The 70,447-nt window shown below is 56.1% G+C and overlaps 1 protein-coding gene across 2 annotated transcripts; it reads left to right on the forward strand.

The window, feature by feature from the left end:
- Nucleotides 1–10,789: 10,789 nt before the first annotated feature.
- fktn (fukutin) lies at nucleotides 10,790–39,484 on the forward strand. 2 transcript variants are annotated; one of them, XM_041185531.1, is made up of 10 exons: nucleotides 10,790–10,890; nucleotides 15,440–15,573; nucleotides 17,711–17,770; nucleotides 20,044–20,241; nucleotides 21,406–21,683; nucleotides 23,966–24,098; nucleotides 25,191–25,320; nucleotides 30,383–30,516; nucleotides 32,112–32,236; nucleotides 38,864–39,484. In XM_041185531.1, exons 2-10 carry the CDS (start codon nucleotides 15,469–15,471, stop codon nucleotides 39,075–39,077), a joined length of 1,377 nt encoding a protein of 458 aa, XP_041041465.1. In that variant the 5' UTR covers nucleotides 10,790–10,890; nucleotides 15,440–15,468; the 3' UTR covers nucleotides 39,078–39,484. The 2 variants fall into 2 exon arrangements, with proteins under 2 accessions (XP_041041465.1, XP_041041466.1); XM_041185532.1 differs by having other exon boundaries at nucleotides 10,803–10,890; nucleotides 15,541–15,573.
- Nucleotides 39,485–70,447: the final 30,963 nt, after the last annotated feature.

The following is a 70,447-nucleotide window of genomic DNA, read 5'->3' on the forward strand; positions in this document are numbered from 1 at the left end:
AACCCTCACCCCTATCCCAGCCCCACTATCCTTGACCCCGCCCTCATTACCACAATCCTCACCCTGACCCTGTCCACACTACCAAAATCCTCACCATGACCCTGTCCACACTACCACAACTCTCACACTGACCCCACTACCACAACCTCACCCCTACCCCTGTCCCCACTAACACATGCCTCACCCTGACCCCATCCACAATACCACAACACTTGCCCTGACCCTGTCCCCACTGCCAGAACCCTCACCCTGACCCCGTCCACACAACCACAACACTCACCCTGACCCCATTCCCCCCCCCACAACCCTCACCATGACCCCAGACCCAGGACCACAACCCTCACCCTGACCCTGTCTACGCAACCACAACCCTCACCCTGACCCCATTCCAACTCCCACAACCCTCACCCTGATCCCATTCTGCCTACCACAACACTCACCCTGACCCCGCCCACACTATCACAACATTAAACCTGACCCTGTCCCCACTACCACAACCCTCCCACCCACACTACGACAACCCTCACCCTGACCCTGACCACACTACCACAACCCTCACCCTGACCTCATTCCCACCACAACAACCCTCACCCTGACCCCGCCCACACTACCACAATCCACACCCTGACCCTGTCCCCACTATGGTAACATGCACCCTGACCCCATTCCCATTACAACAACGCTCACCCTGACCCTGTCGCCACTACTACATCCCTCACCTTCACCCTGTCCACATTACCACAATCCTCACCCTGACCCCATTCCCACGACCACAACCCTCACCCTGACCCCGCCCACACTACCACAATCCTCACCCTGACCCTGTCCCCACTCGGGGAACACGCACCCTGACCCCATTCCCATACAACAACGCTCACCCCTGACCCTGTCGCCACTACTACAACCCTCACCCTGACCCTGTCCACATTACCACAACCCTCACCCTGAACACATCCACACCACCACAACACTCGCCCTGACCCCGTTCACACTGCCACAACCCTTACCCTGAACCCATCTGCACCACAATAATACTCACCCCTACCCCATCCCCACTGCCACGACCATCACATTGACCCCATCCCCACTACCACAAACCACACCCTGACCCCGCCGACACTACCTCAATCCTCACCCTGACCCCATCCACAAAACCACAACACACGCCCTGACCCCGTCCACACAAGCAGAACCCTAACCCCTACCCCACCCACACTACCAGAACACTCACCCTGACACCGTCCACACTACCACAACCCGCACCCTGACCCTGCACACACTACCTCAACCATCACCTTGACCCTGCCCCCACTGCCACAATCCTCACCCTGACCCTGTCCACACTACCAAAATCCTCACCCTGACCCTGTCCATACTACCACAACCCTCACACTGACCCCACTGCCACAACCCTTACCCTGACCCTGCTCTCACTACCACAACCCTCAGCCTGGCCCCATTCCCACTTCCACAACCCTCAACCTGGCTCTGTCACCAGTACTACAACACTCACCCTGACCCCATTCCAACTACCACAACCCTCACCCTGACCCCGCACACATTACCACAACCCTCACCCTGAACCCGTCCACATTACCACAATCCTCACCCTGATCCTGCCCACACTACCACAACCCTCACCCTGACCCCGCTCACACTACCGCATTCCTCCTTCTGACCCTGACCCCACTACCTCAATCCTCACCCTGACCACGTCCACATTACCACAATCCTCACCCTGATCCTGCCCACAATACCACAACCCTCACCCTGACCCCATCCACACAGCCACAGCCCTAGCCCTGACCCCGCCCAAACTACCAATAGTCTCACCTTGACCCCGCCCACACCACCACAACCCTCACCCTGACCCCGCCCACACTACCACAATCCTCACCCTGACCCTGTCCACATTACCACAAACCTCAACCTGACCCCACTACTACAACCCTCACCCTGACCCTGTCCACATTACCACAACCCTCACCCTGAACACATCCACACCACCACAACACTCGCCCTGACCCCGTGCACACTACCACAACCCTCACCCTGAACCTGTCCCAACTACCACAAACCTCACTCTGACCCCACTTCCACAACCCTTACCCTGAACCTGACCTCACTACCACAACCCTCAGCCTGACCCCATTCCCACTTCCACAACCCTCACCCTGATCCTGTCACCACTACTACAACGCTTACCCTGATCCCATTCCAACTACCACAACCCTCACCCTGACCCCGCCCACATTACAACAACCCTCACCCTGAAACCAGCCACATTACCACAATCCTCACCCAGACCCTGTCCACACCACCACAATCCTCACCCTGACCCCATTCCCTCTGCCACAACCATCACCCTGACCCCATTCCCACTACCACAACATGCACCCTAACCCCATTCCCACTACCACAACTTGCACCCTTAACCTCACCCCCACGACCACAAACCTCACCCTGACCCCGCCCACACTACCTCAACCATCACCTTGACACTGTCCCCACTACCATAACACGCACAATCACCGCATTCCCACCCCCACAACCCTCACCCTGACCCCACACCCATGACCACAACCGTCACCCTGACCCCGTCCCCACTACCATGGCCCTCACCCTGACCCCATTCTCACTACCACAACAGGCACCCTGACGCCATCCACAGTACCACAACATTAACCCTGACCCTGTCCCCACTACCACAACCCTGACCCTGACCCCGCCCATACTACCACAACCCTCAAACTGACCCTGTCCCCACTACTACAACGATCCCATTCCCATTACCACAACCCTAACCCTGACCCCATTCCCACTACCACAACACGCACCCTGATCCCACCTCAATGACCACAACCCTCACTCTGACTCCGCCCACAATACCACAATCATCACCCTGACCCTGTCCCCACTATGGTAACACGCACCCTGACCCCATTTCCATTACAGCAACGCTCACCCTGACCCTGTCGCCACTACTTCAACCCTCACCCTGACCCTTTCCACATTACCACAACCATCACCCTGACCACACCCACTCTACCACAATCATCAGCCTGACCCTGTCAACACTATGGTAACACGCACCCTGACCTCATTCCCATTACAACCACGCTCACCCTGACCCTATCGCCACTACTACAACCCTCACACTGACCCTGTCCACACTACCACAACACTCGCCCTGACCCCGTCCACACCACCACAACCCTCATCCTGAACCCATCCGCACTACCACAAACCTCACCCCTACCCCATCCCTACTACCACAACCATCACCTTGACCCCATCCCCACTACCACAAACCTCACCCTGACCCCGCCCACACTACATCAACCATCACCTTGACCCTGTCCCACTACCACAATCCTCACCCTGACCTCGCCCCCACTACCACAATCCTCACGCTGATCCTGTCCCCACTACCACAACCCTCATCCTGACCCCGCCCCCATTTCCACAATCCTCACCTTGACCCTGACCCCACTACCAAAATCCTCACCCTGACCCTGTCCACACTGCCACAATCCTCACACTGACCCCACTGCCACAACCCTTACCCATCCCCACTACGATAACACGCACCCTGACCCTGTTCCCAGTACGACAACCCTCACCATGACCCTCTCCACGTTACCACAACCCTCACCCTCACCCCGTCCACACAACCACAACCCTCACCCCTACCCCATCCCCACTACCAGAACACGCACCCTGACACCGTCCACACTACCACAACACTCACCCTGACCCCGCACACACTACCTCAACCATCACCTTGACCCCGCCCCAACTACCACAATCCTCACCCTGACCCTGTCCACACTACCAAAATACTCACCCTGACCCTGTCCACACTACCAAAATACTCACCATGACCCCATTCCCACTTCCACAACCCTCACCCTGACCCTGTCACCACTACTACAACACTCACCCTGACCCCATTCCAACAACCACAAACCTCACCCTGACCCCGCCCACATTACCACAATCCTCACCCTGATCCTGACACACTATAACAACCCTCACCCTGACCCCATCCATACAGCCACAGCCCTAATCCTGACCCTGCCCAAACTACCAATAGTCTCACCCTGACCCCGTCCACACTACCTCAACCCTCACCCTGTCCCCGCCCACACTACCTCAACCATCACCTTGACCCGGCACACACCACCACAAACCTTACCCTGACCCCGCCCACACTACCGCAATCCTCCCTCTGACCCTGACCCCACTACCACAATCCTAACCCTGACCCTGTCCACACTGCCACAAACCTCAACCTGACCCCCCTACCACAACCCTCAACCTGACCCCATTCCTCCTACCATAACCCCGACCCTGAACCTGTCCCCACTACCACAACCCTCACCCTGAACCCGTCCACATTACCACAATCCTCACCCTGATCCTGCCCACACTACCACAACCTTCACCCTGACCCCATCCACACTACCGCATTCCTCCCTCTGACTCTGACCACACTACCACAATCCTCACCCTGACCCCGTCCACACAACCATAACACAAGTCCTCACCCTGTCCACGCTACCACAACCCTCACCCCTACCCCATCACTACTACCACAACCATCACCTTGACCCCATCCCCACTACCACAACCCTCACCCTGACCCCGCCCACACTACCTCAACCATCACCTTGACCCTGTGCCCATTACCACAATCCTCACCCTGACCCTGTCCCCACTACCACAACACTCATCATGAACCCGCCCCACAACCCTCACCCTGACCCTGACCCCACTAAGAAAATCCTCACCCTGAACCTGTCCACACTGCCACAACCCTCACACTGACCCCACTGCCACAACCTTTACCCTTCCCCACAACAATAACATGCACCCTGACCCCATTCCCACTACAACAACCCTCACCCTGACCCTGTCCCCACTACGACAACCCTCACCCTGACCCTGTCCACGTTACCACAACCCTCACCCTGACCCCGTCCACGCAACCACAACACTCGCCCTGAACCCGTCCACACAACCACAACCCTCACCCCTACCCCATCCCCACTACCAGAACACGCACCCTGACACCGTCCACACTACCACAACCCTCACCCTGACCCCGAAAACACTACCTCAACCATCACGTTGACCCCGCCCCACTACCAAAATCCTCACCCTGACCCTGCACAAACTACCAAAATCCTCACCCTGACCCTGTCCATACTACCACAACCCTCACACTGACCCCACTGCCACAGCCCTTACCCTGACCCTGCCCTCACTACCACAACCCTCAGCCTGACCCCATTCCCACTTCCACAACCCTCACCCTGGCCTTGTCACCACTATTACAACACACATCCTGACCTCATTCCAACTACCACAACCCTCACCTTGACCCTGCACACACTACCAAAATCCTCACACTGACCCTGTCCATACTACCAAAAACATCAGCCTGACCCCATTCCCACTTCCACAACCCTCACCCTGGCCCTGTCACCACTACTACAACACTCACAATGAACCCGTCAACATTACCACAATCCTCACCCTGATCCTGCCCACATTACCACAACCCTCACCCTAAACCCATCCACACAGCCACAGCCCTAATCCTGACCCCGCCCAAACTACCAATAGTCTCACCCTGACCCCGTCCACACTAACTCAACCCTCACCCTGACCCCGCCCACACTACCTCAACCATCACCTTGACCCCGCCCACAGCACGACAACCCTCACCCTGACCCCATTCCCACCCCCACAACCCTCACCGTGACACCCCACCCACGACCACAACCCTCACCCTGATCCCATTCTCCCTACCACAACACTCACCCTGACCCCACCCACACCACCACAACCCTCACCCTGACCCCGGCCACATTACCGCATTCCTCCCTCTGACCCTGACCCCACTACCACAATCCTCACTTTGACCCTGTCCACACTACCACAATCCTCACTCTGACCCCATTCCCTCTGCCATATCCCTCACCCTGACCTCATTTCCACTAACACAACCATCACCCTGACCCCATTCGCACTACCAGAACCATCACCCTGACCCCATTCCCACTACCAGAACTTGTACCCTTAACCCCAACCTCACGACCACAACCCTCACACTGACCCTGTCCACACTACCACAACACTCGCCCTGACCCCGTCCACACTACCACAACCCTCATCCTGAACCCATCCGCACTACCACAACCCTCTCCCCTACCCCATCCCTACTACCACATCCATCACCTTTACCCCGTCCACACTACCACAACACTCACCCTGACGCCGCCCACACACCTCAACCATCACCTTAACCCTGTCCCCACTACCACAATCCTCACCTTGACCTCGCCCCCAATACCACAATCCTCACCTTGACCCTGACCCCACTATCAAAATCCTCACCCTGACCCTGTCCACGTTACCACAACCCTCACCCTCACCCCGTCCACACAACCACAACCCTCACCCCTACCCCATCCCCACTACCAGAACACGCACCCTGACACCGTCCACACTACCACAACCCTCACCCTGGCCCCGCACACACTACCTCAACCATCACCTTGACCCCGCCCCAACTACCACAATCCTCACCCTGACCCTGTCCACACTACCAAAATACTCACCCTGACCCTGTCCATACTACCACAACCGTCACACTGACCCCACTACCACAACACTCAGCCTGACCCCATTCCCACTTCCACAACCCTCACCCTGACCCTGTCACCACTACTACAACAGTCACCCTGACCCCATTCCAACTACCACAACCCTCACCCTGACCCCGCCCACATTACCACAACCCTCACCCTGAACCCGTCCACATAACCACAATCCTCACCCTGATCCTGCCCACTCTACCACAACCCTCACCCTGACCCCGTCCATACAACTACAACCCTCACCCTGACCCTGTCCACACTACCAAAATCCTCACCCTGGCCCTGTCCACACTGCCACAAACCTCAACCTGACCCCCCTACCACTACCCTCAACCTGACCCCATTCCTCCTACCATTACCCCGACCCTGTACCTGTCCCCACTACCACAAACCTCACCCTGACCCCGCCCATACGACCACAACCCTCACACTGACCCTGTCCCAACTACCACAACCCTCACACTGACCCCACTGCCACAACCCTTACCCTGACCCAGCCCTCACTACCACAACCCTCAGCCTGACCCCATTCCCACTTCCACAACCCTCACCCTGGCCCTGTCATCACTACTACAACAGTCACCCTGACCCCATTCCAACTACCACAACCCTCACACTGACCCCGCCCCCATTACCACAACCCTCACCCTGAACCAGTCCACATTACCACAATCCTCACCCTGATCCTGCCCACACTACCACAACCCTCACCCTGACCCCATCCACACTACCGCATTCCTCCCTCTGACTCTGACCCCACTACCTCAATCTTCACCCTGACCCCGTCCACACAACCACAACACACGCCCTGACCCCGCCACACTACCACAACCCTCATCCTGAACCCATCCGCACTACCACAACCCTCACTCCTACCCCATCCCTACTACCACAACCATCACCTTGTCCCCATCCCCACTACCACAACCCTCACCCTGACCCCGCCCACACTACCTCAACAATCACCTTGACCCTGTCCCCACTACCACAATCCTCACCCTGACCTCATCCCCCACTACCAAAATCCTCACGCTGATCCTGTCCCCACTACCACAACCCTCATCCTGACCCTGCCCCCACTTCCACAACCCTCACCCTGACCCCGTCCACACAACTACAACCCTCACCCTGACCCTGTCCACACTACCAAAATCCTCACCCTGACCCTGTCCACACTGCCACAACCCTCACACTGACCCCACTGCCACAACCCTTACCCTTCCCCACTACAATAACACGCACCCTGACCCTGTCCCCACTACGACAACCCTCACCCTGACCCTGTCCATGTTACCACAACACTCACCCTGACCCCGTCCACACAACCACAACACTCGCCCTGAACCTGTCCACACAACCACAACCCTCAACCCTACCCCAGCCCCACTACCAGAACACTCACCTTGACAGCGTCCACACTACCACAACCCTCACCCTGACCCCACACACACTACCTCAACCATCACTTTGACCCCGCCCCCACTACCATAATCCTCACCCTGACCCTGTCCACACTACCAAAATCCTCACCCTGACCCTGTCCATACTACCACAACCCTCACACTGACCCCACTGCCACAACCCTTACCCTGACCCTGCCCTCACTACCACAACACTCATCCTGACCCCATTCCAACTACCACAACCCTCACCCTGACCCCGCACACATTACCACAACCCTCACCCTGAACCCGTCCACATGACCACAATCCTCACCCTGATCCTGCCCACATTACCACAACCCTCACCCTAAACCCATCCACACAGCCACAGCCCTAATCCTGACCCTGCCCAAACTACCAATAGTCTCACCCTGACCCCGTCCACACTACCTCAACCCTCACCCTGTCCCCGCCCACACTACCTCAACCATCACCTTGACCCCGCCCACACCACCACAACCCTCAACCTGACCCCGCCCACACTACCATAATCCTCCCTCTGACCCTGAACACACTACCACAATCCTCACCCTGACCCTGTCCACACTGCCACAAACCTCAACCTGACACCACTACCACAACGCTCAACCTGACACCACTACCACAACACTCAACCTGACACCACTACCACAACACTCAACCTGACACCACTACCACAACACTCAACCTGACACCACTACCACAACACTCAACCTGACCCCATTGTTCCTACCATAACCCCGACCCTGAACCTGTCCCCACTACCACAAACCTCACCCTGAACCCGCCCAAACGACAACAACCCTCACCCTGACCCTGTCCCCACTACCACAAAACTCACTCTGACAGTGCCCACTCTACCTCAACCATCACCTTGACCCCACCCAGACTACCACAACCTTCACCCTGTCCCTGTCCCAACTACCACAACCCTCACACTGACCCCACTGCCACAACCCTTACCCTGACCCCGCCCTCACTACCACAACCCTCAGCCTGACCCCATTCTCACTTCCACAACCCTCACCCTGACCCTGTCACCACAACTACAACCCTCACCCTGAACCCGTCCACATTACCACAATCCTCACCCTGATCCTGCCCACACTACCACAACCCTCACCCTGACCCCATCCACACTACCGCATTCCTCCCTCTGACCCTGACCCCACTACCTCAATCCTCACCCTGACCCCGTCCACACAAACACAATCCTCACCCTGACCCCATTCCCTCTGCCACAACCCTCACCCTGACCTCATTCCCACTAACACAACCATCACCCTGACCCCATTCCCACTACCACAACATGCACCCTAACCCCATTCCCACTACCAAAACTTGCACCCTTAACCCCACCCCCACGACCACAACCATCACCCTGACCCCGCCCACACTACCACAATCCTCACCTTGACACTGTCCCCACTACCATAACACACACACTCACCGCATTCCCACCCCCACAACCCTCACCCTGACCCCGTCCCCAATACCATGGCCCTCACCCTGACCCCATTCTCCCTACCACAACAGGCACCCTGATGCCATCCACAGTACCACAACCTTCACCCTGACCCCGCCCACACTACCACAACCCTCAACCTGACCCTGTCCACACTACCACAACCCTCACCCTGACCCTGTCCACACTACCACAACCCTCACCTTGACCCCATTCCCGCTACCACAACCCTCACCCTGACCCTGTACCCACTACCATAACCTTCACCCTGACACCGTCCACACTACCACAGCCCTCAACCTGACCCTGTCCCCATGAACACATGCCTCACCCTGACCCCATCCACAGTACCACAACACTCGCCCTGACCCTGTCCACACAACCACAACCCTCACCCTGACCCTGTCCACACAACCACAACCCTCACCCTTACCCTATTCCCACCCCCACCCCCTCCCCCACAACCCTCACCCTGACCCCATCCACAGTACCACAACACTCGCCCTGACCCTGTTCCCCCTGCCACAACCCTCACCCTGACCCTGTCTACACAACCACAACCCTCACCCTGACCCAATTCCCACCCCTAAAACCCTCACCCTGTCCCTATTCTCCCTACCACTACAGGCACCCTAACACTATCCACAGTACCACAACATTAACCCTGACCCCGTCCCCAATACCACAACCCTCACCCTGACCCTGTCCACACTACCACAACCCTCATCCTGACCCCATTCCCACGACCACAACTCTCACCCTGACCCCGCCCACACTACCACAATTCTCACCCTGACCCTGTCCCCACTATGGTAACACGCACTCTGACCCCATTCCCATTACAACAATGCTCACCCTGACCCTGTCGCCACTACAACAACCCTCATCCTGACCCTGTCCACATTACCACAACCCTCACCCTGACCCCATCCCCACTACCACAACTCTCACCCTGATCCCGCCCACACTAGCACTCCCTTGTCACCCTGTACCTGCCCATCACTCTGACCCCGTCCCCTCACTCTTTCCCCGTCCCCTCAATCTGACCCAGCTCCCTCGCTATGACCCTTCCCCGTCACTCTGACCCTGCCCCCTTCGCTGTGACCCCGCCCCCTCACTCTGACCCAGGCCCCTTGTTCTGATCTTGCACCTAAACTATTCCAGCTCTCTCTATGACCCCGCTTTCTCCTTGATTTGATTGCACGTGCAGCTCTTCTCGCGATGTTTGCCGTGTGGGCGGGGCCTGGTTGCTGGGAGACGGTTGGGAGGGTGCGAGGAGACGGAGATCGGGACCCGGAGAACGGAAGAAGCGGAGCGGCCGATTTTGCCGAGGAGGGTAAGAGGACCGGGTATCGGTCACTGCTTCGGCCGCTGATCCGCTATTGTCCTGTACCCGACTGCGGGGCGTGGAGCGGGTCCGTGCCTGGCCGGCGGAGTCTGGGCCTTGGGATCCACTCACCCCGACCCCGCCAACCCTCCACTCGAACTGGTATCCCCTCGCCCCGGGATCCCCTCACTCCGAGATCCCCTCACCCCGAGATCCCCTCGCCCCGGGATCATTCCCTCACCCCGAGATCCCCTCGCCCCAGGATCATTCCCTCACCCCGAGATCCCCTCGCCCTGGGATCATTCCCTCACCCCGAGATCCCCTCGCCCCGGGATCATTCCCTTACCTCCGAAATCCCCTCACCCCCGGGATTATTCCCTCACCCCGAGATCCCCTCACCCCGGGTACCTCTCACCTCCGAGATTCCCTCACCTCCAGGCTCCAGGACCCCTTTACCCCCCAGGATCCCCCCACCCCTGAGATCCCCTCACCCCGAGGGGACTCACCCCGAGATCCCCTCATGCCTGGGATCCCCTCAGCCCAAGATCCCCTCACCCCCAGGATATCCTCATCCTGAGATCCCCTCACCTCCAGGATCCCCTCACCTCCAGGATCCTCTCACCCCCAGATCCCCTCACCCTCGGGATCCCCTCAGCCCGAGATCCCCTCGCCCCGGGATCCCATCATCCTGGGGTCCCCTCACCACCCTGCACTCTGGTGACAGTGCTCCCCGCGCCCACCTGCCCCTGCTCATCCTTACTCAGTTGTCACTACTGTTAGACTCCACTTGTAAACCTCAAGTTGCAAGAAGAACAAAGAGAGGGAACCATAATAGTAAAACAAAACCCAGTGGCAACAAAGGAATCCAAAACACAAATCTTTTAAATTCTGTAATATTTTGCTTTTATATTCCTAATTTTATGCTCCTTTGTGCTGACTTTATAGAGATTTTGAAGACGGCATAGGTTTTTAATGGAATTGAATAAAAAAAAGCTATTACCTTCAGCAAGTGGGTTAATAACCAGAGGTCAAAGATTTAAAATCATCGATAAAAGATCTAGAGGGGGTTGGAAAATGTTTTCACGCTGAGAGTTGTTGTGGCCTGGAACATTCCACCTGTGTTGGAAGAGCTGAAGATTGTGGAAGCTGATTCCATAAATAATTATAAAAGGTAGCTGGGCAGTCAAGGATAAGAAACTTAGGGTGGGATTTTCTTTGCCCACCGGCATCGGGCGTGTTCAGTGGCATGAGCGGACAATATGGTGAGAAGGTCAAAAATCAGTTTCATGATGTCGTGGAACCAGTTTGCGATCATCCGCTCTGCCCACTGGTGGCGGGCCACGTTCCCAGTCATCAGGTGCCGGGTACCTCATTGTAATACATCAGCATATCGTTACAAGGCCAGCCCGCTGGATCATCCACCCACATTGGTGGGAAAACACACCAACGTGTTTCACAACAGCATATATAAGCGTGCACTTGGCGGGCTGCATTCACTCGGGGCTTCAAGGTTTGTTTGCCTACCTTGCTTGGGTCAGCACTCGCAGTCATCAGCGCCAGGATTCACAGCGCTGCATCACTTTTAGGGGGGCTCATCGGTAGCTCTCTACCTACCAGATCAGCCATATGTGGGTGGCTTTTCAATGGCTGCAGGGCAAGTTCTTGCTTGGAGAAAGGGAAGCAGTGGCCTCAGGCAAGGGAAGAGGCTGCAGGGTGAGGGCTGTACTGAGGAAGGAGGGTATCCCAGGGTGTGTGTGGGGGCACATGTTGACCTGTGCAAGTGGCCTCAAGATGGTGAGGGCTGAGGAGATGAGGCCAGATGGACATGTGAGGGTGTGTGTGAGAGAGAGTGAGTGGTGATGTCCTTTGAATTGGCAGTGAGTGAGATGGCAGTGCATGTGTGATGGGATTGTGTGTGTGAGTTTAGAGTGATGAGATGGTTGCCATACCCTGGCTGCATGGGTTAGATCATTCATCCTCTATCTGCATTGGATGGCCAGCATCTTCTGTTCAACCTTGGTACTGATCACTGCCATTGCCTACCAAGCCTGAGTTGTAATGTAGCTGCCCCCCCTGCGGCCAGAGTGAGGGCAGAGGACATCACTGCGGGCCTCCACAGTGTCCAAAAGCTGCTCGAGAGCTGAGGTCTTCTTGCCTTTTGGGACCATGTCTTCTTTGCTGCAGTCCTGGGCTAGAAGCAGTTAGCGCGGCTGTACTTTAAATGTGCTGCCTGGTGTGATGAAGCGGCAAGGTGATGGCGTGGCAGGTGAATCGGCGCCCGCCTGCCATTGAAACGGCGTATATCCCAGGAATGCATAATTAATGTGGCAGGTTTGGGACAATAGAGCGTGAAAAGCCGCCATTGTGGCCAGCAGGTAAAACGTTTTACCTGCCCGCTACTGCACTTAGTGTAAATCTGGGACAATTCCACCCTCAGCGTGGGGCGAAGCGCAACTCTTTGAAAAAGGAAGCACGATGGGCTAAATGGTCTCCTGCTTTGCTGTAAATTTCTATTCTATAATACCTTTAAAGTGTGAGGGGTTGGGGCGGCGGGTAGTGTGGTGTAGTGCACAGCTGTACACGGTACTTACTGTGACCTAACTACTAACTTCTACACATTGATTGGCACTATTTTGTTCTTTGGGATATAAATCCCAGGATTAATTCTATAAGAAGTTTTTTCGACCTTTTCAGCAACAGAGACTGTTACTTCCATGTTCCAAATGCATCAGAAATTCAGGGTGTCAAATGTGCCTATATTAAAGAAAAAGAGTCCTCTGTTCTTTCCCTATAGTCCTAGAAATGTTTCCTTTTCAGTATTTATCCAATTCCCTTTTGAAAATTGGTATTGAATCTGCTTCCACAACTCTTTCAGGCAGCGAGTTCAAGATCACAAGAACTTGCTATGTAAATACATTTCTTCTCATCTCTGGTTCTTTTTCCAATTCTCTTAAACCTGTATCCTCCAGTTACCAACCCTCCTGCCACTGGAAACAGTTTTTCTTTACTTTATCAAAACCCTTCATAATTTTGAACATCTTTATTAAATCTCCTTTAACCTTCTTTGTTCTAAGGAGAACAATCCCAGCTTCTCCAGTCACTCTACATTAACTGAAGTCTCTCATCCCTGCTCCCTTTCTAGCAAATCTCCTCTGCAGCCTCTGATATCCTTCCTAAAGTGTTGTCCCTAGAATTGGGCAAAGTACTCCAGCTGGGGCCCGACCAGTGATTTATAAAGATAGAACCATAGATGCCAAATAACTTCTCAGCTTTAGTATTCAGCTTCACTTCATAAAGCCAAGAATGCCACATGCTTTTTTAACAGCCTTATCAACTTGACCTGCCACCGTCAGATTTATGTATATACACCCCCAGTTTGCTCTCTCTACCTGCAATCCGTTTAAATTAGTACCATTTCGTTTACATTGCCTCTTCATTCATCCTGCCAAAATGCATCTCTTCACACTTCTTTGTGTTAAATTTCATCTGTCATATATGTGCCCATTACACCAGTTTGTGTCTTCCTGAAGTATGCTACTGACCCCCTTACACTTTGCAATATTTCCAAGTTTGGTGTTATTTATTAGCTTTTAAATTACGCTCTGTATACCCAAGTTCATGACATTAAAAAAATTTGGATATCGAATTTTATAGGGACCAAGTTAAACCCCAATGACATTGATTTACATCCAGTTCTTACGAGAATTATGTTTCTAGTTTGTTCCATTTGATTAATGAAAGCATAGATTTGTTTGTGATTTTGCTGTCATATTTGCTCTGATATGAGTTTCCAACCATATATCTGCACCATCCCTAAGACTGCCTATTCCCACCTCCATATCATTGCCTGACACCAGCCCTGCCTCAGTTCATCTGCTGCTGAAACCCTCATCCATCCCTTTGTTATCTCTAGATTCAGCCATTCCAATGCACATCTGGCTGGCCTCTTGTATTCTGCCCTCCATAAATTGAGTTAATCCAAAACTGCTGCCTGTATCCTAACTTGCACGCAATCCAGTTCAGCCATTATCCCTGTGCTCGCTGTTCTATATTGGGCTCTCAGTTAGGCAATACCTTGATTTTAAAATTCTCATCCCTCTCCATGCCCTCGCCTCTCCCTATCTCTGTAATCTCCTCAGCCCCACAACTCTTTGAGATATCTGCACTCCTCTAATTCTGACCTCTAGAGCATCCCCTGATTTTAATTGTTTAACCGTTGGTGGCCGTACCTTCAGCTGCCTGGGCCATAAACTCTGGGATTCCCTCTCTAAACCTCTTCTTCTCTTTTCCTCCTCTAAGATGCTGTCTAAAACCTGCCCGTTTGACCAAGGTTTTTGGTCAGCTGCCCTATCTCCTTATGCGGTCAGATGTCAAATTTTGTTTTCTAATGCTTCTGTGAATCACCCTGGGATGTTTTGTTATGTTCAAAGTGTTATATAAATTCAAATTGTTGTAGAAGGGTATTCAGTGTCCAATATGGCAGCACTGGAATGGTCTGATTCAATTGAAGCAGTGTTTGCAACTCTGATCATCTATGAAGAGTTTTATTCTTTTCCAGTTATTGGAAGACAGGACGAGTGATGACCAATGCCTCGAATCAATAAGACTATCATATTGATCCTCCTGACTGTAATAAGTTCCATATTTCTGTTGTTTCAGCTGTATTATTATAAAGAATACTTTTCATCAAAGGCAAGTATGGCATGTACATTTTAGTCGTTTATGACATAAAAGCTTATTAAAATTATATGAAAATACAAACACCAATTTTTTTAAGCAGTGGGAGACCAATTTTAATACTGCAGGAAAAATGTACAATTCCCCGTTTTTGTATATTATCTACATATTTGGTAAATAAAATTATCTTCATGCGTTGTAAATAAAACCTATCAAAATGTGGTCATGCTGTCAGATTTACAGCTTGCAAAAATAATTTGACATTTTATTGACAATATTCAGTCTGTCTGGCTGAGACATTTGCTCACATTATGAATGACATTGAGCTTTTTGAAATTTATCAGTTTAGTAATGTGAGCGTCCCTGGCAAGGCCAAAAATTATTGCTTATCCATAGTTGCTCTTGAGAAAGTGGTGGTGAGCTGCCTTCTTGAAACATTGCAGTCCATGTGGCATTAGGGATATAGCTCCAGAATTTTGATCCTGCAGCAATATATTTCAAAGTGGGGATGATGTGTGACCTGGAGGGAAAATTGGAGGTAGTGGTATTCCCATGTGTCTGCTGCTCATCTAGATGGAATAGGTCACTCGTTTGGAAGGTGCTGTCAAAGTAAATACACTAAAAGGCAGGAGTTCCAGATCAAGTGCAACATTGCTTTCCCAGAATAGACTTTGAATTCTGTGTTTTATTATTCATTAAAATAAATTTTCATGGTCATGACAAGTACATTTTTTTTGTTTTACTATGTAGCTTCGATTCACTAAATCCTGATTTAAAAAAAGCAGAGTGGAATCTGATCTCACTCAGCATCCACATGTACAAAGCCAACAGAGCTGCTGTACAGCAGCCAGCACCTGGTGGATTTAAATAGTCTTTCCTCGGACACTAGACCAATCATAGCATCTCTCAGCTGTCCAGCTGAGTTTAAGCTGACTAGGCACGGATCAGGGATAGAACCTGGTGCCTGGGGTGAATGGTTCAAACTATACCTGCAACAATTTTAGCTGTGTTGCTATTTTTCAAAAGAAAAGCTTTATGCATCTGTATTTTTTCTTATTTAAATTCCATGTCTTCCTCCTGAGGATATTGTTTTTTAAAATTCATATTTTTAATCGATTAATATAGTGTTGAATATAATTGAGTCTACCACATGCACTCCATTAAATGCATTGTTTAAGAAATAAATCGGCTGACCATAGGTTGGCACACAGGGTATGATAATGGGTTAGCTCTCTGCTTTTCATTATTTTAAAAAAATAAATATCACATCTCTTAAGAATTTGAGTATTGAAATATCTAGTGAATACATATGCTAGAACCCTAAATGCCTACCTCGTGAAATTTTTAAAAATTTGCACATTGGCTTCAGCATATTTCTATCATTGAGTGATGGTGTGGGGTTTTATGTTGGTCATTCTCAGAGTGTCTAATCTCAGCTGTTTAAATGTGGGGCTCCAGTGAGCAGGTACCATCTTTCTCCTGCACGAAGGGAGATCACAAGGAAGGTCATTTGTGGGCCAGTCTTGCATCCTTGCTATCGATTCTCAGTGGCTACAGGCTGGGAGGTCACCTGCCTTCTTTTTGGGTTGCATGTTTCTTGGAGAGGCATTTGAAAATTGGCAGGATTAAAAGCTGCATTTGTGATTCAAGTCCTGCTCATATGACTTTCTTTTTCATTAATAGTTTTTTTATGAGATACTCTGCACCTTTTACGTTCTGAATGTCTAGCAGATTCTGCTTATCATGACAGATAGAGTGCCTATTATGGCAGTCCTAAACAGTTCTTAAAGAAACTGAAAAGTTCACCTGACCTGCAGGACTGGAAGCAAAAACAATGCTCCGCAAAGTCTGATGGACAGGTAAAATTGGGAAATGTAATGAGTTGCTGCAGCTCCTTCTGCCATTAGAGGCTGCTTTAACATTAATGTGGTTTAACAAGGAAATTCAAATGTTGTTCATATCCATGAAGTCCTTTTAAAATGCTGGTTCAGAACCCCACTGTTCTACAGAGCCCCAGACTAGTAAAGCTCCAAAAATCTTCTGAATCCCTAGTTGGATCTTAGTTTACATGCTGTACTACAGTGTCATGCACATAGATTAAGATTTACAGGGAATCTTGTAAAATTTATTTTGTTGTGTTGGTTTATTTTAGAATGGGGCAGACATTTCTGGTTTCAAAGGAAGTTATTCCATGGAAGACAGTGTGCACTGGGTATGTATATCATTTAGGCTGCACTGCTGTTCTGTTTTGTGGTTCTGAATAGGTCCTGGCAGAGAGATTAAGGAAAGAATTTGCAGTTATATCAGTGCTTATCACATCTCTCAGATGTTCTAATACATAATATAGGCAATGAATGGCTTTCAAGTATAGTTACTGCTGTTTTATATAGGCATAGCCATCATTTTGTGCGCAGCATGATCTTACAGACAGGAATGAAATGAAATTGTTTGTGCAATTAGGTAAGAATATTGGCTAGGACACTTTTATAACCCATTTTTGTTCCAAACATCACTTCCGAATCCCTGGGTTGTGAGGGTTGACCTATAAGGAGCGATTGAGGAGAATGGGCCAATGTTCCCTTGAGTTTAGAAGAATGAGCGGTGATTGCATGGAAACACGGGCTCCGCACGCTGACACGTAAAATGACGTGCGGTGAGGTGCGCCCCAACATCGCCACGCGTCATTCCGATCTTTCGTTCGGCAGGTGCGCCTGCCAAACTGTCAAAGGCCAGTTAAGGCCATTAATAAATTAATTAACGTCATTGTCAGGGCTGTCTGTCCAACCTAAGGTTGGTGAGCAGGTGAAGAGCCCAGGTGGCCTTCACATTTTTCATGAAACTTCCTCCATGGGCGGGATGAGGTTTCATGAAGGTTTTATTAATTAAAATAAAAAATTTTAATAAAATTCATAAACATGTCCCAGCTCATGTGACATGAGGGGACATGTCTGATTAATTTTATTTTTTCTTTTCACAACTTTACACCTGTCCTTAATCTCCCTGAGGCATGGAACTGCCTTAGGGAGATTTCTGTACTCTTTCACACGCATCCGCGAAAGAGCTCAGGCCTCGACTCTCCTTCATCCCCCCCACCCGCATGGGTAGCGCTGAGCGTTACCGGGCATGCATCATGCTGCGTGAGCCTTAATTGGCCCACCCTCATAAAACGGCGGCGCACAGCTGATCACGGGCGGCGATCGGCTCCATGCCTGCCTGTACCCGCTCCTGTCCGGCCTGCCTGACGGGGAAAAAGTTCTCCCCGTAGAATTCTGAGTGGGGTTTACAGGGTAGGCACTGAGGCCCTCCCCTAGCTGGAGAGTTGAAACTAAGGGGATCCACTCTGAGGGTAAGGATTCAACCATTTAGGGCTGAGAGGAAGAGAAATCTTTACCCGAGTTTGTGAATCTTTAGAATCCTTCGACCCAGAGGATTGTGAATGCTCAGTCATTGAATTTATTTAAAATTGATGTTTTAGATTTTTGGATACAAAGGGAATCAAGGGATGTTGGGCTAGGGCGAGAAAGTGGAGTTGATGCAGAGGGCCAGCCGTTGTTTTCTTGAATGGCGGAGTAGGTTCAAGGGGCTGTAGGGTTTGCTGCTGCTCTTAGTTCTTAATTTCTGCTAAAGAAATGGTGGACTATTCCGTTATTAAGTTTTCAGTATGAAGACTGTGTATGTTTTGCGCCTGTCTCTCCACCCATCCCACTGACATTTTCTATTCCTCTCCCTAATACCTGTCTCTCATCTGTAAGACCACACACACACACACACACACACACACACAAACAACCTCCCCCTAGCACTTCTCTGTCAAGATTGCTACTTACTGTAGTGAATTCTGACACGGCTGAAACAAACAAAACCTGATGTTCAGACTTCTGAATCCATGTGGAGTGGTGGTCAAATATTTTCCTGGAACTGGAGTTGGCTGATAATTTGAATGGAATTGACTAGGTGATCTTGTTTCCATGTTCTTGCCACAGCAGGATGGAGATAAGTGACCTCTAGGATCTGAGAGCAAGCTGGATTATGCTGTTCTTGATCTATGTAGTTACGTATTCCACATCTGCAGCCTAATGTAAATGATTTTTTGCCCACCAGGTGAACAAAGGTAGGAAAGATTCCTATCTATAAATTAATACACATCAACATAAATATATCTATTAAATTTGATGTTTAACTACTGCTGCCTGTCCTCTGAGCCTCTGTGCCCATTAGACACCTACTCAGCCTCTTTAACACCAACTCTGGCACCACCATGCACTGCCCTCAGTGTCTCACTTTCGGTCTTCGATTCAATTGAATGCCCACAGTTTCCCACCATCCCACCACCAGTGAGCTCTAACAAACCTGGAGATTATTTGTTTGACTATAGAAGCCACATTAGATTTGGTGCAGAATTGTACAAAGGATTGCGTGCTTTTGCTAACTGTGGATAGTGCTTTGTAGTAATTTTATTAACGCTGCATGTGTATTCTTTCCTAGAAAGTGGTCAAAAAGTTTCTTGGCTTGGTATCGGTCCACAACATTCCTTTATATCTCATTGATCCTTTGGTTTTGGGACGGATGAATGAGAATATTCACCATGAGGAAAGTACAGGCAGTGGGCTGACCTGCAAGTACCTGTGTGTACCCAGGGACTTCACCACATTTGCACTATTGGACAAATTTTGGAAAAATGAAGTAAGTGCCGATACCTCTGTAGTCACTCAATTTTTTTCCTTCTTTCCAATAGAAAGGGCTGTATTTCAGTAGTGGTTGATGCACAAGGAGGTGCTATATGGTGCCACGTGCCATGCTGACTTGGAACTATATCACCGTTCCTTCACTGTCACTGTGTCAGAATCCTCAAACTCCCTAACAGCACTGTGGGTGCATCTACACCACACGCACTGCAGTGGTTCAAGGTGGCTCACCACCACCTTCTCAAGGGCAATTAGGAATGGGCAGTAACTGCTGGCTTAGCCAGTGATTTCCACATCCTGTGAACGAATAAATTAAAAAAAAGGAAAGGACTAAATGGCTTTTTCTTACTCCTTGCTTTATGATCTGATGATACGTATGTGATAGATACTTCCATGTTTAAATTATAATGATAGTATGTTATATTTATCAATAAAATTTTAACATGACTTCGGATTTTTAAAACTAACCTAAGGGAAGCTATGCTTTTTGTTGTGCAGAATATGAGGGTGGGACCTTGGGTTTGAAGCTCAAGTTGTTCTTTGGACTAAAATTAACCAAATCATAAATCCTTTTATTAAAGAATAGGTGTGTAATTCTTTAATACCTATCAAGTGTTATGGAGTTCAACATCCATTTACACCTCAGATTCTGCCTGCTGAGAAGCTTAAAAAAATGTTTAATTTCTAATTGAGGATTTTGAACATTCACGAAATAAGGAGGGGAATACTTGCTTGCTCTGAAGTGAGCCAGTTGCCTGGACTAAGCACAGCCCAAAAGCCTCAGTTCACTTGGCAGCCACATGTTTGACCACTGCAGTGAGAAGGGCACCATGTGGCTTCGAAACATGTTTTCCTTCATTTTAACAACGTGTTGAAATGATTTCGCAGGTTGATTCCAGAAAAAAAATATACTGGTGACAGGTATTTATTTTGGTCTGATTTATACTTTTTTATTTGCTTCTGTATAAATAAGCTCATTACACATTAGATTTAAGCCACCTTCAAAGTCATTTGGTTAACATTAATCCTAATGCAAGATGCTGAGTCACTTCAATGGATGAAGAGGAACCTCTTGCACCAGTTTCAACCATATCAGATCAAATGGTGTTTGAAAATACTGACTGATTTTGTATAAAAATAAATATTTTTGAAATTCGCTAAGGTGTTCCTGAAGAAAGAAGCTGAAGAGGAGGGTTTTCAGTGGATGGAGCTGAGTGGTAAAGACCCAAGGCTGGCTGGAATGGATGGTCTTTCTGGTACAGAAATTCCATTGCACTACATCTTTAAGCTACAGAATCACGCTATCCACTTGGTGGTATTTTATGAAAGGAGCGGCAACTTCCTATGGCACGGGCAGCTGCGGCTCAAGCAAAATGCGGACAAAAAATTTGTGCACTTCCGAAAGCTGCAATTTGGGCGTTACCCTGGAGCCTTCAACAAGTAAGTGGAAACTAAGTGATTCGAGACTTGCCAGAAATGTGCTGCTGGTCCAAGTCAAGATCTGTTAATAGGGCTTCAGTGTAACCTCTGTAGTCACTCAATCATTTTCTATTTTTCCAATAGAGGGGCTGTGTTTCTTTTGCACCTTTCAGAACCTTGGGACATCCCAAACTGCTTCACAGCCAATGAAATGCTTTTTGAATTGTCACAGAGCTGAAGGCCATAGGACCTAAGTGCAGGTCACTATTAAAATTTGAAGAGTGGGAGTTAAATCTATCCAAGTCCCAAGAATTGGTGATTAGATTAATTACGCAGAGAAATGGGTTAAAGTTGGAGTAGCAAGCGCCTCAGAATTTCATTTCAGGGCTCAACATCTATGAAATGACATAGCAATATGACTCCAAGCAACCTGTGATTTATTTCTGCTTTTATTTCAGATTTACAGCATCCGCAATATTTTGCTTTTATGATTTATTCCATTTTATTTGGACTGTATATTTATGTAAACGCACATTTTGCATGGACTTTAATCCCCCCCCCCCCCCCCTCCCCCACCCCCCCCCACCCATTGTGTCTTTTTTAACCTTGTGACTGTATTTAACCGAATAAGCAACTGAGAAATCCTGAGGTTGTAAATAGATTTTTCCACTTGGCTGTGTTCATTTTTTGTTAGAAGCTGTTCATGCATCATCTCTAGCAACACCATTGATTTATGTTGATTGAATAAGTCAAATTGTATATTTACTACATGGACTTGGTTTTTTAACTGGCATCATGGAGATTGCATGTGTATTGCCAAGCATTATTCCATTAAACATTCTCAACCACTATCCTTGATGGGATGTTTTCACATAAGATTCTGAGAAGGGTTCACAAGAGAGATGCTAAGAGGCTATTTCCCCTGGTTGGAGAGTCCAGAACCCCGGGGAGTAGTCTCAGGATAAGCATTTGACCATTTTGGTCTGAGATGAGAAATTTCAAAAGTTTGTGAATCTTTGGCGTTTTCTACTGCAGAGAGTTGTGGGTGCTCAGTCTGAAGTATATTCAAGGCTGAGAACTATAAATATTTGGACTGTCAAGGGAACAAGAGATATGGGGATCACTCGAGAAAGTGACGTTGAGGTCAAGGATCATCCCTGATCTTATAAAATAGCAGAGCAGGCTCATGGGGCCATATGGTCTGCGCCTATTCCTTACATTCCAATGCACAGTATTCAAAACACTTCTACTTTGCTTGACTTTAGTCTATGCTCCCAGTTAGCATTAATTTAACACTAATGACAATACGTTTACTTGAAATGTCTTCATCAGAAATTCTAGAATTTAGACGTTAATTGAATAACTTAAGTCTTGGGATCAACAAATCTGCAGCAACTTGAACTTTTGTCAGTCAACAAAAGAGTACCTATTAAAACTGTTCCACCAGCCTGTTATGTACTCAGTGGTTTCTCTGGCTTGGAGATTCCACAGAGAAACTGCACTTTATCACAAAAATAATTTAGGGAAAAAAGAAATGTATTTGCAGGGGTCCTGTGTGGATTCCTGTTTTAATAAATGCCATTTTATAATCCAAACACTGGATTAGTGATGCAGGGCAATATCAACCAAGGAGATCCCATTACCAAGCATATCACACCTTAGCATTGCCTGAGGATGTAATTGTATAATGTGCCCTCGACTGACAAAGCTATTGTTCTTTAAAAACAAAAACAAAAAAACTGCAGATGCTGGAAATCCAAAACAAAAACAGAATTACCTGGAAAAACTCAGCAGGTCTGGCAGCATCGGCGGAGAAGAAAAGAGTTGACGTTTCGAGTCCTCATGACCCTTCGACAGAACTTGATTTCGAGTCCAAGAAAGAGCTGAAATATAAGCTGGTTTAAGTTGTGTGTGTGGGGGGCGGAGAGATAGAGAGACAGAGAGTTGGGGGTGTGTGGTTGTAGGGACAAACAAGCAGTGATAGCAAAAGATGTCAATGACAATAGTACAATAGAACACATAGGTGTTAAAGTTAAAGTTGGTGATATTATCTAAACGAATGTGCTAATTAAGAATGGATGGTAGGGCACTCAAGGTATAGCTCTAGTGGGGTTTTTTCTTTATGTAATGGAAATAGGTGGGAAAAGGAAAATCTTTATAATTTATAAAGGAGATATGGTGTTCTTTAATATTGCCTCTTACCTTACTTAACTATGCATTTCAACCTCAAACAGTGCTGCTAACAGAGAGGAGAGAGAAGCATCCACTCACTTATTTTGCCAGCATTGTATTTGTTATTACAGATCTGAGCTGCATCTGGCTTCAATTGATGGACTAGAAATCCATGTTCCTAAGGAAATAGCCAATTTTCTAGAAGAGGTTTCTCATTCCAGGTTTGTTGAATGCAGATACAAGGAAGCAAGAATGTTTTATCAGGTTAGTCTATGCACTAATAAATTCCCAACGATTATTATTATTATTATAATTATGGCCAAGTCCTGTTGCCATAAAAAGCTAAAACGCAAGAATAGAATCAGCATTTTTTTTAGATTTAACATCTAGCAACTAACGTTCTAGTGTATGTTGGAAATATTCCACAATTTTGGTGAAGTGGATGCACAATTTGAGATTCGGGTAGGGGCTGGAGAAGAGATTGGATTTGATCTTAATACACTTTGCCAAATTGTGAACACAATTTTTCACTATTGAGCTAAATAAATAGTGAAATAAAAGGAAGAGGAAAATGTAGTTCGAAATAGAAAAAATATTCTGGACATCAACTTGCGTAAATTGAAAAATCATTACTTTTTTGTTAATTTCAGTGTTTGGACTAGAGAGTTTAAATCAGGGCCAGTAAGATGTTTTTTAATGAATTCAGGTCTTGGAATCATAAATCTAAGTAGCTTTTGTCATGTTTTGAATTGAACTTTTATAAAGTTTATCATTAACTTATAGGGGAAAGTAATGATTGAGTACTTTGAGATTAGACAACTTTGGAGCGCACAAGCTGTTCTTAACTTGGAAATGGAGGTCAAAAAGTCAAAAGTACTGAGCTACATTACATTTACCCAAATTAATACAGTAAACCCACTGAGACACCTTAACGGAAATCCTGTCCAACAGATCACACAAACCAAACATATTTATAGTCATTTGCTAACTGTATGCTTGCTTTGTAAGTTTGCACTTAATTACCTGAACAATATATTGGTCTTGTTTCCCTAAGCAGCATGTCTTTTGTTGCCCAAGTTACCAGTATAATGGCTTCATATTTATTCCTCATTCACTAGCTTAATTACAACTTTAATATTATGTTTTTGTCAGTTTACTCATCACTGTGCCCTTGACATTGCTATTCATTGTTTGGGTGGGAGACATTATAATTAATATTTAACAACAAGTTATTCAAACAGGCCTGTTTACAGTCACATAACGAGGCTGGCTACATTCAGAAGGGTGTACCTATTTATAGTGGGTGGTTCACTGGTTACTCTGCTTTAAATCCCATACACAACTGTTTAATTATAGGTGTACCCTGAAGACACATCCCAAGGTGCTATGGAATTTAAGAAAAAGGCAAAGGATTTGCTTCATCGGGCTGCAAAGATATTGAATCGACAGGACGTGCCATTCTGGCTCAGCAGTGGAACGTGTCTAGGTAACGTACCATGTGCAAAATTTGGAATAGCTTTCTGAAAATGTGCTGAGATTTTCTTTGGAAATATACAATTTCAATTAATGATTTCAATTAAAACAAGGGGGAAAGGTTAGTGAAGATGTGAGAGTATTCAAACTCCCAGCAATCTGAGAAGTTAAGCAATCCCCTGTGGTTTGTGGAATGGAAGGACTAGAACAGTCTACAGTAATGAAATAAATGTAATAATTTTGGGTAGAAATTGCAACCATAAGGGGACAAATAGATGCAGATTAAAGAAGCTAAAAGATCTTAGAAAAAATTAACCTGCAATCAGTGGAATGGAGGAGCCTTGGGAATGACCATTAAACCATGAACTGGACCGAAATTGTGTACATCAGGTAACAAATAATTGTCCGTAAAGTATTAATTAATACATTTCGGATTTATAAAAGTTCAACACAAAGACCACATTAGGAAAAAGAATGGAGTCCCAGAGAGGCTGAAATGTTGCAAGGCAGAGATGATCTTAATGTAAGGACATTTGACTGAAACTTCAAGGACAAACTAAAGGATACAGATGTAAAAGTAACCAGCCTCAATTAAGATTAGTCTAGCATTTAGAAGAAAATTCCTCCCCCTTCTAAAGGCCCCACCCCACCACCCCCACCACTACTGAGTAGTGATTATATAGAGCAGACGCCCAACAATGGATATGGCTGAGTTGATCTTCTTCCTACTTAAAGAACCATGCCCTAAGAGGCCATGGCAACCATCGACATCCATTTGATTGGTCTATGATTATGCTTGGCAAAGTACTGCATTTGTTTGCCATTACCTGCTGCAGTATAGGCTGACTAGGAAACTCTCCTGTTCCAGCTGAGTTTATGCTGACTGCTGTTCGGAAGAGCAAGTAAGGTTGGTGGTTCCAGTTCACGGTGCTTCTTTTTTGCAGTTGGTTGGGGTGGGGGGGGCTGCAGAGTTGAATGGTAGGAATGTGGGTACAGAATAATATTAGTTTTACCTGAAGACCTTTGACGACCAGTGAATATTTGTGCAAGGATTAAGTAGTTGGAAGTCTGTGTAGACAGCCTGTTGAAAGAGTGGGTTTTCATGCGTTGAATGATTCTGATTTTGTAATAAAAACAGAAAATGCGGGAAAAACTCAGCAGGTCTGGCAGCATCTGTGGAGAGAGAAACAGAGTTAACATTTCGAGTCCATGGCCAGAATTTTCCCATTGGTGTGTGGGGGCGGGCCCCACACATTGACGTGTAAAATGATGCGCGGTGACGTTGGGCAAATGTCTTGACATCACCAAGCACCATTGCGATATTTAGGTGGGCGGGCACGCAGCGTTCTCAGATGCGCACCCATCATTAATTAATCACCCAGTTAAGGCCCTTGAGGCAGCAATTGTCTGCTATTTTACAGGGCCCTTGTGATCTTCAGGACGTCGCACGGGCGCAACAGGCAGGCGGGTAGAAGACATTTATATAAACCTCATCCACGGGCAGGATAAGGGGTGACTGGGGTCGCAAATGTTATCTTTCAGGTATTTAAGTGTGAAAGTTAATGTGTGAGCAGGAATACTGCAAAACTCATACCAGCTGCTTGGACAGAAGGTCAGGACTCTACGGTAAAGATCATTTTTGGGGCCTGCAGCTTTCAGGAAACCTTCCCTTAGCCTGGGAATGGAAGTTGTGATCTCCACTGGAGGCACCTCCTCTGAGGAAGAAGGGAGGGCCAGAAGGGGGAGGAGGCCAGGAGCCCACATTCAGCCTCCAGGGGAGCCACCTTTGGGAGGAGAGATGCAGGCACAAGGGGCGCAGGGTCAACAGGAAGTCCAAGGCAGAAGGGGCCGCAGAAGACGCCACTATCCTGCTGCCAGGGTATACAGACGGCGAAACATTTACCTCAACATGTCTGAGGTACAGTGCTGAAGGAGGCTATGTCTCTCAAGGGAGACAGTCACCTCCATTTGTCAGATGATATGCCCTGAAATCTCTGCAAACTGTGTGGGTAGGCACCCCATGCCAGTGGCGCTAAAGGTCACAGCTGCCCCCAACTTCTATGCCTCTGGCTCTTTCCAGGGCTTGGTAGGTGCTCCCTGCGGAGTTTTCCAATCAGCTGTCCACACTTGTATCAAGCAGGTGACAGATGCTCTGTTCAGGCATGCATTGACTTTCATCCACTACCGCTGGGACGAGGCCAGACAAACAGAGCGAGCCAGAGGCTTCGCGGCCATTGCTGGCTTCCCCCGCATCCAGGGTGCTATAGACTGTACACATGTGGCCATCAAGGCGCCAGCGGATGAGCCCGGTGCCTTCGTCAACAGGAAGGATTCCACTCCATGAACATGCAGATAGTGTGTGATCACAGGATGCAGATTCTGCAAGTTTATGCAAGGTACCCAGGCAGCTCCCACGACGCTTACATCCTCAGACGCCCAGGTGTTGAGGCTCTTCAGTGCTCCAGCCCGGCTGGATGGATGGCTGCTGGGTGACAAGGACTATCCCCTCAGAAGGTGGCTCATGATGCCTCTCCGCCATCCAAGAACAGAGGCTGAGCAGCAGTACAATAAGAGCCAGGGCAACACAAGGGCTGTGGTGGAGAGAACCATCAGTCTTTTCAAGATGCGCTTCTGATGCCTGGACTGCTCAGGGGGTGCACGCTGATAGTGGTTGCATGCTGCGCTCTCCATAATCTGGTGCTGGAAAAGGGCGACGCAGTGGATGAGGAAGACATAGATGCAGTTGCTCCAGATGCACACGATGAGTCCGGCATTGAGTCCGAGGATGAGCACGCACAGGAGAATGCTGAGGGGATAGACGCTGACCTGGGCATACTCCAGGGAGGCAGGGTCACCCGGGAGGCTTTAATCCAAAGAACCTTCAGCTAGTCTACCACAGATGGATCTTCAACACACACCAGGGCTGCAGGCTCCATACTCAATACATGAGTGTTAAATCAGCCTGGATAGGAACATTAACTAAGGCCCTTGTCAATAAAGCTCAATATCAAACAACTCACAACATCATGGATTCCCGTCCACTTGCAGAAGTAAGGAATCACCTGGAGGCATGGCAGCATGTCAGAATTCATTGAGGGAACAAATGTAACTTCATAAACCAAAAGAAAAGGTGTTGGACATCACACCCAAGTCTTCCAGAAAGTACTATGAGCCAACATAAAAGCACCAGTGAGAAACCCGTGGTGTGCCTAAGGTGCCTTAAATTTATGCTCATGGGTGCTCCATCTATGTGCTGGGAGTGGCATCTGAGACAGCCTGCTCACTGTGCTGTCCTGTCGGTCTCGATGACCTTGGCAGAGGTCCTCTGGCTCATGGAGCCTGTGCTGGTCCTGCCTGGGAGGGAGCGGCCAGTTCCACAGCTGGCATCTCCCCAGTTGCCGCAGCCTGATCGGATGCCATGGTCACTGGCAGAGGGGCGGAGGGGCTGCTGCCCTCATCTGGACCGCCCTGAGAGGAGCCCGTGTAGACGACAGGCAGCTTTGGACCTCCCTGCTCAATGTAGAGGGATGGGCACCGAGCTGGGATACTTGGTGCCCAAACCATCTCCCACACGGGCAATTACCAGCTGAGGTCAATGCCGTTGTGAGGGCCTGCAGGTCCGAGCGCAACCCCAGGAGGCCTTGATTGAAGGAGCATCTCCATGAGAGTCGCCACTCTCTCCATGGAGGAAGCAGGGTGCTCGGCAATGAGGCTCAATGCATTGGTGATGCTCCGCGTGGACTCCTCAAGCATGGGCACCAAGCCACGCATAGCCTTATGTATCTCCGCCAGAACCTCCCGCATACCCTGCTGCACTTCCAGCGTTTGCTGCCTCACGGGTGACTCCAGAGGCACGTCATCAGTCACCGACTGAGCATGTGCCTGGTCTCCAGCAATCCTCCGACTGCCGGTGCCCTGGGCACTCTCTGTCTCTGCCCGCACCTCAAGTGAGTGTGAAGTGCCCTCACCGCCGTGCCCTGGGACACTAGCCGAAGATCTAATTCCCACCTTTGTGCTAGTATCTGCGCTGTTGCCTGCCTGGCAGAGATGGTGTGATGGTGGTGAGTGGATTTCCTCTGTGCCCTCAGGGGTGGACCTCCAGCCTGGCCTGTCCCAATGGCCTTCCATCCAGCCTAGCCTGTCCCAGTGGCCTTCCCTCCAGTCTGGCCTGACCCGCTGGCCCACCCTCTGGACTTGCATGATGCACAGTAGTCCTCTGCTGTGCTCTTCTCCCTGCCATTGTGAGCAGCCTTGCTAAGGCTGCCAGGCCTTCATTTAAACAGGCTGCCAGGTCACCATTGGACCCGGCAGTCTATGCATGCCCACCACCGCCCATCCACTCCCGCTATCCTTGGGAGTTGAGAAATGTGTTGTGCTAGCCTTAATTGGCCCACCCGTGTAAAATGGCAGCGCAGACCTGATCGCGGGCACCAATCAGGCTCGCTCCTGCACGGCCCACCCAACATGGGGAAAATTCTCCCCCATGTGTTTTTTTCAAATAGAAATATTTTCAGTTCTGTAGCGCCTTTCATGTCCTCAGGACACCCCAAAACGCTTCACAGCCCCTGATGTACTTTTGAAGTGCAGTCACTGTTTTAATGTAGGAAAGTGTAGAAAACATAATTTAGCAGGTAGAATCTTTGGGATGGAAGGAAAAAGGATAAAACTACAAAAGGGAATATTGGCAGGCAGAAGACAAAAAGGCTTTGAAGAGAAGGGGAGTTCAGAAGAATGGAAAGAGATTAGAAAAGAGGAAATTACGTTGCTAATTTCCAGACAGCACTTCCAGTGGAACTGGAGATCTGTTAGGACTTTTCAACGTTATTATGGTAGGTGAAATTGTGGGGTTATTATTATTTCCCCTTTCAGAAACAAAGTGATGTTTTGATCATTGCAGCCAAGCAAGCTTTGGGAAAGTGATGTTGGACTCAGAAATAAAACAAGCTGCTGCAAGTGACATGAAGTCCAAACATGGCCTTTTGACGTTGTTACAAATTGTTTGATATTTTGGACTTGAGTAGTGGAAGCCGACAATGATTAATGCTGCCCTAAGTTTTTATTTCTGATTTTTCTAGGGTGGTTCAGACAATGTAATATCATCCCATACAGTAAAGATGTGGATTTGGGAATATTGATAAAGGATTATAAGGCTGACATTATCACAGCGTTCCAGAGGGCTGGACTTCCATTGAAACATAAGTTTGGTAAAGTGAGTCCACTGCATGATTTGCTACGTCATCATGAATCATATATTTCTTAGATAATTTAACATTTTTTGTCAATGATTAAGTGCTTTACACCTATTAGAATCGGTTTCAATCAAGAGTTTCTGAAGACAAAAACCACATTATTAGCTCAAGTATTATTTAAAGTTGATTGCCAAGACAGTCACAAATCCTGTTAAGTGAGCAGTAGCAATTAGCTCAATTCCTCCAATCATAATACAAGTAGGAAAAGCTACGTTAAAGCAATCCGTTTGCTTATAAAGCTATAAACCAACAAATGGCAACTACTATAAAACCAGCCAAGTCTTCAACGGTCAGGTTGTTTCCTCATATACACCAATAAGTACGGCTTAAAAATACCACAGGTACATTAATAGTAATATAATACTGGAAAAAAAAATGAATTAGCATGTTCGACGTGCTTCCAAGAAGTTTCTCCAGTACAGACCTGCCCATTCTATGAACCCTGGTGCTCAAATTCTGTTGTAAACCCAGCATTTAGACTATTCCACTGGGCTGTAAAGTTTTAGCTCCTGTTGGTGCGCTGTATGGTTGAGTGAGCACAAGAGAGAGATACATCATCAGAGTTTTAAGGTTTCACCCTTCTGGAACATGTTACATAAGCCTATATTGTAAAAAATAATAATGAGGCAGCAGGAACAGTGAATAAAAAATGTATTCCAATAATGTCAGCAGTTGAAACTTTCAGTGGTATGCGTTAAAGATGCTGTTTGAGGCAAAGTTTTTTTTTGCAGATGAGAGAACCTCCCCCTTTTTGCTGGGATTAGAGGGAGATGCTTTGCTGCCCAGATGCTGTGGCTGTCAGCTGAGGAAAATGACCACATGCTCATGAAACTCTCAAGAGGGGAGAAAAGCCCTCTGGAGCAGCACTGCATAAAAAAGAAGGGCAGAAGTTTCCAGCCCCACCCGCTGGTGGGATCTTCCAGTCCCGCTGAAGTCAATGGGGATTTGAATGGGCTTGCTGCATTGCCACAAGGGGCACACTATGCCGCGCGTGGGGTGGGGGGGTGGGGTGGTGTGGTGTGGTGGGGGTGGGGGGTGCGTTGATGGTGGTGCTGCTGGAAAATCCTGGCCCAAATTTCAGTAAGAACTAAAAGTTCACTGTTGGCAATAAAAGGGTAAATAACTCTTCTTTTCCATTTTACCCAATGCTTTATTCTGCTGGTATTTCAGACCAGGATTTTTTCGCCCCGCCTGTCACCAGGATCTTCTGGTCCCGTCGAAAGTCGGTGGACTTTTGTCTGGCCAGCCACGCCCCCACCATCAGCCCCACTGGCAGTGGGGCTGCAAAATCCCAGCCTCAGAGTTTGTTTCCTGTGGAAAAGCTTCTTTTGCTTTCTGGGTCTGCAGGCAATTTGGGTCAAATTGAACACTTTAGTAAATCCAGAAAAAAAGTTTAGATTCTAATCAGAACCTGTTTCAACTGGGCTCGGATCAGACGACAGTACCTCCCATTAATTAAAGCAAAGCAGAGTCTTATTTAACCCTGATCTCACCAAAATGTTAGGGAATCTAAAATTAACTCAGTCCGACCTTTTTATATTGTGTTTTGTTTCAGGAGGAGGACAGTCTAGAGCTTTCCTTTCAGGCAGCGGATGTGAAACTGGATATCTTCTTCTTCTATGAAGAGGATGATTACATGTGGAATGGAGGAACCCAGGCCAAAACTGGCAAAAAATTCAAGTATGTTGCTAACATTTATTTACTTCAACATGCAGTCAATATTCCCTCTATTTTTTTCCATCTGTGTGAGGAATTAATTTTGTTAGTTGCACCAATATTAAGAAAATGTGTGAATGTACACCACCAGGGGAAACAAAAAACCTATATATAATATATATTTACCAGATAGTTACCGTTGCTATGGAAGATGAAAGAATACCACCCCTAGCCATTGACACAGTAACATGCTGGTTCGCAAATTACCAGATTTACTGAGTTCAATTTTACACTTACCATGGGGCCATTTGAATTCATGACCTCTAGCTTTAAAGTTCAGTACCATAACCACTACACCACCATACATGAGAGAGATGTGTGTTAGTTTTTATAATGTTGCTTGTACTTTAGTCATTTGACAGAAGAAATTGGTAGCTGTGGCTAAAGACTAGGATCTTTTGTTTCAATTTGACAAACTCGAAATAGAAAGAGCTGAGGAGGCTCACCTTTTGAATTGATAGAAAATGTGGAAAAGGCAACTTTTATTTTTTCAGCTTATTGAGAGTTTACTTAAAACTACTATGAATAGTGAAGGAAACAGCTTATTCACTTCTTCACATCAACAAACATAATCAGGCAGAGGTAAAGAGTGTCTATGAATTTGCAGAGGTTGGTTCTTGTGAACTGGAGGGTGAAAGTCAGAGAGAGAGTGTCCACGTAAGTCAAGTGAATATTGAAGCAGGGGGATTCCATCTGGGAACTGGGGAAGAGAGCATTGTAGTGATGAGAGAATGAAATTGCAGGAGGGAGAGTGACTGTAGTGGTAGTTTTTGGGGAAGTAGTAGCATTTATTCCGCCTACGGATTTTTTAGATTAAAAATCTATGAATTATGTAATAATAAACCAGTTCACCATTTTTAAAGTAACTGTCTCTCACAATGCATACAGAAGTGAATTGAGTCGATTGAGCATTTGGAAGTATGCATGGTTTAAAATGTCCCGTGAAACAACCTCACAAGAATCTTTGTGTTATTGTTTGGAAATCTGGACTAGGAATCTAAAACTTTTCACAAACTCTTTAGAAATGTCTTTGTGTTTTTAATGTGTTGAATGTCTTTGGGATTAATCTTCCTTTAATAATTCTACAAAACCAGCTGCAGCAGAATTACTAGATAAGTGGTATTAACTGGCCCAAAAATCCTGTTACTAACTCTTACTGATTCAATAACTCTTAATATCTTACTAACTCTTTCAGCTTACCTCCTGTTCACCACCTCTCGCCTCTCTGACTCACCAACTCTTCCACTTACTGCCTCCCTCACCCACTCACCCCTTCCCTCTCTGACCCTCTGGACTCACCGACCCTCCTGCTGACTGTTTCCCTCCTCCAACCTTCTCTCTCATTGCCTCCCTCTCCAACATCCATGCTTACCACTTCCCTCTGCCGACTTCCCTGCTCGCCACCTCCCTCTCCAACATTTCCACTCATGCTTCTCTCCCCCAAGTGGGAACTGAAGACTTTGGGAGGATGTCTGCTTGCTGTTAACTTTCAAGGAGTCAGCTGGTGTGCATTAGCCAGGCTGAGTGATAGGTTTGGGCACCAGGAACTAACATGAGTGAATTTCAGCTGTTAATTCCACCTGATTAATCATGTCAGGCTTGGCTCTTGTCCATTAATTTCCTGTCGTCGAGGTGTCTATCAGTTCTTTGCCTGCGGGCTGTAGTGGCAGTAAACATCATTTAACTATCAGGCTGTGTGCAGCTGTAAGTGTATGGCACTTGATGGACTGTTGCCTAGCTGTGCAGGCATGCACCTGAGAGGAAACACTGCTCTTGGTTCTCTGCTGAAGGCAATTTCTAAACAATTAGTAACTTGCTGTAAGATGATATATACAATGCAAAATAATGTCTACTAACCATTGCTTTTGACTTCACAGTTTACCAAAAGTAAAGACAGAAGATGCATACATATTGCATCTGTAATGGCAGCATGTATGTTGAACACAGTACATGCTGTGCCCTACAGAAACCACTCATTCTCTACATGCATGTCTCATCCTGACTTACAGCAGGAACAGAAATATTGGCAGAATCTTGCCCTTGTCAGCAGGGGTGGTCGGGAAGCCGGCCACCACCCGCGATCTGGGCCGGAAGGCAATTTCACGCTGGCAGACTATATAGGGCCTGCTCAGCATGAAATGCGAGTGGCAGCTCTCAGTGCTGCCTTTGTGGGTGTGGAGAAGTGGGGAGTGGGGTGAGTGTGAACTTCGTGCATGCACACGAGTGCGAACTTCATAATCTCCCTAAGAGGCACCGCTGCCTCAGGAAGATGAAGCATTTTCAAAAAAAAATAAAGAAATAAATAATATGAAAAACATGCCCCCTTATGATCCTGTCACACGAGCGGGGACATGTTATTAATCAAACTTTAAATTTTTTATTTTTATTTGCTTTAGGAAACCTCATCCCGCCCATGGATGAGGTTTCCAAAAAAGTGCTGAGACCACTTGGCCTTTTTGCCTATCTACCAACTGTAAGGTTGGGCGGGCAGCGAAAAATTTACTTCAGTAACCTTGTTAATGGCCTTAACAGGTCTTTTAATTGTCGTTGGGCACGCTGCCGAATCTGGCGTGCGCCTGCCGAACGAAATATCACGCAACTGCGCGTTGATGTTGGGAGGCTCGCCTGATATCAACACACGTCATTTTATGCTCGAGCGGGTCAGGCTTGCGCACGTCTGCCGAGCTAAAAATTTTGTCAGCAGGCTGTGCTTTTCTTTAAGGGTATCAGGATAACATTTTTAAGTACTCTGGTGTAGACTGTTTTCTTCATGATGCAGTGCATATGGGTCTTGCATTCTGAGTTGGGTGTGGAGCAAGAACAGCAGGGCCCTACCACTGACTACTAAAGGAATCAAAGGCTGACTCAGGTCACATACCTGGGTATCGCTTATTTAAAAAGAAAAAAATCCAAGGGTTAAGCGCGAGCCTGATAATGTGCCTCATAAAGATGGTGTCATTATTATAAATTTTCTTTTATTCGTTCATGGGATGTGGGTGTCGATGGCTAGGCTGGCATTTATTGCCCATCCCCAATTGCCCTTGCTCAGAGGGCGTTTTAAGAGTCAACCATACTGCTGTGGGTCTGGTGTCATATGTAGGCCAGACTGGGTAAGGACGGCAGATTTCATTCCCTAAAAGACATTAGTGAACCAGATGGATTTTTACAACAATCGGCAATGGTTTCATGGTCATCATCAAACTTTTAATTCCAGATTTTTATTGAATTCAAATTCCCCCATCTGCCGCGGTGGGATTTGAACCTGGGCCCCCAGAGCATTACCCCGGGCCTGTGGAGTTTTAGTCCAGTGATGATACCACTATTTCTTCGCCTCTCTGCAAACTGCCATTTAGCTTAACTGTACCATTTTTAAAAAAATTCTCTGCCTTCTAAGCTAGTAATAATTTTTTTTCAACTTAACTCCACTTTTTGTTTTTATGTTAAAAACCTGAAACAGGACATTTTAAATTATTAAAAGCTGACTTTGAGTCATTACGAATATGGGGGTGACTTTCTCTTCTTCATGATGTGTATCCATTGCTTGTTTGTAAAAGCAGTCTCCAGATCATAGAAGTGCTCTGCTGTTCACACTATCTTACGTCTATTCCATAGAACAATCCCTGTTGCAGATTGTTTTTTGCTTCATTTTAATGGAGCTTAAGCAGCTTCTCCCCTTGCGAGATAGCACTGAATCCTACTTTTTCATAAGCTGCCTGTTGGTTAGAAAAATATTGGGCAGAGTGGGATGTAAGGGATTTTTCTTTTCTCTATTTTTAATATTTTTAAAAGTTGAGGCGATCTCCCTGAGGCTGCACTTAGCCTCAGGGAGATGAGTACGCTCTTTCATGTACATGCGCGAAAGAGGGCACTCTCGATTTTAGGGATTCCTCCCCCCACCCGCACAGGGAGCGCATAGCGCTTCCCGGCGGACATCACACTGGGCGGGCCTTAATTGGCCCCCCCCCCATGTAAAATGGCGGTGCAGCCCAGATCGCTGGCGGCAGTTGGCTCCGCGCCCACCAGCGATTGGGTCAGGCCCACCCGCCCGACAAACAGAAAATTCTGCCCATTGTGTTTTACTGTTGGATTTATTTTAAAACTGCTGTTAACTTAAATAATTCACATTTTGAATCATTTCCATGAATTCCAGGGACGGTGCAGACTCACTGGGCCGAAGGGCCTCTTCTGCATTGTGTGATTCTGGAATTTTACAGCCTTGTTGCAGTGGGGGTGGGGCTGTAAAATGTGGAGAGCTGTTCATAAGTCCTTTGACTTCGGTGGGACTGTAAAATCCCATCAGCGTAAAATTCCGCCCCAGATTTCTTTTTGCAACAAAGACCAAGCATCACAAAAGGTTTGTTCCTCCTCATATTTCAGTAGGTGGTTTTCCTCTCGTTTGTTATTTTGCTCGTCCAGCTTCAGGCATCTGAAATGTTTGGCTCAATGTGTAAAGCATAAGTACCACTTACACCAAGCTAAATATTCAGTCCTGGCCACGTCAGTTTGTATAACCTCAGCATGAGCAGCAACTCTGTCTGGATTTCCTCAGTTTGAGACCAGCTCAACTACTGGTTGAACCATCTCTGACTGCCCTGGAATCAGAGAGGGAGAGCTTGCCAGATGGTCTAATAGAGACATGTGGTTCATATCAGCAATTAAAGCACCTTTCAAGGTAGTCAGACATCCTAAGTTGCTTCACGGGAGGGTTATCAAATAAAATTTGACACCAGGCTGCGCAAGGAGATATTAGGATAGGTGACCAGAAGCTTGGTCAAAGAAGCAGGTTTTAAGGAGCCTCTTAAAGATGGAAAAAGAGGCATAGAGGTTTAGGGAGGGAATTACAGAGCTTTGGAAACAAAGGAAATCAGGGATGTGCAAGAGACCAGAGTTAGAGGAACATGGGGTTCTCAGAGTAGGTCTTTAGACCTTTTTAGTTGTAGGGCTGGAGGAAGTTACAAAATAACTGGTTACTGTGCGGGGTCAAGTCAAAATGGTTGATTCACAGAGACCAGTGAGTGTTATTAGAGTATTGCATTATTTTTTTATTAAATGAGAAAATTATTTTTAAAAATTAATGAAACCAAATGTTGATTTATACCTCAAAACAACACAAAGTACTGCAGATGCTGGAAATCTGAAATAATAACAGGAAATGCTGGAAATACTCAGCAGGTGCGTCAGCATCTTTGGAGAGAGAAACCGAGTTAATGTTTCATGTCTATGACATTAAATGACAAAAGGGATGACGATGCAAGGCCAAAGGGAGTGGCAATGGGACAAGTAAAGAAACAAAAGGTGTGTCATGGGGAACAAAAAGCTCAGCAGTTCTGACAGCATCTGCAGAGAGGAATACAGTTAACGTTTCGAGTCCGAATGACTCTTCGTCAGAACTAAGGAAAAATAGAAAAGAGGACAGACCAAAGGTGTTTTTTTTTACCTTAGGTCTGTCCGCAAGCATGACCCAGTCCTCCCTGTCGCTTGCCATTTCAACACTCCACCCTGCTTACATGCCCACATGTCCGTCCTTGGCCTGCTGCATTGTTCCAGTGAAGCTCAATGCAAACTGGAGGAATATCACCTCATCTTCCGACTAGGCACTTTACAGCCTTCTGGACTGAATATTGAGTTCAACAACTTTAGATCATGAACTTTCTCCTCCATCCCCACCCCCTTTCCGATCCCCCTTTTTCCAATAATTGATTTAGATTTTTCTTTTCCCATCTATTTCCATTATTTTTAAATGTATTTCCATCCATTGTTTTATCTCTACCTTTTAGCCTTTTGCGATTCCTTCACCCCACCCCAACCCCACTAAGGCTATCTGTACCTTGCTTGTCCTGCTTTCTACCCTTAATTAGCACATTCCTTTAGAAAATATCACCACCTTCAACACCCTTTTGTCTGTGACATCTTTTGGCAATCTCCACCTATCACTGGCACTCTATCCAGCTCTACCTGTCCCACCCCCCTTAAACCAGCTTATATTTCACCTCTTTTCTATTTTTCCTTAGTTCTGATGAAGAGTCATTCGGACTCGAAATGTTAACTGTATTCCTCTCTGCAGATGCTGTTAGACCTGCTGAGTTTTTCCAGGTATTTTTGTGTTTGTTCTAGATTTCCAGCATCCGCAGTATTTTGCTTTTATCTTAGTGTGTCTAGGGGAGGTGTGAATATCAGGATCCTGAATAGCAGCTATCCAAAGTAAAGTAAACGAAATTAGAGAGAAAAAAACAAACCAGCAAAGAAACAAAACAAAATGGGAGCAGAGATTACAAACTAAAACTGTTGAACTCAATGTTGGCTCCAGAAGCCTGTAAAGTGCCCAGTCAAAAGATGAGGTGCTGTTCCTCAAGTTTTCATTGAGTTTAATTGACCATGGACAGAAACGTCAGAGTGGGAGCAAGGTGGAGAATTAAGATGATAGGTGACTGGAAGCGCGGGATCATGCTTGCAGACTGAATGGAGGTGTTCTGCAAAGCGATCACCCGGTCTCCGTCTGCATTGATTTTATAGTTTTGTACAAGTATCCTACTGCCAATACTATGTTTGCTTATTCTGGTTTCTTATTTCCTTACCAAATTGTTTTTGCAGATACATATTTCCTAAATTTACCCTGTGCTGGACTGAATTTCTGGAACTGAAAGTACGCGTCCCCTGCAAAACACTCCCGTATGTGGAAGCAAACTATGGCAAGAACTGGGAAATCCCTGTAACCAGTTGGGATTGGAAAAGTTCACCAGCAAATGTGCAAGAAAATGGCATTTGGCCTATTGGAGACTGGGATGAAGTCATCCAGATACACTGAGCATGGCTGAAACAAAATTGGGGGTGGGGTTGGGTATGGGATAAAGGAGGAGCATTGATGCAACAAATGAACCAGAACTACATGGAAAAGGGCGACTTTAATGTTTGATTCTCTCCACTGAGAGGATTACTAATCACAGCACCTGGAGCTGATCAGGTGAAGGCTGTCCATTGGCATTAATAGTGGTAAAGGTTTCCCTCCGAATAAAGTAAGCCTCTTATGACATAGAAAGGCAGTTTGCAGACTGAATTTCCCGAAACAGACCAGACATTTAGAAACTACATTAATCAAGCCTTAAATTTCATGTTTAGAATAACATTCTGCCAGTGAAAGTTGTGGATTGGAACTATTTTGTAAATGTTGTGCTACTGAATGCTTTTTTACTTCAGATTAAAATGTTAACTTATTCATATTTTAAATTATATATTTATGCATGAACAAAATTCTACAGTTTAAATTAGCAGATAGGTTTTGGAAACTACACAGGCAACTCCTGGATACAGGCGCTGAGTGCGAGGCGCTGAGTGCGAGGCGCTGAGTGCGAGGCGCTGAGTGCGAGGCGCTGAGTGCGAGGCGCTGAGTGCGAGGCGCCGAGACGCTGAGTGCGAGGCGCCGAGACGCTGAGTGCGAGGCGCCGAGACGCTGAGTGCGAGGCGCCGAGACGCTGAGTGCGAGGCGCCGAGACGCTGAGTGCGAGGCGCCGAGACGCTGAGTGCGAGGCGCCGAGAAGCTGAGTGCGAGGCGCCGAGACGCTGATTGCAAAGCGCCGAGACGCTGAGTGCAAAGCGCCGAGATGCTGAGAGCGAGGCACCGAGACGCTGAATGCAAGGCACCGAGACTCAGAGCGCGAGGCGGTGAGACTCAGAGTGCGAGGCGCTGAGTGTGAGGCGCTGAGTGCGAGTCTCTCAGAAGCTGAGTGCGAGACACTGAGACTCTGATTGCAAAGCACCGAGACGATGAGTGTGAGGCGCCGAGACGCTGAGTGCAAAACGCCGAGACGCTGAGTGCGAGGCGCCGAGACGCTGAGTGCGAGGCGCCGAGACGCTGAGTGCGAGGCGCCGAGACGCTGAGTGCGAGGCGCCGAGACGCTGAGTGCGAGGCGCCGAGACGCTGAGTGCGAGGCGCTGAAGCGCTGAGTTCGAGGCGCCGAGACGCTGAGTGCAAGGCACGGAGACGATGATTGCAAAGCGCCGAGACGCTGAGTGCAAGGTGCTGAGATGCTGAGTGCGAGGCACCGAGACGCAGAATGCAAGGCGCTGAGACTCAGAGTGCGAGGCGGTGAGTGTGAGGCGCTGAGTGCGAGTTGCTCAGAAGCTGAGTGCGAGACGCTGAGACTCTGATTGCAAAGCACCGAGACGCTGAGTGCGAGTCGCCGAGACGCTGAGTGCGAGTCGCCGAGACGCTGAGTGCGAGTCGCTGAGTGCGAGTCGCTGAGACGCTGAGTGCGAGACGCTGAGTGCGAAACGCTGAGGGCGAGGCGCTGAGCCGCTGAGTGCGAGGCGCTGAGCCGCTGAGTGCGAGGCGCTGAGCCGCTGAGTGCGAGGCACTGAGACGCTGAGTGCGAGGCACTGAGACGCTGAGTGCGAGGCGCTGAGTGCGAGGCGCTGAGACGCTGAGTGCGAGGCGCTGAGACGCTGAGTGCGAGACGCTGAGACGCTGAGTGCAAGACGCTGAGACGCTGAGTGCGAGGCGCTGAGTCGCTGAGTGCGAGGCGCTGAGACTCAGTGCGAGGCGCTGAAGTGCTGAGTGCGAGGAGCTGAGACGCTGAGTGCGAGGCGCTGAGTGCGAGGCGCTGCGACGCTGAGCTCGAGTCGCTGAGTGCGAGGCGCTGAGACGCTGAGTGCGAGGCGCTGATGTCCTGAGGCGCTGAGTTCAAGGCAGAGTGCGAGGTGCTGAGTGCGAGGCGCTGAATGCGTGGCGCTGAGACGCCGAGTGCGAGGCGCTGTGACTCTGAGTGCGAGTCGCAGAGGGCGAGGCGCTGAGGGCGAGGCACTGAGACGCTGAGTGTAAGGTGCTGAGACGCTGAGGGCGAGGCGCTGAGACCCTGAGGGCGAGGCGCTGAGACACTGAGGGCGAGGCGCTGAGACGCTGAGTGCGAGGCGCTGAGACGCTGAGTGTGAGGCGCTGAGTGCGAGGCGCAGAGACGCTGAGTGCAGGTCGCTGAGGCGCTGAGTGCGAGGCGCTGAGACGCTGAGTGTAAGGCGCTGAGACGCTGAGTGCGAGACGCTGAGTGCGAGACGCTGAGTGCGAGACGCTGAGTGCGAGACGCTGAGTGCGAGGCGCTGAGACGCTGAGTGCGAGGCGCTGAGGCGCTGAGTGCGAGGCTCTGAGGCGCTGAGTGCGAGGCGCTGAGGCGCTGAGTGCGAGGCGCTGAGACGCTGAGTGCGAGGCGCTGAGGCGCTGAGTGCGAGGCGCTGAATGCATGGCGCTGAGACGCTGAATGCGAGGCGCTGATGTCCTGAGGCGCTGAGTTCAAGGCGGAGTGCGAGGTGCTGAGTGCGAGGCGCTGAATGCATGGCGCTGAGACGCCGAGTGCGAGGCTCTGCGACTCTGAGTGCGAGTCGCAGAGGGCGAGGGGCTGAGGGCGAGGCACTGAGACGCTGAGCTCGAGTCGCTGAGACTCTGAGCGCGAGGCGCTGAGACGCTGAGTGCGAGGCGCTGAGACGTTGAGGGCGAGGCGCTGAGACCCTGAGGGCGAGGCGCTGAGACCCTGAGGGCGAGGCGCTGAGACCCTGAGTGCGAGGCGCTGAGACCCTGAGTGTGAGGCGCTGAGTGCGAGGCGCAGAGACGCTGAGTGCAGGTCGCTGAGGCGCTGAGTGCGAGGCGCTGAGACGCTGAGTGCGAGACGCTGAGACGCTGAGTGTGAGGCGCTGAGTGCGAGGCGCTGAGACGCTCAGTGCGAGGCGCTGAGACTCAGTGCGAGGCGCAGAAGCGCTGAGTGCGAGGCGCTGAGATGCTGAGTGCGAGGCGCTGATGTCCTGAGGCGCTGAGTTCAAGGCGGAGTGCGAGGTGCTGAGTGCGAGGTGCTGAGTGCGAGGTGCTGAGTGCGAGGTGCTGAGTGCGAGGTGCTGAGTGCGAGGTGCTGAGTGCGAGGTGCTGAGTGCGAGGCGCTGAGTGCGAGGCGCTGCGACGTTGAGTGCGAGTCGCTGAGGGTGAGGTGCTGAGACGCTGAGCTCGAGTCGCTGAGTGCGAGGCGCTGAGACGCTGAGTGCGAGGCGCTGATGTCCTGAGGCGCTGAGTTCAAGGCGGAGTGCGAGGTGCTGAGTGCGAGGCGCTGAATGCGTGGCGCTGAGACGCCGAGTGCGAGGCGCTGCGACTCTGAGTGCGAGTCGCAGAGGGCGAGGGGCTGAGGGCGAGGCACTGAGACGCTGAGCTCGAGTCGCTGAGACTCTGAGCGCGAGGCGCTGAGACGCTGACTGCGAGGCGCTGAGACGCTGACTGCGAGGCGCTGAGACGCTGACTGCGAGGCGCTGAGACGCTGAGGGTGAGGCGCTGAGACGCTGAGGGCGAGGCGCTGAGACGCTGAGGGCGAGGCGCTGAGACGCTGAGGGCGAGGCGCTGAGACGCTGAGGGCGAGGCGCTGAGACGCTGAGGGCGAGGCGCTGAGACGCTGAGGGCGAGGCGCTGAGACGCTGAGGGCGAGGCGCTGAGACGCTGAGTGCGAGGCGCTGAGAGCGAGGCGCAGAGACGCTGAGTGCAGGTCGCTGAGGCGCTGAGTGCGAGTTGCTCAGAAGCTGAGTGCGAGACGCTGAGACTCTGATTGCAAAGCACCGAGACGCTGAGTGCGAGTCGCCGAGACGCTGAGTGCGAGTCGCTGAGTGCGAGTCGCTGAGACGCTGAGTGCGAGACGCTGTGTGCGAGACGCTGAGGGCGAGGCACTGAGCCGCTGAGTGCGAGGCGCTGAGCCGCTGAGTGCGAGGCGCTGAGCCGCTGAGTGCGAGGCGCTGAGCCGCTGAGTGCGAGGCGCTGAGACGCTGAGTGCGAGGCACTGAGACGCTGAGTGTGAGGCGCTGAGTGCGAGGCGCAGAGACGCTGAGTGCAGGTCGCTGAGGCGCTGAGTGCGAGGCGCTGAGACGCTGAGTGCGAGGCGCTGAGACGCTGAGTGCGAGATGCTGAGACGCTGAGTGCAAGACGCTGAGACGCTGAGTGCGAGGCGCTGAGACTCAGTGCGAGGCGCTGAAGTGCTGAGTGCGAGGAGCTGAGACGCTGAGTGCGAGGCGCTGAGTGCGAGGCGCTGTGACGCTGAGTGCGAGTCGCTGAGGGCGAGGTGCTGAGTGCGAGGCGCTGAGATGCTGAGTGCGAGGCGCTGAGACGCTGAGTGCGAGGCGCTGAGACGCTGAGTGCGAGGCGCTGAGTGCGAGGCGCTGCGACGCTGAGCTCGAGTCGCTGAGTGCGAGGCGCTGAGACGCTGAGTGCGAGGCGCTGATGTCCTGAGGCGCTGAGTTCAAGGCGGAGTGCGAGGTGCTGAGTGCGAGGCGCTGAATGCGTGGCGCTGAGACGCCGAGTGCGAGGCGCTGTGACTCTGAGTGCGAGTCGCAGAGGGCGAGGCGCTGAGGGCGAGGCACTGAGACGCTGAGTGCAAGGCGCTGAGACGCTGAGGGCGAGGCGCTGAGACCCTGAGGGCGAGGCGCTGAGACACTGAGGGCGAGGCGCTGAGACGCTGAGTGCGAGGCGCTGAGGCGCTGAGTGCGAGGCGCTGAGACGCTGAGTGTAAGGCGCTGAGACGCTGAGTGCGAGACGCTGAGTGCGAGACGCTGAGTGCGAGACGCTGAGTGCGAGGCGCTGAGACGCTGAGTGCGAGGCGCTGAGGCGCTGAGTGCGAGGCGCTGAGGCGCTGAGTGCGAGGCGCTGAGGCGCTGAGTGCGAGGCGCTGAGGCGCTGAGTGCGAGGCGCTGAGGCGCTGAGTGCGAGGCGCTGAGGCGCTGAGTGCGAGGCGCTGAGTGCGAGGCGCTGAGGCGCTGAGTGCGAGGCGCTGAGACGCTGAGTGCGAGGCGCTGAGACGCTGAGTGCGAGGCGCTGAGGCGCTGAGTGCGAGGCGCTGAATGCATGGCGCTGAGACACCGAGTGCGAGGCTCTGCGACTCTGAGTGCGAGTCGCAGAGGGCGAGGGGCTGAGGGCGAGGCACTGAGACGCTGAGCTCGAGTCGCTGAGACTCTGAGCGCGAGGCGCTGAGACGCTGAGTGCGAGGCGCTGAGACGTTGAAGGCGAGCCGCTGAGACCCTGAGGGCGAGGCGCTGAGACCCTGAGGGCGAGGCGCTGAGACCCTGAGGGCGAGGCGCTGAGACCCTGAGTGCGAGGCGCTGAGACCCTGAGTGTGAGGCGCTGAGTGCGAGGCGCAGAGACGCTGAGTGCAGGTCGCTGAGGCGCTGAGTGCGAGGCGCTGAGACGCTGAGTGCGAGGCGCTGAGACGCTGAGTGCGAGACGCTGAGACGCTGAGTGCGAGGCGCTGAGTGCGAGGCGCTGAGACGCTCAGTGCGAGGCGCTGAGACTCAGTGCGAGGCGCAGAAGCGCTGAGTGCGAGGTGCTGAGTGCGAGGTGCTGAGTGCGAGGTGCTGAGTGCGAGGTGCTGAGTGCGAGGTGCTGAGTGCGAGGTGCTGAGTGCGAGGCGCTGAGTGCGAGGCGCTGAGACGCTGTGTGCGAGGCGCTGAGTGCGAGGCGCTGCGACGCTGAGTGCGAGTCGCTGAGGGTGAGGTGCTGAGACGCTGAGCTCGAGTCGCTGAGTGCGAGGCGCTGAGACGCTGAGTGCGAGGCGCTGATGTCCTGAGGCGCTGAGTTCAAGGCGGAGTGCGAGGTGCTGAGTGCGAGGCGCTGAATGCGTGGCGCTGAGACGCCGAGTGCGAGGCGCTGCGACTCTGAGTGCGAGTCGCAGAGGGCGAGGGGCTGAGGGCGAGGCACTGAGACGCTGAGCTCGAGTCGCTGAGACGCTGAGCGCGAGGCGCTGAGACGCTGTCTGCGAGGCGCTGAGACGCTGACTGCGAGGCGCTGAGACGCTGACTGCGAGGCGCTGAGACGCTGACTGCGAGGCGCTGAGACGCTGAGGGTGAGGCGCTGAGACGCTGAGGGTGAGGCGCTGAGACGCTGAGGGCGAGGCGCTGAGACGCTGAGGGCGAGGCGCTGAGACGCTGAGGGCGAGGCGCTGAGAGCGAGGCGCAGAGACGCTGAGTGCAGGTCGCTGAGGCGCTGAGTGCGAGTTGCTCAGAAGCTGAGTGCGAGACGCTGAGACTCTGATTGCAAAGCACCGAGACGCTGAGTGCAAGTCGCCGAGACGCTGAGTGCGAGTCGCTGAGTGCGAGTCGCTGAGACGCTGAGTGCGAGACGCTGTGTGCGAGACGCTGAGGGCGAGGCACTGAGCCGCTGAGTGCGAGGCGCTGAGCTGCTGAGTGCGAGGCGCTGAGCCGCTGAGTGCGAGGCGCTGAGACGCTGAGTGCGAGGCACTGAGACGCTGAGTGCGAGGCACTGAGACGCTGAGTGTGAGGCGCTGAGTGCGAGGCGCAGAGACGCTGAGTGCAGGTCGCTGAGGCGCTGAGTGCGAGGCGCTGAGACGCTGAGTGCGAGGCGCTGAGATGCTGAGTGCGAGACGCTGAGACGCTGAGTGCAAGACGCTGAGACGCTGAGTGCGAGGCGCTGAGACTCAGTGCGAGGCGCTGAAGTGCTGAGTGCGAGGAGCTGAGACGCTGAGTGCGAGGCGCTGAGTGCGAGGCGCTGTGACGCTGAGTGCGAGTCGCTGAGGGCGAGGTGCTGAGTGCGAGGCGCTGAGATGCTGAGTGCGAGGCGCTGAGACGCTGAGTGCGAGGCGCTGAGTGCGAGGCGCTGCGACGCTGAGCTCGAGTCGCTGAGTGCGAGGCGCTGAGACGCTGAGTGCGAGGCGCTGATGTCCTGAGGCGCTGAGTTCAAGGCGGAGTGCGAGGTGCTGAGTGCGAGGCGCTGAATGCGTGGCGCTGAGACGCCGAGTGCGAGGCGCTGTGACTCTGAGTGCGAGTCGCAGAGGGCGAGGCGCTGAGGGCGAGGCACTGAGACGCTGAGTGCAAGGCGCTGAGACGCTGAGGGCGAGGCGCTGAGACCCTGAGGGCGAGGCGCTGAGACACTGAGGGCGAGGCGCTGAGACGCTGAGTGCGAGGCGCTGAGACGCTGAGTGTGAGGCGCTGAGTGCGAGGCGCAGAGACGCTGAGTGCAGGTCGCTGAGGCGCTGAGTGCGAGGCGCTGAGACGCTGAGTGTAAGGCGCTGAGACGCTGAGTGCGAGACGCTGAGTGCGAGACGCTGAGTGCGAGACGCTGAGTGCGAGGCGCTGAGACGCTGAGTGCGAGGCGCTGAGACGCTGAGTGCGAGGCGCTGAGACGCTGAGTGCGAGGCGCTGAGGCGCTGAGTGCGAGGCGCTGAGGCGCTGAGTGCGAGGCGCTGAGGCGCTGAGTGCGAGGCGCTGAGGCGCTGAGGCGCTGAGTGCGAGGCGCTGAGACGCTGAGTGCGAGGCGCTGAGGCGCTGAGTGCGAGGCGCTGAATGCATGGCGCTGAGACGCCGAGTGCGAGGCTCTGCGACTCTGAGTGCGAGTCGCAGAGGGCGAGGGGCTGAGGGCGAGGCACTGAGACGCTGAGCTCGAGTCGCTGAGACTCTGAGCGCGAGGCGCTGAGACGCTGAGTGCGAGGCGCTGAGACGTTGAAGGCGAGGCGCTGAGACCCTGAGGGCGAGGCGCTGAGACCCTGAGGGCGAGGCGCTGAGACCCTGAGTGCGAGGCGCTGAGACCCTGAGTGTGAGGCGCTGAGTGCGAGGCGCAGAGACGCTGAGTGCAGGTCGCTGAGGCGCTGAGTGCGAGGCGCTGAGACGCTGAGTGCAAGGCGCTGAGACGCTGAGTGCGAGACGCTGAGACGCTGAGTGCGAGGCGCTGAGTGCGAGGCGCTGAGACGCTCAGTGCGAGGCGCTGAGACGCTCAGTGCGAGGCGCTGAGACTCAGTGCGAGGCGCAGAAGCGCTGAGTGCGAGGTGCTGAGTGCGAGGTGCTGAGTGCGAGGTGCTGAGTGCGAGGTGCTGAGTGCGAGGTGCTGAGTGCGAGGCGCTGAGTGCGAGGCGCTGAGACGCTGTGTGCGAGGCGCTGAGTGCGAGGCGCTGCGACGCTGAGTGCGAGTCGCTGAGGGTGAGGTGCTGAGACGCTGAGCTCGAGTCGCTGAGTGCGAGGCGCTGAGACGCTGAGTGCGAGGCGCTGATGTCCTGAGGCGCTGAGTTCAAGGCGGAGTGCGAGGTGCTGAGTGCGAGGTGCTGAGTGCGAGGCGCTGAGACGCCGAGTGCGAGGCGCTGCGACTCTAAGTGCGAGTCGCAGAGGGCGAGGGGCTGAGGGCGAGGCACTGAGACGCTGAGCTCGAGTCGCTGAGACTCTGAGCGCGAGGCGCTGAGACGCTGACTGCGAGGCGCTGAGACGCTGACTGCGAGGCGCTGAGACGCTGAGGGTGAGGCGCTGAGACGCTGAGGGCGAGGCGCTGAGACGCTGAGGGCGAGGCGCTGAGACGCTGAGGGCGAGGCGCTGAGACGCTGAGGGCGAGGCGCTGAGACGCTGAGTGCGAGGCGCTGAGAGCGAGGCGCAGAGACGCTGAGTGCAGGTCGCTGAGGCGCTGAGTGCGAGGCGCTGAGACGCTGAGGGCGAGGCGCTGAGGCGCTGAGTGCGAGGGGCTGAGGCGCTGAGTGCGAGGGGCTGAGGCGCTGAGTGCGAGGGGCTGAGGCGCTGAGTGCGATGCGCTGAGGCGCTGAGTGCGAGGCGCTGAGGCGCTGAGTGCGAGGCGCTGAGGCGCTGAGTGCGAGGCGCTGAGTGCGAGGCGCTGAGTGCGAGGCGCTGAGTGCGAGGCGCTGAGTGCGAGGCGCTGAGACGCTGAGTGCAAAGCGCCGAGACGCTGAGTGCAAGACGCCGAGACGCTGAGTGCAAGACGCCGAGACGCTGAGTGCAAGACGCCGAGATGCTGAGTGCAAGACGCCGAGATGCTGAGTGCAAGACGCCGAGATGCTGAGTGCGAGGCGCCGAGATGCTGAGTGCGAGGCACTGAGACGCTGAGTGCGAGACGCTGAGTGCGAGACGCTGAGGGTGAGGCGCTGAGTGCGAGGCGCTGAGACGCTGAGTGCGAGGCGCTGAGACGCTGAGTGCGAGGCGCTGAGACGCTGAGGGCGAGGCGCCGAGACGCTGAGGGCGAGGCGCCGAGACGCTGAGGGCGAGGCGCCGAGACGCTGAGGGCGAGGCGCCGAGACGCTGAGCGCGAGGCGCCGAGACGCTGAGCGCGAGGCGCCGAGACGCTGAGCGCGAGGCACTGAGTGCGAGGCGCTGAGACGCTGAGTGCGAGGCGCTGAGACGCTGAGTGCGAGGCGCTGAGTGCGAGGCGCTGAATGCATGGCGCTGAGACGCTGAGTGCGAGGCGCTGAGTGCGAGGCGCTGAATGCATGGCGCTGAGACGCTGAGTGCGAGGCGCTGAGACGCTGAGTGCGAGGCGCTGAGACGCTGAGTGCGAGGCGCTGAGACGCTGAGTGCGAGGCGCTGAGACGCTGTGTGCGAGGCGCTGAGTGCGAGGCGCTGAGACGCTGTGTGCGAGGCGCTGAGTGCGAGGCGCTGCGACGCTGAGCTCGAGTCGCTGAGTGCGAGGCGCTGAGACGCTGAGTGCGAGGCGCTGATGTCCTGAGGCGCTGAGTTCAAGGCGGAGTGCGAGGTGCTGAGTGCGAGGCGCTGAATGCGTAGCGCTGAGACGCCGAGTGCGAGGCGCTGAGACGCTGAGTGCAAAGCGCCGAGATGCTGAGTGCAAGGCGCCGAGATGCTGAGTGCGAGGCGCCGAGACGCTGAGTGCAAAGCGCCGAGACGCTGAGGGCGAGGCGCTGAGACGTTGAGGGCGAGGCGCTGAGACGCTGAGCTCGAGTCGCTGAGACTCTGAGCGCGAGGCGCTGAGACGCTGAGCGCAAGGCGCTGAGACGCTGAGGGCGAGGCGCAGAGACCCTGAGGGCGAGGCGCTGAGACGCTGAGTGCGAGGCGCTGAGACGCTGAGTGTGAGGCGCTGAGTTTGAGGCGCAGAGACGCTGAGTGCAGGTCGCTGAGGCGCTGAGTGCGAGGCGCTGAGACGCTGAGTGCGAGGCGCTGAGACGCTGAGTGCGAGGCGCTGAGACGCTGAGTGCGAGGCGCTGAGACGCTGAGTGCGAGGCGCTGAGACGCTGAGTGCGAGGCGCTGAGACGCTGAGTGCGAGGCGCTGAGACGCTGAGTGCGAGGCGCTGAGGCGCTGAGTGCGAGGCGCTGAGGCGCTGAGTGCGAGGCGCTGAGGCGCTGAGTACGAGGCGCTGAGACGCTGAGTGCGAGGCGCTGAGTGCGAGGCGCTGAATGCATGGCGCTGAGACGCTGAGTGCGAGGCGCTGAGACGCTGAGTGCGAGGCGCTGAGACGCTGAGTGCGAGGCGCTGAGTGCGAGGCGCTGAGACGCTGTGTGCGAGGCGCTGAGTGCGAGGCGCTGCGACGCTGAGCTCGAGTCGCTGAGTGCGAGGCGCTGAGACGCTGAGTGCGAGGCGCTGATGTCCTGAGGCGCTGAGTTCAAGGCGGAGTGCGAGGTGCTGAGTGCGAGGCGCTGAATGCGTAGCGCTGAGACGCCGAGTGCGAGGCGCTGTGACTCTGAGTGCGAGTCGCAGAGGGCGAGGCGCTGAGGGCGAGGCACTGAGACGCTGAGCTCGAGTCGCTGAGCCTCTGAGCGCGAGGCGCTGAGACGCTGAATGCAAGGCGCTGAGACGCTGAGGGCGAGGCGCTGAGACCCTGAGGGCGAGGCGCTGAGACCCTGAGGGCGAGGCGCTGAGACGCTGAGTGCGAGGCGCTGAGACGCTGTGTGAGGCGCTGAGTGCGAGGCGCAGAGACGCTGAGTGCAGGTCGCTGAGACGCTGAGTGCGAGGCGCTGAGACGCTGAGTGCAAGGCGCTGAGACGCTGAGTGCGAGACGCTGAGACGCTGAGTGCGAGGCGCTGAGTGCGAGGCGCTGAGGCGCTGAGTGCGAGGCGCTGAGGCGCTGAGTGCGAGGCGCTGAGGCGCTGAGTGCGAGGCGCTGAGGCGCTGAGTGCGAGGCGCTGAGGCGCTGAGTGCGAGGCGCTGAGGCGCTGAGTGCGAGGCGGTGAGGCGCTGAGTACGAGGCGCTGAGACGCTGAGTGTGAGGCGCTGGACATGAGTGCGAGGTGCTGAATGCATGGCGCTGAGACGCTGAGTGCGAGGCGCTGAGACGCTGAGTGCGATTCGCTGAGTGCGAGGCGCTGCGACGCTCAGTGCGAGTCGCTGAGGGTGAGGCGCTGAGACGCTGAGCTCGAGTCGCTGAGTGCGAGGCGCTGAGACGCTGAGTGCGAGGAGCTGAGACGCTGAGTGCGAGGCGCTGATGTCCTGAGGCGCTGAGTTCAAGGCGGAGTGCGAGGTGCTGAATGCGAGGCTCTGCGACTCTGAGTGCGAGTCGCAGAGGGCGAGGGGCTGAGGGTGAGGCACTGAGACGCTGAGCTCGAGTCGCTGAGACTCTGAGCGCGAGGCGCTGAGACGCTGAGTGCGAGGCGCTGAGACGCTGAGGGCGAGGCGCTGAGACGCTGAGGGCGAGGCGCTGAGACGCTGAGGGCGAGGCGCTGAGACGCTGAGGGCGAGGCGCTGAGACGCTGAGGGCGAGACGCTGAGACGCTGAGGGCGAGACGCTGAGACCCTGAGGGCGAGGCGCTGAGACCCTGAGGGCGAGGCGCTGAGACCCTGAGTGCGAGGCGCTGAGTGCGAGGCGCAGAGACGCTGAGTGCAGGTCGCTGAGGCGCTGAGTGCGAGCGCTGAGACGCTGAGTGCAAGGCGCTGAGACGCTGAGTGCGAGACGCTGAGACGCTGAGTGCGAGGCACTGAGTGCGAGGCGCAGAAGCGCTGAGTGCGAGGCGCTGAGACGCTGAGTGCGAGGCGCTGATGTCCTGAGGCGCTGAGTTCAAGGCGGAGTGCGAGGTGCTGAGTGCGAGGTGCTGAGTGCGAGGTGCTGAGTGCGAGGTGCTGAGTGCGAGGTGCTGAGTGCGAGGCGCTGAGTGCGAGGCGCTGAGGCGCTGAGTGCGAGGCGCTGAGGCGCTGAGTGCGAGGCGCTGAGGCGCTGAGTGCGAGGCGCTGAGGCGCTGAGTGCGAGGCGCTGAGGCGCTGAGTGCGAGGCGCTGAATGCATGGCGCTGAGACGCTGAGTGCGAGGCGCTGAGACGCTGAGTGCGATTCGCTGAGTGCGAGGCGCTGCGACGCTCAGTGCGAGTCGCTGAGGGTGAGGCGCTGAGACGCTGAGCTCGAGTCGCTGAGTGCGAGGCGCTGAGACGCTGAGTGCGAGGAGCTGAGACGCTGAGTGCGAGGCGCTGATGTCCTGAGGCGCTGAGTTCAAGGCGGAGTGCGAGGTGCTGAGTGCGAGGCGCTGAATGCGAGGCTCTGCGACTCTGAGTGCGAGTCGCAGAGGGCGAGGGGCTGAGGGTGAGGCACTGAGACGCTGAGCTCGAGTCGCTGAGACTCTGAGCGCGAGGCGCTGAGACGCTGAGTGCGAGGCGCTGAGACGCTGAGGGCGAGGCGCTGAGACGCTGAGGGCGAGGCGCTGAGACGCTGAGGGCGAGACGCTGAGACCCTGAGGGCGAGGCGCTGAGACCCTGAGTGCGAGGCGCTGAGTGCGAGGCGCAGAGACGCCGAGTGCAGGTCGCTGAGGCGCTGAGTGCGAGCGCTGAGACGCTGAGTGCAAGGCGCTGAGACGCTGAGTGCGAGACGCTGAGACGCTGAGTGCGAGGCACTGAGTGCGAGGCGCTGAGACGCTCAGTGCAAGGCGCTGAGACTCAGTGCGAGGCGCAGAAGCGCTGAGTGCGAGGCGCTGAGACGCTGAGTGCGAGGCGCTGATGTCCTGAGGCGCTGAGTTCAAGGCGGAGTGCGAGGTGCTGAGTGCGAGGTGCTGAGTGCGAGGTGCTGAGTGCGAGGCGCTGAGTGCGAGGCGCTGAGTGCGAGGCGCTGAGGCGCTGAGTGCGAGGCGCTGAGGCGCTGAGTGCGAGGCGCTGAGGCGCTGAGTGCGAGGCGCTGAGGCGCTGAGTGCGAGGCGCTGAGGCGCTGAGTGTGAGGCGCTGAGGCGCTGAGTGCGAGGCGCTGAATGCATGGCGCTGAGACGCTGAGTGCGAGGCGCTGAGACGCTGAGTGCAATTCGCTGAGTGCGAGGCGCTGCGACGCTCAGTGCGAGTCGCTGAGGGTGAGGCGCTGAGACGCTGAGCTCGAGTCGCTGAGTGCGAGGCGCTGAGACGCTGAGTGCGAGGAGCTGAGATGCTGAGTGCGAGGCGCTGATGTCCTGAGGCGCTGAGTTCAAGGCAGAGTGCGAGGTGCTGAGTGCGAGGCGCTGAATGCATGGCGCTGAGACGCCGAGTGCGAGGCTCTGCGACTCTGAGTGCGAGTCGCAGAGGGCGAGGGGCTGAGGGCGAGGCACTGAGACGCTGAGCTCGAGTCACTGAGACTGAGTGCGAGGCGCTGAGACGCTGAGTGCGAGGCGCTGAGACGCTGAGTGCGAGGCGCTGAGTGCGAGGCGCAGAGACGCTGAGTGCAGGTCGCTGAGGCGCTGAGTGCGAGGCGCTGAGACGCTGAGTGCAAGGCGCTGAGACGCTGAGTGCGAGACGCTGAGACGCTGAGTGCGAGGCGCTGAGTGCGAGGCGCTGAGACGCTGAGTGCGAGGCGCTGAGACTCAGTGCGAGGCGCAGAAGCGCTGAGTGCGAGGCGCTGAGACGCTGACTGCGAGGCGCTGATGTCCTGAGGCGCTGAGTTCAAGGCGGAGTGCGAGGTGCTGAGTGCGAGGTGCTGAGTGCGAGGTGCTGAGTGCGAGGTGCTGAGTGCGAGGCGCTGAGTGCGAGGCGCTGAGACGCTGAGTGCGAGGCGCTGAGACGCTGAGTGCGAGGCGCTGAGTGCGAGGCGCAGAGACGCTGAGTGCAGGTCGCTGAGGCGCTGAGTGCGAGGCGCTGAGACCCTGAGGGCGAGACGCTGAGACCCTGAGGGCGAGACGCTGAGACCCTGAGGGCGAGACGCTGAGACCCTGAGGGCGAGGCGCTGAGACCCTGAGTGCGAGGCGCTGAGACGCTGAGTGTGAGGCGCTGAGTGCGAGGCGCAGAGACGCTGAGTGCAGGTCGCTGAGGCGCTGAGTGCGAGGCGCTGAGACGCTGAGTGCAAGGCGCTGAGACGCTGAGTGCGAGACGCTGAGACGCTGAGTGCGAGGCGCTGAGTGCGAGGCGCTGAGACGCTGAGTGCGAGGCACTGAGACTCAGTGCGAGGCGCTGAGACTCAGTGCGAGGCGCAGAAGCGCTGAGTGCGAGGCGCTGAGACGCTGAGTGCGAGGCGCTGATGTCCTGAGGCGCTGAGTTCAAGGCGGAGTGCGAGGTGCTGAGTGCGAGCTGCTGAGTGCGAGGTGCTGAGTGCGAGGTGCTGAGTGCGAGGTGCTGAGTGCGAGGCGCTGAGGCGCTGAGTGCGAGGCGCTGAGACGCTGAGTGCGAGGCGCTGAGACGCTGAGTGCGAGGCGCTGAGTGCGAGGCGCAGAGACGCTGAGTGCAGGTCGCTGAGGCGCTGAGTGCGAGGCGCTGAGACGCTGAGTGCAAGGCGCTGAGACGCTGAGTGTGAGACGCTGAGACGCTGAGTGCGAGGCGCTGAGTGCGAGGCGCTGAGACGCTGAGTGCGAGGCGCTGAGACTCAGTGCGAGGCGCTGAAGCGCTGAGTGCGAGGAGATGAGACGCTGAGTGCGAGGTGCTGTGACGCTGAGTGCGAGTCGCTGAGGGCGAGGCGCTGAGTGCGAGGCGCTGAGACGCTGAGTGCGAGGCGCTGAGACGCTGAGTGCGAGGCGCTGAGACGCCGAGTGCGAGGCGCTGAGACGCCGAGTGCGAGGCGCTGAGACGCCGAGTGCGAGGCGCTGCGACCCTGAGGGCGATGCGCTGAGACCCTGAGGGCGATGCGCTGAGACCCTGAGGGCGAGGCGCTGAGACCCTGAGGGCGAGGCGCTGAGACCCTGAGGGCGAGGCGCTGAGACGCTGAGTGTGAGGCGCTGAGTGCGAGGCGCAGAGACGCGGAGTGCAGGTCGCTGAGGCACTGAGTGCGAGGCGCTGAGACGCTGAGTGCAAGGCGCTGAGACGCTGAGTGCGAGACGCTGAGACGCTGATTGCGAGGCGCTGAGTGCGACGAGAAGCTGAGTGCGAGGTGCTGAGACGCTGAGTGCGAGGAGTTGAGACGCTGAGTGCGAGGCGCTGAGACGCTGAGTGCAAGGCGCTGAGACGCTGAGTGCGAGACGCTGAGACGCTGAGTGCGAGGCGCTGAGTGCGAGGCACTGAGACGCTGAGTGCGAGGCGCTGAGACTCAGTGCGAGGCGCAGAAGCGCTGAGTGCGAGGCGCTGAGATGCTGAGTGCGAGGCGCTGATGTCCTGAGGCGCTGAGTTCAAGGCGGAGTGCGAGGTGCTGAGTGCGAGGTGCTGAGTGCGAGGTGCTGAGTGCGAGGTGCTGAGTGCGAGGTGTTGAGTGCGAGGTGTTGAGTGCGAGGCGCTGAGTGCGAGGCGCTGAGTGCGAGGCGCTGAGTGCGAGGCGCTGAGACGCTGAGTGCGAGGCGCTGAGACGCTGAGTGCGAGGTGCTGAGACGCTGAGTGCGAGGCGCTGAGACGCTGAGTGCGAGGCGCTGAGTGCGAGGCGCAGAGACGCTGAGTGCAGGTCGCTGAGGCGCTGAGTGCGAGGCGCTGAGAGGCTGAGTGCAAGGCGCTGAGACGCTGAGTGCGAGACGCTGAGACGCTGAGTGCGAGGCGCTGAGTGCGAGGCGCTGAGGCGCTGAGTGCGAGGCGCTGAGGCGCTGAGTGCGAGGCGCTGAGACTCTGAGTGCGAGGCGCTGAGTGCGAGGTGCTGTGACGCTGAGTGCGAGTCGCTGAGGGTGAGGCGCTGAGTGCGAGGCACTGAGACGCTGAGTGCGAGGCGCTGAGACGCCGAGTGCGAGGCGCTGCGACTCTGAGTGCGAGTCGCAGAGGGCGAGGGGCTGAGGGCGAGGCACTGAGACGCTGAGCTCGAGTCGCTGAGACGCTGAGTGCAAGGCGCTGAGACGCTGTGTGTGAGGCGCTGAGTGCGAGGCGCTGAGGGTGAGGTGCTGAGACGCTGAGCTCGAGTCGCTGAGTGCGAGGCGCTGAGATGCTGAGTGCGAGGCGCTGATGTCCTGAGGCGCTGAGTTCAAGGCGGAATGCGAGGTGCTGAGAGCGAGGCGCTGAATGCGTGGCGCTGAGACGCCGAGTGCGAGGCGCTGCGACTCTGAGTGCGAGTCGCAGAGGGCGAGGGGCTGAGGGCGAGGCACTGAGACGCTGAGCTCGAGTCGCTGAGACTCTGAGCGCGAGGCGCTGAGACGCTGAGTGCGAGGCGCTGAGACGCTGACTGCGAGGCGCTGAGACGCTGAGTGCGAGGCGCTGAGACGCTGAAGCGAGGCGCTGAGACGCTGAGGGCGAGGCGCTGAGAGGCGGAGTGCGAGGCGCTGAGACGCTGAGTGCGAGGCGCTGAGAGGGTGAGTGCGAGGCGCTGAGTGCAAAGCGCTGAGATGCTGAGGGCGAGGCGCTGAGACGCTGAGGGCGAGGCGCTGAGACGCTGAGGGCGAGGCGCTGAGACGCTGAGGGCGAGGCGCTGAGACCCTGAGGGCGAGGCGCTGAGACCCTGAGTGCGAGGCGCTGAGACGCTGAGTGTGAGGCGCTGAGTGCGAGGCGCAGAGACGCTGAGTGCAGGTCGCTGAGGCGCTGAGTGCGAGGCGCTGAGACGCTGAGTGCAAGGCGCTGAGACGCTGAGTGCGAGACACTGAGACGCTGAGTGCGAGGCGCTGAGTGCGAGGCGCTGAGACGCTCAGTGCGAGGCGCTGAGACGCTCAGTGCGAGGCGCTGAGACGCTCAGTGCGAGGCGCTGAGACTCAGTGCGAGGCGCAGAAGCGCTGAGTGCGAGGCGCTGAGACGCTGAGTGCGAGGCGCTGATGTCCTGAGGCGCTGAGTTCAAGGCGGAGTGCGAGGTGCTGAGTGCGAGGTGCTGAGTGCGAGGTGCTGAGTGCGAGGTGCTGAGTGCGAGGTGCTGAGTGCGAGGCGCTGAGTGCGAGGCGCTGAGACGCTGAGTGCGAGGCGCTGAGACGCTGAGTGCGAGGCGCTGAGTGCGAGGCGCAGAGACGCTGAGTGCAGGTCGCTGAGGCGCTGAGTGCGAGGCGCTGAGACCCTGAGGGCGAGGCGCTGAGACCCTGAGGGCGAGGCGCTGAGACCCTGAGTGCGAGGCGCTGAGACGCTGAGTGTGAGGCGCTGAGTGCGAGGCGCAGAGACGCTGAGTGCAGGTCGCTGAGGCGCTGAGTGCGAGGCGCTGAGACGCTGAGTGCAAGGCACTGAGACGCTGAGTGCGAGGCGCTGAGTGCGAGGCGCTGAGACGCTGAGTGCGAGGCGCTGAGACTCAGAGCGAGGCGCAGAAGCGCTGAGTGCGAGGCGCTGAGACGCTGAGTGCGAGGCGCTGATGTCCTGAGGCGCTGAGTTCAAGGCGGAGTGCGAGGTGCTGAGTGCGAGGTGCTGAGTGCGAGGTGCTGAGTGCGAGGTGCTGAGTGCGAGGCGCTGAGACGCTGAGTGCGAGGCGCTGAGTGCGAGGCGCAGAGACGCTGAGTGCAGGTCGCTGAGGCGCTGAGTGCGAGGCGCTGAGACGCTGAGTGCGAGGCGCTGAGACGCTGAGTGCGAGACGCTGAGACGCTGAGTGCGAGGTGCTGAGTGCGAGGCGCTGAGACGCTGAGTGTGAGGTGCTGAGTGCGAGGTGCTGAGTGCGAGGTGCTGAGTGCGAGGTGCTGAGTGCGAGGTGCTGAGTGCGAGGCGCTGAGTGCGAGGCGCTGAGACGCTGAGTGCGAGGCGCTGAGACGCTGAGTGCGAGGCGCTGAGTGTGAGGCGCAGAGACGCTGAGTGCAGGTCGCTGAGGCGCTGAGTGCGAGGCGCTGAGACCCTGAGGGCGAGGCGCTGAGACCCTGAGTGCGAGGCGCTGAGACGCTGAGTGCGAGGCGCTGAGTGCGAGGCGCAGAGACGCTGAGTGCAGGTCGCTGAGGCGCTGAGTGCGAGGCGCTGAGACGCTGAGTGCAAGGCGCTGAGACGCTGAGTGCGAGACGCTGAGACGCTGAGTGCGAGGCGCTGAGTGCGAGGCGCTGAGACGCTGAGTGCGAGGCGCTGAGACTCAGTGCGAGGCGCAGAAGCGCTGAGTGCGAGGCGCTGAGACGCTGAGTGCGAGGCGCTGATGTCCTGAGACGCTGAGTTCAAGGCGGAGTGCGAGGTGCTGAGTGCGAGGTGCTGAGTGCGAGGTGCTGAGTGCGAGGTGCTGAGTGCGAGGTGCTGAGTGCGAGGTGCTGAGTGCGAGGCGCTGAGACGCTGAGTGCGAGGCGCTGAGACGCTGAGTGCGAGGCGCTGAGTGCGAAGCGCAGAGACGCTGAGTGCAGGTCGCTGAGGCGCTGAGTGCGAGGCGCTGAGACGCTGAGTGCAAGGCGCTGAGACGCTGAGTGCGAGACGCTGAGACGCTGAGTGCGAGACGCTGAGTGCGAGGCGCTGAGACGCTGAGTGCGAGGCGCTGAGACTCAGTGCGAGGTGCTGAAGCGCTGAGTGCGAGGAGCTGAGACGCTGAGTGCGAGGCGCTGAGTGCGAGGCGCTGAGTGCGAGGTGCTGTGACGCTGAGTGCGAGTCGCTGAGGGCGAGGCGCTGAGTGCGAGGCGCTGAGACGCTGAGTGCAAGGCGCTGAGACGCTGAGTGCGAGACGCTGAGACGCTGAGTGCGAGGCGCTGAGTGCGAGGCGCTGAGACGCTGAGTGCGAGGCGCTGAGACTCAGTGCGAGGCGCAGAAGCGCTGAGTGCGAGGCGCTGAGACGCTGAGTGCGAGGCGCTGATGTCCTGAGGCGCTGAGTTCAAGGCGGAGTGCGAGGTGCTGAGTGCGAGGTGCTGAGTGCGAGGTGCTGAGTGCGAGGCGCTGAGTGCGAGGCGCTGAGACGCTGAGTGCGAGGCGCTGAGACGCTGAGTGCGAGGCGCTGAGACGCTGAGTGCGAGGCGCTGAGTGCGAGGCGCAGAGACGCTGAGTGCAGGTCGCTGAGGCGCTGAGTGCGAGGCGCTGAGACGCTGAGTGCAAGGCGCTGAGACGCTGAGTGCGAGACGCTGAGACGCTGAGTGCGAGGCGCTGAGTGCGAGGCGCTGAGACGCTGAGTGCGAGGCGCTGAGACTCAGTGCGAGGCGCTGAAGCGCTGAGTGCGAGGAGATGAGACGCTGAGTGCGAGGTGCTGTGACGCTGAGTGCGAGTCGCTGAGGGCGAGGCGCTGAGTGCGAGGCGCTGAGACGCTGAGTGCGAGGCGCTGAGACGCTGAGTGCGAGGCGCTGAGACGCCGAGTGCGAGGCGCTGAGACGCCGAGTGCGAGGCGCTGCGACCCTGAGGGCGATGCGCTGAGACCCTGAGGGCGAGGCGCTGAGACCCTGAGGGCGAGGCGCTGAGACCCTGAGGGCGAGGCGCTGAGACCCTGAGGGCGAGGCGCTGAGACGCTGAGTGTGAGGCGCTGAGTGCGAGGCGCAGAGACGCTGAGTGCAGTTCGCTGAGGCACTGAGTGCGAGGCGCTGAGACGCTGAGTGCAAGGCGCTGAGACGCTGAGTGCGAGACGCTGAGACGCTGAGTGCGAGGCGCTGAGTGCGAGGCGCTGAGACGCTGAGTGCGAGGCGCTGAGACTCAGTGCGAGGCGCAGAAGCGCTGAGTGCGAGGCGCTGAGATGCTGAGTGCGAGGCGCTGATGTCCTGAGGCGCTGAGTTCAAGGCGGAGTGCGAGGTGCTGAGTGCGAGGCGCTGAGTGCGAGGTGCTGAGTGCGAGGTGCTGAGTGCGAGGCGCTGAGTGCGAGGCGCTGAGTGCGAGGCGCTGAGTGCGAGGCGCTGAGACGCTGAGTGCGAGGCGCTGAGACGCTGAGTGCGAGGCGCTGAGACGCTGAGTGCGAGGCGCTGAGAGGCTGAGTGCGAGGCGCTGAGACGCTGAGTGCGAGACGCTGAGACGCTGAGTGCGAGGCGCTGAGTGCGAGGCGCTGAGGCGCTGAGTGCGAGCCGCTGAGACGCTGAGTGCGAGGCGCTGAGTGCGAGGCGCAGAGACGCTGAGTGCAGGTCGCTGAGGCGCTGAGTGCGAGGCGCTGAGACCCTGAGGGCGAGGCGCTGAGACCCTGAGGGCGAGACGCTGAGACCCTGAGGGCGAGACGCTGAGACCCTGAGGGCGAGGCGCTGAGACCCTGAGTGCGAGGCGCTGAGACGCTGAGTGTGAGGCGCTGAGTGCGAGGCGCAGAGACGCTGAGTGCAGGTCGCTGAGGCGCTGAGTGCGAGGTGCTGAGACGCTGAGTGCAAGGCGCTGAGACGCTGAGTGCGAGACGCTGAGACGCTGAGTGCGAGGCACTGAGTGCGAGGCGCTGAGACGCTCAGTGCAAGGCGCTGAGACTCAGTGCGAGGCGCAGAAGCGCTGAGTGCGAGGCGCTGAGACGCTGAGTGCGAGGCGCTGATGTCCTGAGGCGCTGAGTTCAAGGCGGAGTGCGAGGTGCTGAGTGCGAGGTGCTGAGTGCGAGGCGCTGAGTGCGAGGCGCTGAGTGCGAGGCGCTGAGTGCGAGGCGCTGAGACGCTGAGTGCGAGGCGCTGAGGCGCTGAGTGCGAGGCGCTGAGGCGCTGAGTGCGAGGCGCTGAGGCGCTGAGTGCGAGGCGCTGAGGCGCTGAGTGCGAGGCGCTGAGGCGCTGAGTGCGAGGCGCTGAATGCATGGCGCTGAGACGCTGAGTGCCAGGCGCTGAGACGCTGAGTGCGATTCGCTGAGTGCGAGGCGCTGCGACGCTCAGTGCGAGTCGCTGAGGGTGAGGCGCTGAGACGCTGAGCTCGAGTCGCTGAGTGCGAGGCGCTGAGACGCTGAGTGCGAGGAGCTGAGACGCTGAGTGCGAGGCGCTGATGTCCTGAGGCGCTGAGATCAAGGCGGAGTGCGAGGTGCTGAGTGCGAGGCGCTGAATGCGAGGCTCTGCGACTCTGAGTGCGAGTCGCAGAGGGCGAGGATCTGAGGGTGAGGCACTGAGACGCTGAGCTCGAGTCGCTGAGACTCTGAGCGCGAGGCGCTGAGACGCTGAGTGCGAGGCGCTGAGACGCTGAGGGCGAGGCGCTGAGACGCTGAGGGCGAGGCGCTGAGATGCTGAGGGCGAGACGCTGAGACCCTGAGGGCGAGGCGCTGAGACCCTGAGGGCGAGGCGCTGAGTGCGAGGCGCAGAGACGCTGAGTGCAGGTCGCTGAGGCGCTGAGTGCGAGCGCTGAGACGCTGAGTGCAAGGCGCTGAGACGCTGAGTGCGAGACGCTGAGACGCTGAGTGCGAGGCACTGAGTGCGAGGCGCTGAGACGCTCAGTGCAAGGCGCTGAGACTCAGTGCGAGGCGCAGAAGCGCTGAGTGCGAGGCGCTGAGACGCTGAGTGCGAGGCGCTGATGTCCTGAGGCGCTGAGTTCAAGGCGGAGTGCGAGGTGCTGAGTGCGAGGTGCTGAGTGCGAGGCGCTGAGTGCGAGGCGCTGAGTGCGAGGCGCTGAGTGCGAGGCGCTGAGGCGCTGAGTGCGAGGCGCTGAGGCGCTGAGTGCGAGGCGCTGAGTGCGAGGCGCTGAGGCGCTGAGTGCGAGGCGCTGAATGCATGGCGCTGAGACGCTGAGTGCGAGGCGCTGAGACGCTGAGTGCGATTCGCTGAGTGCGAGGCGCTGCGACGCTCAGTGCGAGTCGCTGAGGATGAGGCGCTGAGACGCTGAGCTCGAGTCGCTGAGTGCGAGGCGCTGAGACGCTGAGTGCGAGGAGCTGAGATGCTGAGTGCGAGGCGCTGATGTCCTGAGGCGCTGAGTTCAAGGCAGAGTGCGAGGTGCTGAGTGCGAGGCGCTGAATGCATGGCGCTGAGACGCCGAGTGCGAGGCTCTGCGACTCTGAGTGCGAGTCGCAGAGGGCGAGGGGTTGAGGGCGAGGCACTGAGACGCTGAGCTCGAGTCACTGAGACTCTGAGTGCGAGGCGCTGAGACGCTGAGTGCGAGGCGCTGAGACGCTGAGTGCGAGGCGCTGAGTGCGAGGCGCAGAGACGCTGAGTGCAGGTCGCTGAGGCGCTGAGTGCGAGGCGCTGAGACGCTGAGTGCAAGGCGCTGAGACGCTGAGTGCGAGACGCTGAGACGCTGAGTGCGAGGCGCTGAGTGCGAGGCGCTGAGACGCTGAGTGCGAGGCGCTGAGACTCAGTGCGAGGCGCAGAAGCGCTGAGTGCGAGGCGCTGAGACGCTGAGTGCGAGGCGCTGATGTCCTGAGGCGCTGAGTTCAAGGCGGAGTGCGAGGTGCTGAGTGCGAGGTGCTGAGTGCGAGGTGCTGAGTGCGAGGTGCTGAGTGCGAGGTGCTGAGTGCGAGGCGCTGAGTGCGAGACGCTGAGACGCTGAGTGCGAGGCGCTGAGACGCTGAGTGCGAGGCGCTGAGTGCGAGGCGCAGAGACGCTGAGTGCAGGTCGCTGAGGCGCTGAGTGCGAGGCGCTGAGACCCTGAGGGCGAGGCGCTGAGACCCTGAGGGCGAGGCGCTGAGACCCTGAGGGCGAGACGCTGAGACCCTGAGGGCGAGGCGCTGAGACCCTGAGTGCGAGGCGCTGAGACGCTGAGTGTGAGGCGCTGAGTGCGAGGCGCAGAGACGCTGAGTGCAGGTCGCTGAGGCGCTGAGTGCGAGGCACTGAGACGCTGAGTGCGAGGCGCTGAGACGCTGAGTGCGAGACGCTGAGACGCTGAGTGCGAGGCGCTGAGTGCGAGGCGCTGAGACGCTGAGTGCGAGGCACTGAGACTCAGTGCGAGGCGCTGAGACTCAGTGCGAGGCGCAGAAGCGCTGAGTGCGAGGCGCTGAGACGCTGAGTGCGAGGCGCTGATGTCCTGAGGCGCTGAGTTCAAGGCGGAGTGCGAGGTGCTGAGTGCGAGGTGCTGAGTGCGAGGTGCTGAGTGCGAGGTTCTGAGTGCGAGGTTCTGAGTGCGAGGTGCTGAGTGCGAGGTGCTGAGTGCGAGGCGCTGAGTGCGAGGCGCTGAGACGCTGAGTGCGAGGTGCTGAGACGCTGAGTGCGAGGCGCTGAGACGCTGAGTGCGAGGCGCTGAGTGCGAGGCGCAGAGACGCTGAGTGCAGGTCGCTGAGGCGCTGAGTGCGAGGCGCTGAGACGCTGAGTGCAAGGCGCTGAGACGCTGAGTGCGAGACGCTGAGACGCTGAGTGCGAGGCGCTGAGTGCGAGGCGCTGAGACGCTGAGTGCGAGGCGCTGAGACTCAGTGCGAGGCGCTGAAGCGCTGAGTGCGAGGAGATGAGACGCTGAGTGCGAGGTGCTGTGACGCTGAGTGCGAGTCGCTGAGGGCGAGGCGCTGAGTGCGAGGCGCTGAGACGCTGAGTGCGAGGCGCTGAGACGCCGAGTGCGAGGCGCTGAGACGCCGAGTGCGAGGCGCTGCGACCCTGAGGGCGATGCGCTGAGACCCTGAGGGCGAGGCGCTGAGACCCTGAGGGCGAGGCGCTGAGACCCTGAGGGCGAGGCGCTGAGACGCTGAGTGTGAGGCGCTGAGTGCGAGGCGCAGAGACGCTGAGTGCAGGTCGCTGAGGCACTGAGTGCGAGGCGCTGAGACGCTGAGTGCAAGGCGCTGAGACGCTGAGTGCGAGACGCTGAGACGCTGAGTGCGAGGCGCTGAGTGCGAGGCGCTGAGACGCTGAGTGCGAGGCGCTGAGACTCAGTGCGAGGCGCAGAAGCGCTGAGTGCGAGGCGCTGAGATGCTGAGTGCGAGGCGCTGATGTCCTGAGGCGCTGAGTTCAAGGCGGAGTGCGAGGTGCTGAGTGCGAGGTGCTGAGTGCGAGGTGCTGAGTGCGAGGTGCTGAGTGCGAGGTGCTGAGTGCGAGGTGTTGAGTGTGAGGCGCTGAGTGCGAGGCGCTGAGAGCGAGGCGCTGAGTGCGAGGCGCTGAGTGCGAGGCGCTGAGACGCTGAGTGCGAGGCGCTGAGACGCTGAGTGCGAGGCGCTGAGACGCTGAGTGCGAGGCGCTGAGACGCTGAGTGCGAGGCGCTGAGACGCTGAGTGCGAGGCGCTGAGACGCTGAGTGCGAGGCGCTGAGTGCGAGGCGCTGAGGCGCTGAGTGCGAGGCGCTGAGGCGCTGAGTGCGAGGCTCTGAGGCGCTGAGTGCGAGGCGCTGAGGCGCTGAGTGCGAGGCGCTGAGACGCTGAGTGCGAGGCGCTGAGTGCGAGGTGCTGTGACGCTGAGTGCGAGTCGCTGAGGGTGAGGCGCTGAGTGCGAGGCACTGAGACGCCGAGTGCGAGGCGCTGAGACGCCGAGTGCGAGGCGCTGCGACTCTGAGTGCGAGTCGCAGAGGGCGAGGGGCTGAGGGCGAGGCACTGAGACGCTGAGCTCGAGTCGCTGAGACGCTGAGTGCAAGGCGCTGAGACGCTGTGTGCGAGGCGCTGAGTGCGAGGCGCTGCGACGCTGAGTGCGAGTCGCTGAGGGTGAGGTGCTGAGACGCTGAGCTCGAGTCGCTGAGTGCGAGGCGCTGAGATGCTGAGTGCGAGGCGCTGATGTCCTGAGGCGCTGAGTTCAAGGCGGAATGCGAGGTGCTGAGAGCGAGGCGCTGAATGCGTGGCGCTGAGACGCCGAGTGCGAGGCGCTGCGACTCTGAGTGCGAGTCGCAGAGGGCGAGGGGCTGAGGGCGAGGCACTGAGACGCTGAGCTCGAGTCGCTGAGACTCTGAGCGCGAGGCGCTGAGACGCTGAGTGCGAGGCGCTGAGACGCTGACTGCGAGGCGCTGAGACGCTGAGTGCGAGGCGCTGAGACGCTGAAAGCGAGGCGCTGAGACGCTGAGGGCGAGGCGCTGAGAGGCGGAGTGCGAGGCGCTGAGACGCTGAGTGCGAGGCGCTGAGAGGGTGAGTGCGAGGCGCTGAGTGCAAAGCGCTGAGATGCTGAGGGCGAGGCGCTGAGACGCTGAGGGCGAGGCGCTGAGACGCTGAGGGCGAGGCGCTGAGACGCTGAGGGCGAGGCGCTGAGACCCTGAGGGCGAGGCGCTGAGACCCTGAGTGCGAGGCGCTGAGACGCTGAGTGTGAGGCGCTGAGTGCGAGGCGCAGAGACGCTGAGTGCAGGTCGCTGAGGCGCTGAGTGCGAGGCGCTGAGACGCTGAGTGCAAGGCGCTGAGACGCTGAGTGCGAGGCGCTGAGACGCTGAGTGCGAGGCGCTGAGACGCTGAGTGCGAGGCGCTGAGTGCGAGGCGCAGAGACGCTGAGTGCAGGTCGCTGAGGCGCTGAGTGCGAGGCGCTGAGACGCTGAGTGCAAGGCGCTGAGACGCTGAGTGCGAGACGCTGAGACGCTGAGTGCGAGGCGCTGAGTGCGAGGCGCTGAGACGCTGAGTGCGAGGCGCTGAGACGCTGAGTGCGAGGCGCTGAGACTCAGTGCGAGGCGCTGAAGCGCTGAGTGCGAGGAGATGAGACGCTGAGTGTGAGGTGCTGAGACGCCGAGTGCGAGGCGCTGAGACGCCGAGTGCGAGGCGCTGCGACCCTGAGGGCGATGCGCTGAGACCCTGAGGGCGAGGCGCTGAGACCCTGAGGGCGAGGCGCTGAGACCCTGAGGGCGAGGCGCTGAGACGCTGAGTGTGAGGCGCTGAGTGCGAGGCGCAGAGACGCTGAGTGCAGGTCGCTGAGGCACTGAGTGCGAGGCGCTGAGACGCTGAGTGCAAGGCGCTGAGACGCTGAGTGCGAGACGCTGAGACGCTGAGTGCGAGGCGCTGAGTGCGAGGCGCTGAGACGCTGAGTGCGAGGCGCTGAGACTCAGTGCGAGGCGCAGAAGCGCTGAGTGCGAGGCGCTGAGATGCTGAGTGCGAGGCGCTGATGTCCTGAGGCGCTGAGTTCAAGGCGGAGTGCGAGGTGCTGAGTGCGAGGTGCTGAGTGCGAGGTGCTGAGTGCGAGGTGCTGAGTGCGAGGTGCTGAGTGCGAGGTGTTGAGTGTGAGGCGCTGAGTGCGAGGCGCTGAGTGCGAGGCGCTGAGTGCGAGGCGCTGAGTGCGAGGCGCTGAGACGCTGAGTGCGAGGCGCTGAGACGCTGAGTGCGAGGCGCTGAGACGCTGAGTGCGAGGCGCTGAGACGCTGAGTGCGAGGCGCTGAGACGCTGAGTGCGAGGCGCTGAGTGCGAGGCGCTGAGGCGCTGAGTGCGAGGCGCTGAGGCGCTGAGTGCGAGGCGCTGAGGCGCTGAGTGCGAGGCGCTGAGGCGCTGAGTGCGAGGCGCTGAGACGCTGAGTGCGAGGCGCTGAGTGCGAGGTGCTGTGACGCTGAGTGCGAGTCGCTGAGGGTGAGGCGCTGAGTGCGAGGCACTGAGACGCCGAGTGCGAGGCGCTGAGACGCCGAGTGCGAGGCGCTGCGACTCTGAGTGCGAGTCGCAGAGGGCGAGGGGCTGAGGGCGAGGCACTGAGACGCTGAGCTCGAGTCGCTGAGACGCTGAGTGCAAGGCGCTGAGACGCTGTGTGCGAGGCGCTGAGTGCGAGGCGCTGCGACGCTGAGTGCGAGTCGCTGAGGGTGAGGTGCTGAGACGCTGAGCTCGAGTCGCTGAGTGCGAGGCGCTGAGATGCTGAGTGCGAGGCGCTGATGTCCTGAGGCGCTGAGTTCAAGGCGGAATGCGAGGTGCTGAGAGCGAGGCGCTGAATGCGTGGCGCTGAGACGCCGAGTGCGAGGCGCTGCGACTCTGAGTGCGAGTCGCAGAGGGCGAGGGGCTGAGGGCGAGGCACTGAGACGCTGAGCTCGAGTCGCTGAGACTCTGAGCGCGAGGCGCTGAGACGCTGAGTGCGAGGCGCTGAGACGCTGACTGCGAGGCGCTGAGACGCTGAGTGCGAGGCGCTGAGACGCTGAAAGCGAGGCGCTGAGACGCTGAGGGCGAGGCGCTGAGAGGCGGAGTGCGAGGCGCTGAGACGCTGAGTGCGAGGCGCTGAGAGGGTGAGTGCGAGGCGCTGAGTGCAAAGCGCTGAGATGCTGAGGGCGAGGCGCTGAGACGCTGAGGGCGAGGCGCTGAGACGCTGAGGGCGAGGCGCTGAGACGCTGAGGGCGAGGCGCTGAGACCCTGAGGGCGAGGCGCTGAGACCCTGAGTGCGAGGCGCTGAGACGCTGAGTGTGAGGCGCTGAGTGCGAGGCGCAGAGACGCTGAGTGCAGGTCGCTGAGGCGCTGAGTGCGAGGCGCTGAGACGCTGAGTGCAAGGCGCTGAGACGCTGAGTGCGAGACACTGAGACGCTGAGTGCGAGGCGCTGAGTGCGAGGCGCTGAGACGCTCAGTGCGAGGCGCTGAGACGCTCAGTGCGAGGCGTTGAGACTCAGTGCGAGGCGCAGAAGCGCTGAGTGCGAGGCGCTGAGACGCTGAGTGCGAGGCGCTGATGTCCTGAGGCGCTGAGTTCAAGGCGGAGTGCGAGGCGCTGAGACGCGGAGTGCGAGGCGCTGAGACGCGGAGTGCGACGCGCTGAGACGCGGAGTGCGAGGCGCTGAGACGCGGAGTGCAAAGCGCTGAGACGCTGAGTGCGAGGCGCTGAGACGCTGAGTGCGAGGCGCTGAGGCGCTGAGTGCGAGGCGCTGAGGCGCTGAGTGCGAGGCGCTGAGGCGCTGAGTGCGAGGCGCTGAGACGCTGAGTGCGAGGCGCTGAGACGCTGAGTGCGATACGCTGAGTGCGAGGCGCTGCGACGCTCAGTGCGAGTCGCTGCGGTTGAGGCGCTGAGACGCTGAGCTCGAGTCGCTGAGTGCGAGGCGCTGAGACGCTGAGTGCGAGGCGCTGAGACGCTGAGTGCGAGGAGCTGAGACGCTGAGTGCGAGGCGCTGATGTCCTGAGGCGCTGAGTTCAAGGCGGAGTGCGAGGTGCTGAGTGCGAGGCGCTAAATGCGAGGCGCTGAGACGCCGAGTGCGAGGCGCTGCGACTCTGAGTGCGAGTCGCAGAGGGCGAGGGGCTGAGGGCGAGGCACTGAGACGCTGAGCTCGAGTCGCTGACACTCTGAGCGTGAGGCGCTGAGACGCTGAGTGCGAGGTGCTGAGACGCTGAGGGCGAGGCGCTGAGACGCTGAGGGCGAGGCGCTGAGACGCTGAGGGCGAGGCGCTGAGACGCGGAGTGCGAGGCGCTGAGACGCGGAGTGCGAGGCGCTGAGACGCGGAGTGCGAGGCGCTGAGACGCTGAGTGCGAGGCGCTGAGACGCGGAGTGCAAAGCGCTGAGACGAAGAGTGCGAGGCGCTGAGACGCTGAGTGCGAGGCGCTGAGGCGGAGTGCGAGGCGCTGAGGCGCTGAGTGCGAGGCGCTGAGGCGCTGAGTGCGAGGCGCTGAGGCGCTGAGTGCGAGGCGCTGAATGCATGGCGCTGAGACGCTGAGTGCGAGGCGCTGAGACGCTGAGTGCGATTCGCTGAGTGCGAGGCGCTGCGACGCTCAGTGCGAGTCGCTGAGGTTGAGGCGCTGAGACGCTGAGCTCGAGTCGCTGAGTGCGAGGCGCTGAGACGCTGAGTGCGAGGCGCTGAGACGCTGAGGGCGAGGCGCAGAGACGCTGAGGGCGAGGCGCTGAGACGCTGAGGGCGAGGCGCTGAGACGCTGAGTGCGAGGCGCTGAGACGCTGAGTGCGAGGCGCTGAGACGCTGAGGGCGAGGCGCAGAGACGCTGAGGGCGAGGCGCTGAGACGCTGAGGGCGAGGCGCTGAGACGCTGAGGGCGAGGCGCTGAGGCGCGGAGTGCGAGGCGCTGAGGCGCGGAGTGCGAGGCGCTGAGGCGCGGAGTGCGAGGCGCTGAGGCGCTGAGTGCGAGGCGCTGAGGCGCTGAGTGCGAGGCGCTGAATGCATGGCGCTGAGACGCTGAGTGCGAGGCGCTGAGACGCTGAGTGCGATTCGCTGAGTGCGAGGCGCTGAGGGTGAGGCGCTGAGACGCTGAGCTCGAGTCGCTGAGTGCGAGGCGCTGAGACGCTGAGTGCGAGGCGCTGAGACGCTGAGTGCGAGGCGCTGATGTCCTGAGGTGCTGAGTTCAAGGCGGAGTGCAAGGTGCTGAGTGCGAGGCGCTAAATGCGAGGCGCTGAGATGCCGAGTGCGAGGCGCTGCGACTCTGAATGCGAGTCGCAGAGGGCGAGGGGCTGAGGGCGAGGCACTGAGAGGCTGAGCTCGAGTCGCTGAGACTCTGAGCGCGAGGCGCTGAGACGCTGAGTGCGAGGCACTGAGACGCTGAGGGCGAGGCGCTGAGACGCTGAGTGCGAGGCGCTGAGAGGGTGAGTGCGAGGCGCTGAGTGCAAAGCGCTGAGACGCTGAGTGCGAGGCACTGAGACGCTGAGTGCAAAGCGCTGAGACGCTGAGTGCGAGGCACTGAGACGCTGAGTGCGAGACGCTGAGGGCGAGGGGCTGAGGGCGAGGCACTGAGACGCTGAGCTCGAGTCGCTGACACTGAGCGCGAGGCGCTGAGACGCTGAGTGCGAGGCACTGAGACGCTGAGTGCGAGGCGCTGACACTCTGAGCGCGAGGCGCTGATACGCTGAGTGCGAGGCACTGAGACGCTGAGGGCGAGGCGCTGAGACGCTGAGGGCGAGGCACTGAGACGCTGAATGCGAGGCGCTGAGACGCTGAGTGCAAGGCGCTGAGACGCTGAGTTCGAGGCGCTGAGTGCGAGGCGCTGAGACGCTGAGTGCGAGGCGCTGTGACGCTGAGGGTGAGTCGCTGAGTGCGAGGCGCTGAGGGCGAGGCGCTGAGACGCTGAGCTCGAGTCGCTGAGACTCTGAGCGCGAGGCGCTGAGACGCTGAGTGCGAGGCGCTGCGACGCTCAGTGCGAGTCGCTGCGGTTGAGGCGCTGAGACGCTGAGCTCGAGTCGCTGAGTGCGAGGCGCTGAGACGCTGAGTGCGAGGCGCTGAGACGCTGAGTGCGAGGAGCTGAGACGCTGAGTGCGAGGCGCTGATGTCCTGAGGCGCTGAGTTCAAGGCGGAGTGCGAGGTGCTGAGTGCGAGGCGCTAAATGCGAGGCGCTGAGACGCCGAGTGCGAGGCGCTGCGACTCTGAGTGCGAGTCGCAGAGGGCGAGGGGCTGAGGGCGAGGCACTGAGACGCTGAGCTCGAGTCGCTGACACTCTGAGCGTGAGGCGCTGAGACGCTGAGTGCGAGGTGCTGAGACGCTGAGGGCGAGGCGCTGAGACGCTGAGGGCGAGGCGCTGAGACGCTGAGGGCGAGGCGCTGAGACGCGGAGTGCGAGGCGCTGAGACGCGGAGTGCGAGGCGCTGAGACGCGGAGTGCGAGGCGCTGAGACGCGGAGTGCGAGGCGCTGAGACGCGGAGTGCAAAGCGCTGAGACGAAGAGTGCGAGGCGCTGAGACGCTGAGTGCGAGGCGCTGAGGCGGAGTGCGAGGCGCTGAGGCGCTGAGTGCGAGGCGCTGAGGCGCTGAGTGCGAGGCGCTGAATGCATGGCGCTGAGACGCTGAGTGCGAGGCGCTGAGACGCTGAGTGCGATTCGCTGAGTGCGAGGCGCTGCGACGCTCAGTGCGAGTCGCTGAGGTTGAGGCGCTGAGACGCTGAGCTCGAGTCGCTGAGTGCGAGGCGCTGAGACGCTGAGTGCGAGGCGCTGAGACGCTGAGGGCGAGGCGCAGAGACGCTGAGGGCGAGGCGCTGAGACGCTGAGGGCGAGGCGCTGAGACGCTGAGTGCGAGGCGCTGAGACGCTGAGTGCGAGGCGCTGAGACGCTGAGGGCGAGGCGCAGAGACGCTGAGGGCGAGGCGCTGAGACGCTGAGGGCGAGGCGCTGAGACGCTGAGGGCGAGGCGCTGAGGCGCGGAGTGCGAGGCGCTGAGGCGCGGAGTGCGAGGCGCTGAGGCGCGGAGTGCGAGGCGCTGAGGCGCTGAGTGCGAGGCGCTGAGGCGCTGAGTGCGAGGCGCTGAATGCATGGCGCTGAGACGCTGAGTGCGAGGCGCTGAGACGCTGAGTGCGATTCGCTGAGTGCGAGGCGCTGAGGGTGAGGCGCTGAGACGCTGAGCTCGAGTCGCTGAGTGCGAGGCGCTGAGACGCTGAGTGCGAGGCGCTGAGACGCTGAGTGCGAGGCGCTGATGTCCTGAGGTGCTGAGTTCAAGGCGGAGTGCAAGGTGCTGAGTGCGAGGCGCTAAATGCGAGGCGCTGAGATGCCGAGTGCGAGGCGCTGCGACTCTGAATGCGAGTCGCAGAGGGCGAGGGGCTGAGGGCGAGGCACTGAGAGGCTGAGCTCGAGTCGCTGAGACTCTGAGCGCGAGGCGCTGAGACGCTGAGTGCGAGGCACTGAGACGCTGAGGGCGAGGCGCTGAGACGCTGAGTGCGAGGCGCTGAGAGGGTGAGTGCGAGGCGCTGAGTGCAAAGCGCTGAGACGCTGAGTGCGAGGCACTGAGACGCTGAGTGCAAAGCGCTGAGACGCTGAGTGCGAG

This window comes from Carcharodon carcharias, chromosome 4 (assembly GCF_017639515.1).
Source record: "Carcharodon carcharias isolate sCarCar2 chromosome 4, sCarCar2.pri, whole genome shotgun sequence".
In the NCBI taxonomy this organism is placed as follows: Eukaryota; Metazoa; Chordata; class Chondrichthyes; order Lamniformes; family Lamnidae; genus Carcharodon; species Carcharodon carcharias.

Coding starts and splice junctions, on each gene's coding strand:
- fktn (XM_041185531.1), top strand. CDS start 15,469: ATGCCTCGAATCAATAAGACTATCATATTGATCCTCCTGACTGTAATA. Junction 15,574..17,710: donor AAGAATACTTTTCATCAAAG/GCAAGTATGGCA, acceptor GGTTTATTTTAG/AATGGGGCAGACATTTCTGG. Junction 32,237..38,863: donor AAAACTGGCAAAAAATTCAA/GTATGTTGCTAA, acceptor TTGTTTTTGCAG/ATACATATTTCCTAAATTTA.